Raw genomic sequence first — 72089 nt, forward strand, 5'->3', positions numbered from 1 at the left:
GGATTTCAAGAACCTTAGGGATTTTCGAAAATTACCTCATTAGGGTTTAGTTTCTATAAACCCTAATTTTGATCTATTCACCTCTGTGCAAGATCAATAAGAATAATGCCTCTGATACTACTGATGAATTTTATAGGTTACATAAATCTTATTTTTGCGGAAAAACTTAAACCCTAAGCTCACATGCAACCTAAAGGATCTATGTTCTCACTATGATTTGCAAACAACTATTGAAATATCAATAACCCTAGAAGTATGTTGCTATTTTCGAAATTGACAAAAGGGTTGTTAGAAAATTACATACCTTTTGTTTATTATAGCAAATAAGCAAAATCCTTCTTGATTGGTCTTCAGAAAGCAAGCACCAGAAGTCTGGTGCCTCTAATGGCTCACACCCAAACCCTAGCAAGTTGGAGCCAAAACATGAGAAATGAGGAGATTGAGAACTTTTGGTTTTCTCTCTTAGAAATATGAGTGCCGAAAATTGTAAACCCTTAAGGGTTTATATAGGTGTTAGGAAGATAGTGGATAAGACAAGTTCATTTTAGATAACCCTAATCCTCTTACTTCCTCCCTAAGGCATTCCAAGCTTCCTTATAGCCCAAGAATGCCTTTATAACATCTTCTAGAAATAGTCCACCTTATGATAGGTTCTAGAATTGGTCAATGTTCAACTTTTGAACATTGTCACCTTTAGTCCTTCTACTTTTAATTAATCCAGTTAATTCCAATTAATTTATGATTAATTTTTAATTAAACAATACTATTTCTAATTAATATATTATTCTTATAATATATTAATGAACAAATTACTGAAATCGTCCCTATGGTTTGGGTAAAATTACGCGTTGGGTCCCTAACTTTTTTTTTGCACTCGGACCGTCCCTAACATGTCATTTTGTTGCGTTTACAATCCCTTACAGAGATAAAAAGACTATATTGCCCTTGGTATTTTCTTTTTCAGTTTTTTTTATATTTATAAATTATTTATTAATTAAAGGAAATATAAATAATCTATAAATAAGTGGGTCCAACTACCCTTCTCCCTTCCCCTCAACCTTCCACCTCCACCATCCACCTCCGGCAACCACCGTTCAACCTCCACAGTTCACCTCCGACATCATCTTCGTTCAACCATGGTTCATCTCCAATTCACCTCCGACAACCACCATCAATTACTACCCCACCACTTTTTACAAAATCAAAACCTGCAACTACCCCCACCACTATTTATGAAATCAAAACTTGCAATCTATTAAGTACACCAAACCAAACATCAAAACCAAATCCTATAAAAATGATCGATGCTCTACAACTACAGATTTGGAACATCAATTGAGGGGAGACGGTGAAAGGCACAAAGCAACCACCAACATGAAAGCGTCTCCTTTATCATCTCAGAAAAGCACAAAGCTCCGACGAAAACTCACCGGAAATAACATCACTCAAATCGATTTGCACCATTAACCACCGATATGTACCACCGGAGACCGCTAGAAGCCTTTAAGGACCAATACCATCACATTCTCCACCGCCGGAAGGAGATCTGAAGCACTGTAGGAAGAAGATATGGTCCATCAATCCACCGAGAGGTCCGATCAACGACTATATCTGCTCCCTCCTCGTTCCTCCCTCTTCAACATCTAACTGAATAGATATTTATGAAATTGTCCCTACGACGATGGTGAAGGTGACCGTCGCCGCCATCGATTTGTAAAAGGGTTTAGGGGTATCGGTGATTCTCTCTACTTTGTTTTCCTCCCTTCTTGTCACTGTGACATTGTGGTGGATCTGGTGGTGATGGTTTCATGGTACTGTGGCGGTGGTGGCTTCAGGGTGGCAGTGGAAAGCATATCTGGAAGATTTCGGTGTTTAGTATCGATTTTCAGGCGACCGGGAAGAGGTGGTTTCAGGGGAGGCGGTGTTTCCGGTGGGAGTGGCTCTATGGCGGTGGTGATGTTCTTCAGCTGAACTGAAACGAGAGAGGACATGGGGAGTGTAGGGTGTAGGGTTTTAGGTGGATCCTTTTTCAAGCTTATTTAATAATTTATATTATTTAATAATAAACGAATAATAAAAAACTGAAAATGAAAAAACAAAGGGCAATATAGTCTTTTTATCTTTACGAGGGATGAAAAACGTAATAAAATCAAAACATAGGGACGGTCCGAGTTCAAAAAAAACATAGGACTGAACGTGCAATTTTCAACAAACCACAGGGACGGTTTCAGTAATTTGTTCTATATTAATAAACCATTTATTTAAATTTCTAATTAATTTATTAATCATATAATGAATTAATAAATCAATCTCTCTCTCCAAAAAGCATTTCAGTCAATTACTAGGTCTGAGAGCAACCCAAAAAGACTTTGCTAATAATTCAAGCTTACACTAATCTAGTTATTGGCTTAGACACCTAATCTAACACTTCTAGCCTTCTTAAATAAACTTTTTCCCATCTTTTGATCGTATACATCATCGCAACAAATATCGTCTCTTCTACGGGCGTCGTATTTAAAATACCAAGCTTACTCCAGAAGATATCTATTGAATCCAAGGGTATACTTTCACCTGAATTAAAAACTAAAATAACTATTTATATAATCTTTTAAAATTTATCTCTATGTTGTAGTTGAACATACTAACCTGAATTCAAGTAAACAAAAAACACGCAAGCACATTATAACCCACAACTGTTACGAATTTTGCAACCACAATTTGAGGAGTCTAACTTTAAAGCATCCAACCTTTAAAGCTCTCCTAATATTATATTAAAAGCTTTTAGAATTGAAATTACATCTTCATAATTTAAACACACAATGATAAATTAAAACAAGTCAAGTTTATTCCAAAAGGAACTATAATTTCCTTAGAACCGATGTCCTACCCTCGGCTTCTTAGTTACCTGAGAATATACATTTTTAAAATACATCAACAAAAATTGTTGGTGAGTTCCACCGGTTTTGACTCCTTGAGATTTATAAAAAGAGATCTTTATAAAACGTAAAATGTTTAATGAAGTAAGTTGTGCAAAAACATGGTCAACAATGTTACCGATATGCTTCGTGTGAGACCTAATACTTGAAATCCGTTGCGAGTATCCCTGTTAATATACTTATGATAAAAGTAAATATTAACATATTTTTGTGAAGCAAAATATTAAGTACTTATATAAATAAACACTACCAATCGGTTTAACAATCTACAAACAATATTTATACTACATACAAACTCAACCTAGTTTGTATTAGTATTTTTGTATCCGAGATTTTGTTATAATTACCAATTGTTTGTGTTCGAAAGTTTTGGTTGTAACGCTTAATAATGTAAAGCTACCAAAGTTTTAACAGGACAACAGTCGTGTGTGTCCCTATACGAGTTTAAACAGCACGTCGGCTGTAAGTGGCCATGTACAAGTTTAGATAGCACTCCGGCTGTAAGTGACAATAACAAAGCTTAGACAGCACTCCGGCTGTAAATGACCATAACAAAGTTTAGACAACCCTCCGGTTGTAAGTGACCATTACAAAGTTTATACAGTACTTCGGTTGTGAGTGACCAACCAACATATTTCAAATCATTTATACCATAAGACTTACAACATGATCATATTAGAAAAACTTGTTATTTTTGTGACCCTAAAGTGTGTGAATTAAACAATCTCATAAGTTATGTTTCTCTTATCTACAACAAGCCTTTGTACATGAATTTGAAAGACTAAACAACAAGATTAATAAAATATGTCGATTCTGTCCCCGTTTTCATAAAAATTCTAGAAAAATCATCGTGAGTCGGAATTAAGATCCGTAAATTCTCAAAGCTTTGCATTGAGTATAATTTGTCCATGATTTTTTCCCTGAATTTATGTGAATCCTAACCAAGGTGAAAATGTCCATTTTTACAGACTGGTTCGAAATGTTCTGAAATGATATGCAGTTTTGTAAAAATCATCATAAATTGTAGAAAAATCGTATGAACATGTGCGAGTAGTCCCTGAAAAGGTATTAATATGAACTACTTGAATATTGTATAGTTTTGGAAACCATAAGGTTTAAGAACGGAAAAACAGTTCTTGAACAGACCACAATTTTTTGTAAAAAGATGAAAATTAAGCTTAGAAATGTTTAGAGAAATAACTTGTATTTTCAGTTAAACAAGTCTTTATTTCATCCAACTAGAAATCATTTAGCATTTATTCTCCACCAAAACTTGTAAAACATAAAAGAGGGGCCCTAGAAACTCTCTTTTGTTGCGTAAAGTTATTCAGTTTGAGAACGACTCGTGCGGTTTCTGGTTCCACTCAAACTCGTGATTTGAGTATTCTTTTGGATGTCTTAACACATAAAGACATATATTTACAACCAAGTTAGACTTTTATCATGTCTTAACTCACTTAAAACAAGTGAACTTTATGATAAAAGGAAAGAGTAAAAATCAAGAAATTACCTAGTTTTTACTTGGATCTAAAGTATGTTGACAAAAGGTGGTTGAAACACAAGCTTTTTAAGAGATGAAAGGTAACTTTATTTGGGGTTTTAAGTTATTGAAGGTAGAAACATATGGGCTACTATGAATCTCGAAAATGGGCAGCGAAATGAAAGACTTTTGTGTGTCGGTTTGATGCTCGAAAACAGCCACTGTTTTGGCTTAGTTGCTGTCACGAAAATTCCCAGCAAAAAGGGTAAGAAAAGAGTGGTTTAGCCACTGTTTTGAGTCCTTATTTTAGTGTAGTATACCAACTAACTTCCATGGGTATTTGTAGGTGAAAATATCAATCAAAAGGAAGATGAAAATAGGAGAAATGGTGGCTGAAAAAACGAGGGACATCAGCCTCTTTTTGCTCATGGTTTTGACGGATTTGGAAGGAAGTTCATGTGGCTAAAATATGATGAAGTTTGAGAGCTTTTCTATGGAGAGTTTGCTGTAAAATGGAAGAAGAGAGAGAGAGAGAGAGAGAGAGAGAGAGAGAGAGGGAGTTCGAGATTTATAGGAGAAGAGGGAAGAAGATAAGAAGCAATATTCTAAACAAGATTTGATGGGATGGGAAGATGAATAGATTTGGTTCACCCTTTCCACTTGCTCTCTTGGTTAATTAGGGATAAAACTTAGATAACTAACAAGTTAGTAGTTAGTTAGTAATTAGTTATTAGTTAGATGTAATAGTTTAGGAGGGGAATGATGATAATCTCAAAAATATGAAGAAGAAATAAGAAGTGATCTTTGCAAAATGTCTTAATGAAATAAGTGCTTAATTGATTTCCTTGGCACTTGTCTCAAGTATTTTTACATTTTTATCTTATCACATGGAACTAGACACATTATTACTTACATGTATCACTTAATGTCATGGTAATAACTAGTCATTTCTTAGAACGTAGTACATATATACAAATACATGTATTGTTGGTACAAAATAACAATGTAGTTTTTATGTATTTGAACTTAAATGTTTATATTTGATTCTTTTATTTATAAACATTTAGATACATTTTAATTATGCCTTATAATAATCCATTTTATATTTTTATCAATAAAACATAAAATTGATTGACCAAGGTATCATTTTCGTGACATTTAACCGGTTAAAAATATCGTTAACCACGTTTCGTCATTTCGGTTCGTATAATTGTCAAATTTCGATCCTTCACAACTATTTGATACAAGTTTTATATAATATTTAAATTACTCATCAATCAGGAACATGTTGATACAGTAATTAAATTTCACGTTTAAATGACGTTATATGCTAATTTTCACAAACTGGTGTTGGTTCGTAGTTATACGTCGTAATGGAATTTATCATTAGTCACATGTTTTATTTTTCACAAGAACTTTTTTAAATAAAACATGTTAAATTCCTACAACCATTTTTGATAAAATATCCATATTGCTTAAAATCAAAATATGGTATCGTACAATCTTTCCTATTTTTGCCAATTGGTACAGTTATGGTTTAGAAATATAGTTGATAAAATAAGCTTATGTGGATATTTTATTAACATTAATTGAAGTCGTCCGTAGTTTTCTATGTATGTCATCCATGTTGGAGACTTAACTAGTAAGTTCGACGATGATCTAAAAGAGTCTCGATCATGTTGCAACGTAATAAATATGTTGCAATTTTTCAAAATGTTTTGTTCAATATGTCATCTACAAAGTAGCTAGGTAGCATCTGAAAATCTGTTTTGCATGCATTGATGAGTGCACCTCTCTCTGTGATTATTACACGTGGGTGTATAAACTTATCGAGTGTTGACTTTAGACAGTTTAACACCAAAGTATAATTGATCTCCTTTTCTCTATGTATAAAGGCAAAACCTATCAAGAGCGCTACCCTTTGAGACTTTTGTAATTATTCATATATATATATATATATATATATATATATATATATATATATATATATATATATATATATATATATATCAAGGTTGCAGAAAACGTTAGACGTTAGCTAGTCGGTGGACTGGAGTCTAGGGATTAATCGGCTATGCGGGGATTAATCGGGGGATTTATCGAGGACCATTAATTATTATGAAAATTATTCAAAAATTTGTAAATCTAATTTTAATCGTAAGAATATAAATAAATAAGCATAAAAGTTTAATAATAAGTTTAACAAACACAACAATTTATCATCCAATTAATAAGAAAAGTTATTCAAATTTTAATATATCTTAGGAAAAGAAGTAAATTTGGGTATCTGTATATTTGAAAACATAGAAATTTTGAAAATTTTAGAGAAAAACTTTAAAATTTAAATTTTTAAAATTTTTTTATATATTAGTTGAACATTGAAATACTATGAACTTTTGAAATTTTGAAAATTTTGGTTTAATATTTAAAAATTTGAAAATTTGAAAATTTGGCCGATTAGGCCGCTTAGGACCGATTAGGACCACCTAAGACTGATTAGAACCGTCTAGCTCCGACTTTGACCCCCTTTGACCAAAACCGATTAAACCGACTGATTAGCCTTAATCCTATTCGGTTGAAGACCGCCTAGCGATTAATCCCCGATTAATCGACCGCCTAAACCGATTTTCACAACACTGATATATATATATATATATATATATATATATATATATATATATATATATATATATGTATATATATATATATATATATATATATATTCACTACCCATTAGATGCTTATAAGGCATAAATTTTGTAAATTATATATGATATAACGTTAACATCAATGTAAAAATCATAGACATTGTTCTAATCAACTATGCATATGCCACAAAAAAGGAACAAAAGCCAGAGGGAACTAACAATTAGAGAAATCAATCAAAACAATTTTCCGATTTTGTAATTCATTAATTTAAAGTCAGAAATTCAGTCATTCATAATAGGTGTATTAGTGTGTCATGTTCATTAATCAGCAGTAACAATAATAATATAAAAACGAGAGGTCATCAGATTCAGAAATCATGAATGATGGAGTACTTGTTTAATTTCAGCTAATAGTAAAAAACGAAAGTGGGAGTGCAATTTGAAACGAGACGGAGTCCAATGGAATCGTATAACCAAGAAACAAAAAACTTCGTTTGAGCTTTGTAGTTGCCGCAAATTTGAAATTGAAACAAACCACAAGCTCTTGCTTGCTGCAAATCTATGTCGACCCATTATTAGCCCAAATGCAATTTTTAATTTTAAGAATATTTTAATACGTGTGCTTGTTTCATTGAAAGTTGGTACTTTTGACATCCCTATTTTGGATGTGCTTGTTTCATTGAAAGTTGGTACTTTTGATTCCCAATTGAGGTCTAGAATACAAATTAATTTTTTTTTTTTTATTCAAACTTATTTTGAACATCTAAGCTTTGATTTTTTTGAACGGCATCTAAGCTTTGATGAGTACCAAATGTTTTCTTCTTTACTAACAAGCTTTATCGTTTTAAGTGTTTTGTGAGTTTTACATTTGAACAAAATGACATGTTCGCACAATTACGATAGAGCCCACACATGAACAGACTTCCAATCGAATATCAAAATAGATTTGAATTACTTGAAAAATAAGAAACGATGAATATTAATGAAGATAGCAAAACCATGAACTTGCTCAATAAAAATAAACACATATTAGTCCACGTTGATTTGCTTGCACAACTTGCTCTACATGCAAAATGTCCAATTATATATTTATGCATGCCTAAAACATTTTCCTTACTACCAACATGTTTTTTGTTTTCATTAAGTCCATGCATGTATTGTGTTTATATGTGTAAACATGCTTCTTAATTTAATAATAAAGCCATGTATGGTTTGTGTGTACATGATTTGTCTTAAGATGCAATTATATATTTATTTCTTACAAATATGGCAAGTAAAGATATTATGAGATAATGTTTTTTAAATTAATTTGTTAGTTAATTCATGCGATACTCAATATATATTTGTGCTTAGTGGTTCGTGATTGAGTTAATGAATTACTTATGGTGCTATTAGTAATAATTAATTAATGATAATACACCATGCACATACTAGTTGAACTTTATGTTTTGTAGTGAAATTGTAATTCAAGAGAAACTGAGAAAGTAAAATTTTCATGATAAATATTGATTATGTCAAATACTCTTTGTACGCCAAATTTGTAGCAAATGATGTACGTAAATTTACATCACAAAATGAAATTGTTCACACTCAAAATCTGATCACTGTGTTTTTTATTTTTCCCATCCTCCAAAATAAGTTTTTCATGGCCAATTTGTCAAATTGTGTGTTTAGAACTCATAAAAGATCTTCTGTACCAATCTTTTACTGCAATAATAATTGCTTTATTTTAAAACGTCTTTCTATCAGTGACGGAGCTTGAACATTTATTTTGGGGGGCCGAAAGTATAATATACATGAAAATCGGAGAGCGGGGGGGCCACAGCATAAGTTTTATATTTTTAGGCTAAATATGTATATAAACTAAAGTGGAAGGGCTATTTCTAACAAAAAAAAAATTCAGGGGCCCACAGCCCCCCTTGCCCTAAGCAAGCTTCGTCCATGCTTTCTATCCAGATAGCAATCAGCTTACAAAGCAATCACTTTTATAGGTGATTTTTATTGTTTATAGGAAAGTGTTTTATAAATCCATGATATAAAGGTCACTAAAAACAAGTATTGCCTTTGTAAGATTCTTGTTATGATAAATAAATGTAAAATCTACATAACCTCTAGATGAGTAGATCCTAAATGCTTTTATAAGTTGGAGTCATGTATTGCATTTTTCACAAAAGCTCCTTAAATATTTTAATGTGAGGTTTCCAAAGTGTTAATTATCTCCATGTACAGTGAACCTTCGCGTGTTTGGCACGGAGCTTTTGGAAGCGTTTGAGAGCTTCTAGCTTTTAGCTTTTGACAAAACGTTCTAGTTTAAACAAAAAGCTTTGTTTGGTAGTACAAGCGTTTAGCTTTTAGTTTAAACAAAACGCTCCAAATCTAAAAGCTACTTCATGTAGCGTTTAACAAAACGCTACTGAGCTTTTGAAATCAATTTTCATAATTACCCTTAAAATATATTTATATATTTATTTATTTTTAATCAATTGTCCTTTTATGTAATTTTATATATTTCAAAAGCTTCCAGCTACATTTGTCAAACACTCATATAACAAATAAAAGTTGCAGCTTCCCGCTACCCGCTACCAGCTACCCGCTACCCGTTTCCAGCTAATAGCTACTTTTGTCAAACACGCTCATAAACTAAAATACTTCAAACAAATTATCGAATCACATTGTACTTTTCAATTTTGCTACCTAAAGCCCATCTACATTAATAAGTAATAATTATATCAATAGCTATATAAATAAACAAATTATCGGATCATATGAATACCATGTATGAATTTTCAAATAACAAACCATTTATCTTTTAGCAAATGACATAAAAGACGTTATTTTTTATAGTCTTCTTTTTTTGTCATAAAAGCCCTCAATTTTACTCGAAATGGTTGGTTATGCCCAAAGTCGGATTTTTTGTGTGATCATGCCTCAGATACCTAATAAATTGTTCAGCTTTGCCCCTTAACCGGATTTTACCTTCAAATGTCGGTCACCACTTGCTGATTGGGTGAAGTTGCTGACTCACACGTGACGTGGCTGGCCAAGGCGTCAGCTTTGCTGCCTTTTTCCAGGGAAAAAATAAAGAGATGAAAATGGAGGAAGTGGGTTTCGAACAAGAGTCTTCACTGCACCAAAACAACTCGCTTACCACCAAGCTAAGGGACTTTGTTTGAAAACTATTCTCAAATACTATACTTATCATCTAACATGCTGATGTTATTATTATTATTATTATTATTTATTATTATTATTATTATAATTATTATTATTATTATTTATTATTATTATTATTATTGATATTATTATTATTATCATTATTATTATTATTATTGTTTATATTATACACGTTTATTCTTACGTAATTATACATTTTAAACATGTATTTATATATGTATAACGAAATGTATTTATATATATGTACAACAAATTTATATATATTGAAAACGCTTTTATATGTATTAAAAACTTTTTTATATGTTTAAATATATATAAAAATATTATTTATACATATAAATAACATTTTGTATGGTTTTTATATGTTTTTATATGAGTAAAAAAGTTTTTATATGTATAAAACACATTTTATATGTATAAAAAAAGTTTTTATACGTATAAATAACATTTTGTATGCTTTTATATGTATAAATAAAGTTTTATATGTATAAAAAAAGGTTTTTTTAATAAAAAATTATACATATAAATAACATTTTATATGTTTTTTAATACATATAAATATGTATATATATACATATAAAATCGTATAAATAACATTTTAAAACATTAATAATAATAATAATAATAATAATAATAATAATAATAATAAATAATAAATAATAATAATAACAACAAATTTTTCCAGAATAGTATAGATTAAATATATTAACTAAGGCATAAATACGTAAATTTCGTTGTAGCCTAGTGGTTGAAAGCCTCTTCCGTCTCTTGGGAGACCCGAATTCGAAATCCGTCCCTTTCCCCTCTTTTCGACTTTTTCTGGTTTTAAAAAGTGACGCTGACGTGGCTTAGAAGGTCAAAACTCTCCTAGTCATCAAAGTTCTTCCGGTCAACTTAGATAACCGGCCTTAGAAGGTTAAAACCGGATAATGGGCAAAATCTAACAAGTTTTCCTAAATGTTAGGGTATTAATGAACAAAAAAATGGACTTTGGGCATAACCAACTATTTCATGTAAATTTAGGGGCTTTTATGACAAAAACCTTTTTTTTTTTTTTTGATCATTCGCCATATCTTCTCGCGATACATGTTTGCCATGCTGAATCATAAAATACAATGTCAAAACCCTCAAAATTAAAAAAATGAAAACATTGTATCTTTAAAACAAAATTTGAAAAAAAAAAAAAAAAAACAATGTGTAAATCGAAATAAATGAAAAAACGGTGTATTTTGCCAATGAAAATGTCAGCACCAAATAAAATTAGAATATGCGATATTCAGTTTAAAACAAAAAAAAATACAATATAAAAAAACATAGTGTTTTTTTTAGTTTCATATGCCCTTTATCTTTCTAACAATTATCCCAAATTCCTTGAAAATCATTAATATGTTCTTCCTCTCTAACATGTTTATAATAATTATTATTCGGCATTTAATTTTTGTTAGATATATATGGTCCATATGGAGTTTTTGATTTAATCTTCTAAAAAGCTTTTATAAAGAAAGAGTACATTCTAATATATACGAAGACATAAAAGACCGTGTCTAGCCTATAGGTGACCCAAACATTTGCTATTAAAAAGTATACGAAATATGTATTAAAAAAACTAGTATTTTGCATGCCGTGCCTTACTACGGCGCCAACACGTTTTATTAATTGAATTTTGACGAATGTTTAGATAAAAATTAGATATTGTTGTATTTGTTGGTAGGTAAATATACAATGCCGATACCACTCTTTGTGGATTGGGTTCACGAAAGTTTAGAAAGTCAATGAGATGAAAACGATATTTTACAAAGTTCAAAGTCGAGGAGGTCAAATTGACAGTTGACAGAGTTAAGGGACACATACATAAAAATAAGTAAGGTTTTGTTTAAGTTAACAAACGTAAGTTCAGATAATAATAATAAAAAAACGTATTATATGTGATCCACCACATACATAGAAAGTGACGAAGTGTACATAAAAATAAGAACATAAACTTAAAAAAAATATATAAATAAATAAGTTGAAATGTAGACAAACTCGAATTTATACTGACACGTACATAAAGTAACGAAAGTTATATATTTACATCGAAATGTTAACCACCTTGAATTTATATCGACACATATATAAAAAAAGCACGTAAAAAAAAAAATTATTAGTTAACGAACGAAAGTTATTAAGGAAAACCATATTATATATATATATATATATATATATATATATATATATATATATATATATATATATATATATATATATATATATTACTAGGGATAAACAGGAAAGTTAGAAAATGAATGGGTAAAAATGACATATTATAAAGTTAAAAGTGGAGGCGACCATAAAAAAAATGGCTAATGTCATAAAAACCCTTAATTTTTCAAGAAATGTTCGGCTTTACCATTTGGTGTCTTTTGGGCTCACTAAAGCCGAAAGTTTGCGTAAATTTTATTTTTTTATTTTTGCCATTTTAGCAGGTTACCGATTACCAACTAGTCACCTACACATGACTTGAAAACTTAAGGGTAAAATGAATATTTTTTGAAAACTTTCGGGCTTTATGACATTAGCCCAAAAATATATAAAAATATTTTTATACGTATTTAAACGTATTTATATATATTTAATTGTATTTTAAAAATATTTATCATATCTTTTTGTTAACAATATGTATAAATCATATAGACGATGATTAGACTAACGTTGAGATGTTTCCTTCAATTTCAAAAATCAAAGTTTTGAAGGAAAGTGTGTGAGCCCGTAGACTCAAACCCATAACCACCGATGAAGAAAGTCAACGCCTCTACCAGTACACCAACATGACTTTTTGGTTCTTTCTACAATATATATATATATATATATATATATATATATATATATATATATATATATATATATATATATATATATATATATATATATATATATATATATATATATATATATATATATATATATATCGAATCTTTATGTATACAATATCTATAAAAATATTTTTATATGTATTTAGACATATAAGACCTCAAATATACATATAAAAAAGTATACTTTTTAAAGATATAAATTATTTTTAAATATACAAAATACTTATAAATAAATTTAAATATATATAAAAATATTTTAAATACATATTTATACATATAAAATTATATAAAAACATTTTTATACATATAAAAACATATTTAAACATATAAAAATTGTTTTATAAAAATTTAGACATATTTAAGATATTTATATATATACATTACATATAAAAACCTGTTTATATGTATTTATATATAAAAAATATTTAAAGGTATAAAAACCTATTTTTAAAGATATAAATATATTTAAAAGGTATAAAAAGAGTAGTTTGTACAGTTATGTTTATTTATAAGTATTTCGTATGTATATATATATATATATATATATATATATATATATATATATATATATATATATATATATATATATATATATATATATATATATATATAGGCCTAGGTTATTCTATTCAAACTAAGTATTGTGTTATTGTATACATAATTGTGGGTCAATCATTTTACTTAATTTTGGAAAGTGAATAATACATATTATTAAATTAAATATAATTAAAAAATACCAACTAATTTCATTCTAAGGGTATTTTAGTCAATTAACATAAATTTAAAAAAGGAAAATTACATATTTTAAGGAAAATAGATTCTATTAATTTTAAAAATCTGATTGTATAGATGATAATTCTCCTAATTCGAAAATTCTGACGAAATATGTTTATCAATATATTGAAAAATAACAAATATGATTGAACCATACAAGAATTACACATTCTGACATAATTTATATTTTGATTTAATGAACTTCTTGAAAATAACAAAATTTTGGATACAAGTTTAAAAAAATTTCATTACATTCTTAGAAAAGAAAAAAAAAATTATATACTATTCTATACGAATGTTACACTTATTAATAACACAAAAAACACAATATATGAATCATTCTACCGGAATATACTATTACATATATTTTTTTTCATTATATTGTATATTATTCTGGTAGAATAATTCATTCTTTTTGGAAGATTGGTGGTCATTGTTCATCTTCATCCCATACAATGTTCATCTTCAAGATTCTATTCTCACAGAATCAGAATTCAAGATTCCATTCCAGTAGAATGTTGTAAGTTTCATATGTACCATGTTTTGCTTTGATATCTCTCGTTTCGTACCTACAAAAAATAATGGTATTCAACACTTGATCATTATTAACCAACAATATAAGATAAAATTCAAGCATAAAATTCAAGCAAACCAAAATAAAGTCACGCAAAAACCATTAAAGAGAAATGGATTCGTGATTCCATTCCAACATAATTAGAATTCATGATTCCATTCCAACATAATTTGATTCGCGATTTCATACAATTCGTGAACAAATGCCAACATAATTAGAGGAACTGTTTGTCTTTCTGTTTGGATGGAAATAGAGGAACTGTTTCATTCAAGCATTTCAGCGAACAGTTGGTGGGCAGAATCTAAATATACATAAGCATGTATCTCAAATAATAGGTACACATACACAGAGTTAAAACAAATTACAGCAAGATGCTTGTAACACGAAGTGGTTTTGAAAGATTTTATTGATGTTTGATGACTATCTAAACATCAGGGTTAGTTGGGTTTATCGAGACATTTTTTACCTGTCGTTGATCGGGACTGCCGAAACAAGGGGGAAACACCGGGATTGTCGAGCAAACACCACCGAGACCCCCATTTGATTCCTTATTCTAACCGGGAACTTTTCTGACTTCTTCATCTAACCCTCCCTGCTTCGCACTTCAAAGCCACAGAGGACGAAAGCAGCCCCGCTGCTTCGGCCCACGTCCTTCTTCGATCTAGACGACCATCAGAGCACGTCATTCGGGTGCGATGGGTCTGCAATCGTCGGTTTATAGTTGCGATCAACAGTGGCTACGTGGTTGGAGAACTGGAATGGTTTAACGAGGGGATCAACAGTCTGTTGCTCAATTTAGGGTTTTCAGAAATTGGTTTTTATAGAAAAAGGGGAACGAGATTTAATAAAAGTCAATACCATGATTATAGGGATTATTTTTGGAAGTTATTGAACAAATTACTAAATTACCCTTATTTATTTATTTAATTATTTAATTTTGATTGGCCCACATTTATGCATACAATAACACAATAATTAGTTTAAACAAATAAACCTAGCTCTCTCTCTCTCTCTCTCTCTCTCTCTCTCTCTCTCTCTCTCTCTCTCTCTCTCTATATATATATATATATATATATATATATATATATATATATATATATATATATATATATATATATATATATATATACACACACGGTTTTATATGTTTAAATTGATATAATAAAATTTCATACATATTATAAATATAGAGATATGATAAGTATTTTTAAAATATATTTAAATACATATAAATATGCTTTTTATATGTTTAAATACGTATAAAAACGTTTTTATATATTTTTGGGCTAATGTCATAAAAGTCCTTACATTTTGAAAAATTATTCGTTTTTATCCTTAAGTTAAGTCACGTGAAAGTGATATGTTGGTAACCTTGTAACCTGCTAAAAAGGCAAAAAAAAAAAAAAAAAAAAAAAAAAAAAAAAACTGCAAACTTTCGGATTTAGTGAACTCAAAAGACACAAAAGAGTAAAACCAAACATTTATTGAAAATTTAAAGGCTTTTATGACATTAGCCCTAAAAAAAAGTTAAAATTGTCAAGTAAAGATTATGACTGAAAAAATAAAAAAATAATAAAAAAGGTTGAAATTGCCGACTAAAGATTTACACAACAAATTTTTGTTATACACAACAATTTATGCATGATAGAGTTGTACAATACAACAATTTAAAGCATCAATTGTTGTGTATGGAAAAAAATTGTTGTGTACAAATCATCTCTCAAATATTAGAACCATGAAATAACTAAAGATTAGGACAAAAAAGAAAAAAGAAAGGACCAAACTTGCCAACAATGTCACCACCGACATTACTTATTAATATAGATATAATTGTTTAAACATTAATGCAAATGATAAATCTTTTATTCTATAAACAAGACAACAAAAACCTTCCAAGAAGGAGAAACCGGTTATCCTTCAAGTGCTTTAACAGAATCCATGTTTAATTTCAGAAGAAAGGCACCAGTCAAGCACGAGCCATGTATGACAATCAAAAAGAAAAAGATTTTTGTGATTTATATGGGAATGTCATTTTCCATAAAAACCAATAACTTATGGGGACCCACTGCTTCGATAGCGATGATAAATCTAGGTTTTAAATTGGTGGAAATTCAGAAATTCGTTGCTTTTGGTGAACTTCATTCAACTATAAAGATGTGAAGGTCCGAATTTATTTATTTATTTATTTATTTTGAAACGGCTAATAAATTATATATAAAGAAACCTCCAACAATTAGCAAGTAGCTAAGTCTGTGGGAATAGGAACATCATTACAAGAGAAAATGATCAAAAGAAGAACTACTTGTTTCCGCCCTATTACCACACCTATTCCCTCTATGTTTATACCATTCAAATATTTGAGCAATATAAGATCTGCAATATTTATGGCAGAAGGTTTCGCCTTTTTAAATATATGTCATCTAGAGAGTGGAGTATTGAATCATGTTTAATATCTCTCTTTTCTGAGGATAGTTACCCCAAGAAGTTGTGAAATCTAGACAATCTTTTACATTTGTATAAACCCTGTTTTGAATTGTTCTTGTGAACTCACACTCAACATGAAGATGGTTTACTGTTTCATTTGATTTCTCACATAATGAACAAACCATATTTGGACTGTTATACCCATGAGAGTATTTGGAATTCTACCCAGAACCGCCCTCCAAGCAAAACACCTAACTTTTAGAGGAATGGTTTTTGACCAACAAATTGAGGGGTTAGTATATTGGGTGATCGTTGAGTCAATCAATTTTCTCATGATTTTTACTAAATACTTTCCATTAGAGTTTAGATTGAATTGGAACCCATATTTTGAGGTGGAGTTTAAGTTTTGTTGACCAAAGAGAATGTAGAACTCCTGTAATTCCAATTAAGGGATTGTTTCCAATGTAGATGATTTCCATTGCCACATGAAATCCCTATTGCATAATTTATCCATGAGGGAGCATCTATTGTTTGATTCATGTTGGTATAGATTGGGGAAACGATTTTGTAAAGTTTCATCACCACACCAGATGACTTTCCAAAATAAAATGTGAACCTTTGAGTCTGGATTGAGTGAAAACAATTCTGATGGATTCAAATTGAATTTGTCCAAGAATTCGACAACTTTTGATATATTCCCCATACCCCTGTTGTGTTTTTCCTTGCCAGATATATGGATGGATGACATCTCAGATTATGTAACCTGACAATGACATCATCCCACAATCTATTCTGCTCATTTTTCAGTCTCCACCACCACTTTGTTAAAAGAAAGACGCTCTGTGCTTTTAAAGAACCAACTCCAAGTCCTCCATTTTTTCAACCACCACTTTTGACCAATCCACCCAATGTATTTTCCTTTTCTCATCACAACCTCCACATAGAAACCTACATCTGAGTTTTCCAAGAGTATCCACGATGCTTTGAGGGCCCTTGAATAGTGATAGGTAGTATGTAGGTAGGATTCCCAAGACAGATTTGACTAGGGTTAACCTACCTCTTAATGATAAAGTCTTCGCTTTCCACGCGGATAATTTGGATTGGAATTTGTCCACTAAAAGCTTCAAGTTACATTTCTGAAGCATGTTTGCTCCAACTGGAACCCCTACATAGGTGAATGGGAATGAACCGTTTAAATAGCCAAGTACTTTTGCCATTCTGTTGAATTCCAATTAGTGTTGCCAACACTAAACAAGCGAGATTTATGAAAGCTAACTTTCAAGCCCGAGGATATTTGAAAGCACTTGAGTATGCAAGATAGATTTTTTATGCTATGTCTATTCCATTCACCTACAAATATTGCATCACCAACGTAGAAGAAGTGGGAAATTATGGGTCCATTGTGTGGTAGTTTTATACCCTGAATTAGATACTTTTCACAAACTCCTTTCATGGCGATGTGCAAGCCCTACATAGCCAAGATGAAGAGAAAAGGCAAGAGAGTGTCTCCCTGTCTAACCCCTCTCGAAATGGGGAACTCCTCGGTACTAGTATTGACGGCCTTGAGGTAGATAGACATCATTTGCTTCCATAATCCATATGTTCCATCACCGAGTCTAGGTAACCTTAATTAATTGAGTCGAATGCTTTTTCAAAATCTACGTTGAAAATGAACATCTGCTTTTTTGCTTGTTTGGCCCATGATAAAATCTCATTCATAACGAGTGGTCCGTGTAGGATATTCCTTCCTTCTATGTACGCAGATTGAACTTCATCAACAATTGATCCAATGACTCATTTCAATCTATATACTAAGATTATGGCGACGATCTTGTAAAGACATCCAATTAGACTAATTGGTCTATAATCAACAAGTGAAGTCGGATCAACGAATTTTTCCCTCATTGAATGTGTAAGGCTTGTTTCTAACTTTTATTTGTGGGTTTTTGTGAGGTACCTAGGTAAGAAAAGTTGGCTATGTGTAACATACACGTTCAGTTATCGTGTTTTGTTAATTAAAAAATGAATATTATTAAATATTATATGGTTTTGAGCATTGAGTTCTAACAAGATAGTTTTATGATATTTGAAGTAAAACTATGTTTAGAATCATTCGGAAAGTATTGGAAGTCTTATGAGATTCCAATCAAAAGTCAACTATTGAAATTAACGAAAATATAAAGTTAGAAATAAGTAAAAATAATGTTATTGAAAGTTGTAAAATATCTCGTTAGAAACGTTTAGGCGAAAACCTCATCGAAATCCGAGTTATAACGAAGAAGTTATGACTTATTGAAGTTTCGCGACAGAACCGACACGACGCCATATGACGTAAAAAGTGAGTTTACGATAAACTACTTTTTAGCTTAAGTGATCTAAATGAAATTCGTAGTATTCATTAAACCGATAATTTTCATAAAAAGAACGTCCAAATCTGACTGCGTATGATGAAGTTATGATTTTTCTAATAATCAGCATAACAGTACACAACCCGAAACTCGAAATAAAGATCGAGTGATTTTTAGCCGACACAACCTAAATGAGAATCAAAGATCTCGCCAATAGTAGTACAACGGTAAAAAGACAGACGAAAACGGACATCGAATGAAGAAGTTATGAATTTTTAACGAACTTTTCCTGTCCCAGCCCGTTAAAAATATAACATTAAAAATAAAGTCCAAATTAGCCGACGGAGTCTAAACGAAAGTTGTAGAGTATAATCTCACCTACGTGTGGATATAAAGAACGTCAAAAACGGAGCTCATATGCGAAAGATATGAATTTTTGAAGTTTTGGGCACAAACTTCGAGGTTGGTCTGAAGCCGTAGGCCTGTCGAAAAAACCCGAAACCCGTTCTACCTACCCGACCCGTTCCAAATTCGGATAGAATGGGTCGGGTAGAACGAGTAAGGGGTATGAACATTCGGGTAATATGTTAACCCGATAATAATATAGGTCAGGTTTTAGGTATGAATATTTATTTTCGGGTATACCCGAATTCATTTTTTAAATAATACCAAATATACAATGCAGTCACGTACACACACTTCAAATAAAACAAAACCCTTCGTTTCCTTCTTATGAACGACGGCTCGACAGTCGACACAAACTTGCAAAGGGAATAAGACGTTGAAGCTGAAGTCCTGAACCGTCATCACAATTCTCAGTTTCTCACTATCGCACGGAATGGAATTAAAAAAGTACATAACATATTATAATGATTTGTATTGTTATTATATATGTACTTGTTAATTGTATGGAGTATTTTCCTACCCGATTCTTTATTAAACCAACCAACATGTAAAAATAAAAAAAAATATCAATAAATGTCATTTAAGAAATTTTCGGGTATACCCGACCCGACCTCAAACCCGAATACCCGAAACCCGAATTATAATATAGGTCGGGTATCGGGTATTATTTTCTTAAGGAAATACCCGTTCTACCCGACCCGTTCTACCCGAAACCCGAAAATTTTACCCGTTCGACACCCCTATGAAGCCGTACGCCCAGCATACACGAGACTACGCCCAGCGTACTTCACACGTACCCGATCTGGAGTCAGCCACGTCGCCATTTCCTTCGCATGAAGACACCTATCACCCGCTGATGACACGTCCGAGACCTAAGAACCGAGCAGGTGCCACGCCTCGTACGCCCAACGTACTCCGAGGCTTCGGCCACCTATAAAAGGGGTGCGAGATCTCCGAGTTTAGTTTACATTTTTGAAATCTCTTTCACTCTTTATTCTCTTTCTAGCCTATCCCAACACCCCCCCCCCCCCCGAAGCCTATGGAACTACCCCAACACCCGAAGCAAGTCCCGACGCACCGAAGATCCCGAGAAAATAATATTTTCAGTCGAAACTCTGCCCACACAAAGCCCGGATTTCAGCTAAAACTCTCGGTTTCGTCAAAGAAAGTCATTTTTAGACACGAAGTGCTGCCCAAATTACCATTTTATCAATCGGTTATTTCACGGTGAGTTCAATATAGGGACAATTGTATGTTATGTGTTATATGTGCAATGTGCTTTCCCGTGTTATTATGATAATGAGTTATACATTTGACCACGAAGTGAATGACTAAGCATCACTTGGGTATTGGTATGTAGCCTTTGACCATGAAGTGAATGATTAAGCATCACTTTGGCATTGGCAGAAGGCTAGGTAGGGCTAAAAGCCTGTACATTGCTAGCAAAATGTTAATTCAGAAATCGTTTATTTTCTATGCCACGTGAGCTGAAGTCTTATTGATGTATATCATGTTGAAATTCTTGTATTTCATTTATTGTAAATCTTTGAATCAGATTATTCGTTGATATGGAAAGTCTGTCATATGATACTCATCTGCCTTTGTTGTTCTTTGTCCCTCTTTGCTTCTGTCATATTGATATATATATATATATATATATATATATATATATATATATATATATATATACTAGGTTATAACACGTGGAAACCACGGTAGATATGTTTAAAATTATTATATAGACAACAGATCAACAACATTTCAATGAACTAAAAGGCAACAAAACCATTTCAATGAACTAAAAGGCAACATCTGTGAAGAAAAGCAAAAAAACGACATTTGTAGAATCACACAAGAACCAAGGGCAAAACCGTCCACCAGGTCAAAAAAAACTCACCAACAGCTAGAAGAAAGTAAGAGCAAACCAACAAATGTACATCCCATGAACTATTAAGCAGTAACACCTGTGAAGATTAACCATAACCACCCTCAACATAAGCATGCAAGACACAAGGGCAAAATTGTCACTAACATGCTTAAAGTAATGATAAAATAAATGAAATAGGATGTTTAGTAATAAAATGCTATTTTTGGGTGGCATCAAACCATTTCACATTTATTTTAATTTTTACTTATTAAAGCATTAGAGTTTAAAAGTAAAATGCTATTTTTGGGTGGCAGATTTCAACGTATACCCAATTATAATATTGTACCTTAAAAGTAGAATGCTATTTTTTGGGTGTCAAGAAATACCCAATTATAGACATACATATTAATATTTATTATCTTTCAAGAAATACCCAATTATAGACATATATCTTAAACTGAAAGTAACTAATAGATAAGGTATGAAAGCACATCTGAAAGTTCTTTTTTTAATTGCTTTTAAATAACTTAGGCTTATTATTGTTTTTAGGGATTATACTGTTCCTTGATGCAATTACTTGAGGTTGGTTTTTTTCATGCATTACAAAGGTTTTGTTATATTTGTTTATTTTATTTTTTTATTGTTAAAGCATCGTACTTTCAATGTACAATGTTAAATTGGCGTAAAAAATAGGACATTGTTACTTTATTTATGTATAGTAATTTAACTTGACTTGTTTTTTGATGAAGATGTTTTTTTAACTGAATTGAAAAGGCCTCCTTCGGGTTTTTGAAGTCCTTCTGTCTCCAAAGACAGACGATTCTAACCTTGATGGTGTACTCATCTTTGAAGAGATCCATGTCTTTAAGGAGAGTGATACTTTTTGAATCCATTAATCTGTAGTTAGAAGTAACAATTTATTAGAAAAGGCAATGTGGTAGATCATAGATGTCTATTTTCATTCCAAATGCATTCCTCTTGGTTATGTGTGTTATTACAGAGATGGTTAGCTTCAAGATAAAACAAAATTTCAAGACATGTGAATTCATAAGTCATATATGTCAAATAAAGATATGGACAAGTAAATACCAACATATTAACATATATTAGCATGGAAAATATCTCAAAGAATTTTACAAAATAAGCAAGTTGTTGACAAATAATCAAATGTTTTGCTTCCATTTTCGTTATTCTTGATTAAATCGCATGGTTATTTGTATACACTTTTAATCTTTATCTTTTACTGTATTTGGGTTTTCCTTTTCCCTGAATGGGAATTGGAATATTTGTTTAGTTTACTTGATAAGAAGCATGCAAACCTTTCAGTGTTTTAAGAAAATTTAGAAAATCATTAAAAAAACCATGAATTTGTAAAACCATTAATCTACGAGCTTAAAATCTTACTTAGACATTTCATCAAACAGTTAATCTACGGACTTAACTTATAGAATATTTACACAAACATAAAACATACTAAATAAATGTTACTAGCAGTAAGAAGGATCAAACTCACCACCTAAAATCTCATAAAAAAGATGAATTTACAAAAATTTAAATCCCAACTCCAAAAAATTCTGGAACAAAATAGGTAAATTAAAGAAAGATCGAACCTATAAAAAAGCAATAATGGTGACTTCAGGTGAATTGGATTCCTTCTGGGTGGGGGAAACGAACTCTGAAACAGATCATCCAAACACATTCCGAAGACAAATATATAGATCAATTGCCTACAGAACTATCACACCATTGAATGAGAAATTTATCTTACCTATTTCACACCATTGCAGCCGATAATAGATCTAGATTTCATTCTCATTATCAGCAAAAGAAAAAAACAAAAGAAAAAAAACAAACCCGAGATATAAAAAAAATCAAACGTGAGATATCACAAAAAAAGAAAAACTGAACCTGATCCAAGAAAACACACATCAAATTATGTTTAAAAATGTTATAGCCAATACATCAAACAAAACACATCGAACCTAGTTCAGGCAACACAAATCAATTTAGGGCTAAAAACCGAAAATAAAAATAAAAATTTGAACCTGGTTCAAGTTATGAACTACATGAGAGCGAAAAAAAACCCATCTCAAAGCCATCAGAGATAACGATCAAAAAGCAGACGAAAACATTATGCTAAATTTGTGTGAATTCGTTTAGAAATGCAATCGACATCCTTAATCATTAGGCAATTCTAATAAAAAGGGAAAATTAGAAATCAGGATCCCTGATTTGTTGCCTAAAATCTCTTAGCTGATTTATAAGGATATTAATTGGGATATTAGATTGGTAAACATACGTATTTCAAACTGAGAGGGTGAAGATGAGTGGAAACAGAGATCAAAGCTGGGCGGGAAAACCAGTCAAAGATTTTATGTGGTAGTGACACGTGTCATAGTGGTGGCTTAAAAAGTGTCATGTGGCAGTTTAAAGAGTCTTTTATTAAGAATATATATATATATATATATATATATATATATATATATATATATATATATATATATCATAACGTTATATTGTAACTGTTATTGAACTCACTAAGCGTCACCCGCTTATCTCTCTCAATGTTTAACTATTGCAGGTGATAAACATTCAGAATAGTAATATACTGTAAGAAGATGTAAAATAGTTAATATTATCACTTTTGTATTTAGTGTATAAATTCCTGGGAAATTATATAATATATAAAACTTTGTAAAAATTCTTAATAGTTGGTTTGTATCCAGTCTTTTGATAAATATCCAGACTTTTGTAAATTATATTATGAATATGCATGTAGCATGTTTGGAGTAATATTGTAAAGTTTAGAGAATGGGTTCTCTCACTGTGTATTTAGATATTAGTTTTTTTTAATTATTTGAACTTTGTAAAATACAATAGATAGTGACATCAAAGTTCCTTTTTTGTGGACATTGAACTTTACAACTTAAGAATAATTCTTTTTTGTCTATTCTAGCTTAACTTCTTAAACAAATTCGGCTCTGATTCTATTGAATAGGGCAAGAAAGCGACTTGTCGGCTCAGTCACGAAGGAATACCAAAGAGCCTAAAGAGGGTGTTTGAAACTTAAAATGCAGTTAGATAGAGAACTATAAGATAATAAGATAATATGGATTCTATGGGTGAGAAGGCATATGACTCTTGTTCCAAACTAGTAAAGAGTAAGGGACAATCAGTTGACTATTTCACTCAAACTCACTAGCAACTCCATGAATGAGCGACCCCTCATCATCTTACGATGAGAAGCAGATTTATTTTGTGGTAAACCACAACGAGTAAGCGAGATAGGGTGAGGTAAAGCCTCGGTCAAAGGAGTCTCCGTAAAACCTCATCAGACATGTAGCGGAAGTTGATAGAAAGGGACGAGATCACTTTAATGACATTGAGCTCCAAATCTATTGACACCTCGATTTAGTTTAAACAATTATATATAAACTATAAAAAATGTAATAAATAATAAAAACAAGAAAAAACAAGAAGAATCTCATTCCTATCATTAAATCACAAATCGTCTGAATGGAATAATTAGTTTTTGGTCGGTTTCATCCTCATGCTCTATGAATCATTCGGATTCATTAACCCATATAATAATAATAAAATATAAGATAAAAGTATTTTCCTTTAAATAAATGACCTATGTTATAATGTTACAACCAATCAGTTTCAAAGTATAGTTTCAAGACTTCTACATTAGTCAAGACTTATATGGAATATTCTAAATTTTTTCATAAAAATCTAAAATTTGTCTACTCAAATATTTGGCTTTCTTATGTTACCATCACTTCAAGTAAAGATAAGTCATTCTTTTTATTATTTGTACATATCCTATAAGCTGTATACTTCTCCTTATAAACATTCTTAAACTAATACAAGCTTCTCTCCTATTTGGTTTTCCTTGTTTTGACTTGTATATGAAAAAGGTCATGCCAACTGAATTCAAAAATCGAGTATCTGGTTGTTTTAGTTTTATTATTTTATTATTTTATTATTATTTTTTTAACGGTAAATCTAATTCACTTTTAAACTATTCATGATTTCACATATATTCTATAGGAGACTTAAAACCTCAACATTAATAAGGAAAGGTAACATCTAATTATTAATAAGTAAAGGTAACATCTAATACAACCCATCTAAAAGCCATTTAATAATTTTATATGTCTCACAAGTTTATCATAACTTTATATACGGATACTTATACACAGATAAAAATTACAGTTTTCGGCTCGAAATAAAAACTATAAATTGAATCTCATATTTTGGTTACCAACTATTTTTATCAATATACTCATATTATTGTATAATAAAAGATTAAGTTGAGAGAACCATTTATTTAAATACAAGCTTATAACATATATTTTTTTTAAAAATCAAAATTTTAAATTAAAATATGTTAAAGTCACGTTTTTATAGTTTACCCAATAAAATAACATTTTAAATGTTACTCTAAACCACCCAACCAAAAAGACATAAACGAATTCGTTGAGAGCTTAACTCTTAACTTCAAGTCACAGGAACCTTGATCTTCTGTACCTGAACCACATGATAGTAGTTCACGTGTCACCTTTTCGATAAATATAATCAAACCCGTGACTTTATTTGTGGTTACCTTTACCTAAATCACCGGCAGTAACTTTAATCCAATTGTACCTTGCGAAACACCTAATCATAACCCACCTTCTATACGGAGTCGCGTGTCCCGTTGTTATTAACAACTTCTGCGAAAAGGCGCCACCATAAGCCGCAGACAGAGTGATTGCAGAGAGAGGAATAACAGAAAGCTCAACTCTTTCTCTCTCTAACAATACATACACATTTTTGTATATATATATATATATATATATATATATAGTTTATCTTCTCAGAGCCAACCGGAAAAAGCAGCGATCAATGTAGGTAACATTATCATATTGAAGGATGAAATTTTATTATGATCGTAGTGGTTTACTGTTGCATTTTGATACGAGTGATCGATTTTGGTTATGTAACTTTCTTATGGATTTTGATCAGTTATTTTGTAATGTATGTGTACACGAGATTGAATAAAAAAGTAAACAGAAACGCACAAATATCATGTCGTTAAGTTCGGATTTTTTTCAGTTACGTGTGTGTTATTGTGTCAAGCAATTGTTTTCCGTGGAGTTTCGGTAACAATGAATCTCTAAAAAGTTCCTGGAATTACGAAGCGATTGCTTTGAGTTATCAACTTTGCTTTATTTATATGGAATCAAGCTCTGTTTCAGCGATCATAAGTCATAACATGTTTTGTAACGATTATCAATTCCAGGAAAAAGTTATAGATCTTTGGCAATCAAGAAGACGGAGTGTTTGAGGCGATATTCGATTCACACTGCTTGATCATCGCATTTCTGTTCCCAATCCAATGTATGTGATATCATTTACCCTGATTCATACCTTTAGATTTTAAATCCCTGTATTGCTTGAAAATTATTGTTTCTTTTGTAGGATCTGCTTCGAGTTTAGCTTGAATGCTTGATAAGCTAACCAGATGAAATGAATATGAGAAATTTATGCTAATGTCTTGTTATTTAAGAAGCGATTCTTTCTGATAAAGTGGAGTAAACAAATGAACTGGCTCCTGCAAACTGAAGATCCACGAATAAATACAGGAATACAGTATCAATCGAGTGAAAGCTTCATGGATTTTCTCGAAGGACTTACCTATGAGCATGTCAATTTCATATTTTCTGGTACTACATATCCTCAGGTAAATCATAAAGTCTTTATCAGTAATTAGTTCAGTATGATTTAGAAACTTTAAGGAACATAGATCTTACACCTTTATTTACTTGTTCATGTAGGAGATCACAAACTCTACAATCAACACCTATGCGTATAAATTTGGGTATTCCGAAGCTGGGACATTCTCATACTATGACTACTGTGATGATTATCCGATCTATAATCAGACAATGGGGAACAATGAATATACTAGACAATTGGATGTTAATCAGAGGACTACAACACAACAAGATGAACAATTAAGCTCGAGTTTTCACTCTAATCCAGCAGAGTGTGAGTAGTAGTGATTCGTTTCCTTTTTTTACAAAATACTCAAAAAATAAGAAGTTATAAAAATTTTGTACTTGTAATCCAGGTCTTGAGTGCAATCATAATCATGGTGTACATGTTTGGGAAGACAATGTTGATCTTGACAACATGACATATGAGGTTTAGCTTTTGATTTGAGTTCATGTGATGGTTTTAGATGAAATTTTATAAAAGATTGATGAAAGAGATGTTATTTTAAATTTTTAATTGCAGGATTTGATTGAGTTAGGTGAGATTGTTGGAAGTCAAAGCCGTGGTCTATCTCATGAGGCTATTTCCTTACTCCCCATTTCAAAGTTCAAGTGTGGGTTCTTCTGGAGAAAGAAATCCAAAGTTGAGAAGTAAGCATTTGGTTTGTGGATTTCGGTAGAATCTGATGGAATTGGAACTCAATTCCATTCATTCTCTTGTTTGTTAAAAGACCAAAATACCCTTATTATATATCCATTTACAATGATTAGAAACAGAGTAAGTTACATTTTTGGTCCCTAAATATAACTGTTCTTTTTTCCAATTTTGGTACCAAAATGTTTTTCCATGCAATTTTGGTCCTTATTTTAGGTTTTTTGCAAATAAAATGACTATTTTTGGGACCAAAATTGCAAATATCAGCTTTACTTAGGGACCAAAAGTAGTCATTTTATTTGGAACAAGGACAAACAGGTTACAAAAATCTCAAATAAGGACCAAAGTTGAAAAATGTCAGCTATACTCAGGGACCAAAATTGTAACTTACTCTTAAATAAATATCTATTTATAAAATATACTCAAATACCATTCCATTTCCCAATAACCAAACTCCTGATTAGCTTTGCTTTACATATTAATTCATTTGACATATTTCATTTGTTTATATTTACAGGTGTGTAATTTGTCAGATGGAATACAAACGAGGTGAAAGACAGATTACTCTTCCATGCAAACATGTGTATCATGGTGCATGTGGGAGTCGATGGCTTAGCATTAACAAGGTAAAATATGTTTATTTTTTTTTATTGATTATTTCATGAAAATTTATTGATCATGTCAAAGCATATCAGGCGTGTCCTGTTTGTTACAAGGATGTGAATGTGAATGTGAATGTGAATGTTGGTGGATCAAAAAGTGAAGAAAGATTTCGTAAGTGGAGATAGAAAAGGGATTCTATTCATATCTTTGCATCCATCTCCAATCCATAAATTTAGTTTCATCTTCAATCTTCGTTGTTACATTTTATTTTTTATTTTTTGTACTTTTATCAGTTAGGTCATGTGTTTTAAATAAGTGTTGCTATAGAAGATTCATTAGAGGGTTGTCTGATTGAGGTTTTGTATTTGAACATTTGGTTTCTTGTAAAATGATATCTTTAATTGGACTAAAGTCATTATTATCTCTTGGCATCTCTTTAGTCTGTAAATACACGTGGGCCATAGATTGGCACGTGATGAAAATGGTAGGTTCTGAAGCTGACAACGCAATTAAGCATCCTATGAGCTCACCTTCTTTTATATGGTCGACTGCTTTTACTGTTTACAATTGGTCCAGAATCACATGAATGAATGAATATCTTGGAAATGAAAAAATTACAATTACAAAAAGTAAATACTGCATTATTTTATTTTATTTTTTGTTTTGTTCTAAATTTTAAATGTAAATGATATGTCCGTCCATTCTTTGTCGTTAAAAAACATTGGTGGTCTAGGGTTTAGGGGGGGTTTGTTTTTCTGAAAAAGGTAAGTGTTACCTTCTATGTGGACTGCGGACAAACATTAAGACCACATGGTAGGGGCATAACAAGAACAGGAGATGCTGACCTGGATGCCCATAACGCCGTCTTAATGGGGGGAACACCGCCCCCCCCCCCCCCCAACTCGTTGCATCTCGTCGTGGCGAGTCTCGTGGGCGTTACGACGAATTGAAACGGCATGATTTTATATCGTTGGCTTTAATGACCGTTGCTATTGCATCTTGTTGCCCATTTCCCCACTTGGTTTTATACCACCATTTGCTTATGTGGCATGTGAGGTGGCACAACTTGGTGTTGCACCTTGTTGCCCACACCCAATGCTCTAAAGCAAAAGGCTCTTTGAATTTTAGAAGACCGTATAAATAAAAAGGTATGTAATGTAACTATGTATGACATATTTTTCCAAAAGACAAAAAAATAGTTTCTGATGTTTCTTTTTCCACCGCCACCACCTCTGTCAACACGACCATCTTTACTATCATCTAGAAATCAATGTGGCTAATGGGTGCATGTACATCTAGCTTGTTTGTTTAGTATCATCTATGTTAAATGTGGTTTAGTATCATTTAAACAGTCTGCAAACTTTAAAAAACATAACATTTTTTTTTTTTGCAGACTATGAACTTTTGGTCCAAATCTTCTGCAGATGTGGAAAAAGAAACATCTTAGATAGCTTCCCGACTAATGATAATTCTCATTAAGTGTCAATATATACAATTACAATGCAAGATAACGGGCCAAACTAAAAGGGTATTCAAAATACAACTATGGGCTAATTACAAATATAACATGTACATTAATACGTGAAACACCCATCCATAGGGTAATTTATAAGATCATGGCACCAAAATCACTTGGTGGTCTTGGAGTTGGAAGCCCAAGAGCATCAAACCTATCACTATTAGGCTAAACGGAGTGGACATGCTAAATCCACTCGCTAAGCCCCTTTAAACACCACCCCCTAGCAATTGCTAGGGGGGTCGCTATGGATGCATCACTATGTATACAGCGAGAAGAGAGAGAACAAAATGGTGTAATGTGATTGGTTGGAAGGAAAGTGGTCTGATCCATCATTTTGTATATGTAAATTTCATATTTTTTAATTAAAAAAAAGGTAATTTTACCCGATCACTTTGCCATTTCCCCTTTCCATTAAATTTGAAAAAAGAAAATCAAAAAAAGAAAAAAGAAAAATAGAGTGTTAGGAGTGTTACCACTTCCTACCAAATACTAAGAATTAGATGGTTAGAATGAAAAATGTTGTGACACCCAAAAAGATGATATGAGAAGGTGCTAGGAGTGTTACCACTCCCCTAGCCTTAGCTAAGTGGTGGTGGGAGGTACAAGTCTGATCCACTTGTAATTTGGCTACTATAGTAACGCCGATTCATTGCAACACTCGCTCTTAGAAATTCATTCCTGCCAAACTCGAAATTGCGGGTGTTTGGAAAATTATTGCTAAAGTTGTTTTTGAGTTTTCAACGTATTGACATTGCCGGTTTTATTTAAATGTGTGGTTGGTTGTGATGATACTGTATCTTTATAAAATGATAAATGGACCAACATAGACCCGCTTCACTCACACTTCCATGCCCCATTTGCCCATCAAGCAGATACATTGGAGGATCAATATGTTGGCATTGGTTTTGGAAGCGTATACCGGGTGGTATAATTGCAACTATCCCAATGTACCATTATAACTAATCACTCTCTATGGAAGGTGATTGAATGCAAAATTTGTACTCTGGATGATTATGTGTTTGATTGGAATCAACGGGTGCCAATTAAATTGAACACTTTTGCTATCCGCAAAATACCTACTCGATTAACTCTACCATCTCGTGGATTGGTAACATCCTCTACATACTGCCCTCTTTATGGAGTACATCAGGAAACTGCATCACTTATTGGTAACATGTGTTGTCCCTAATGCTATTTGGGAACAAACAGGTGCATAATGACTTCAATCCATCAATCAAAGAATCCCTTTCACTCTACAACCTGATTATTGGCTCCCAAGCAAATAAGAGAACTGTTAAAGCTATTGTGATGTCTTCTTGCTGGCTTATTGGCGTGCACACAATGAAAGTTTTCAACAAAACACAAATTTCTCATGACAAGATATTGACAGAGATAAAGGTCTCTAAAGGCGAACACGTTTGTGTGGATCAAAAACTGGAAAAATCTTCTTCAATTGAATTGGAATTCATGGCCTTTGTTTCCTTTTAATCTCACATGTTCTTGTATCATGTAACATGTAATAACTCGTTTTTTGAACCTATCTCGCTGGCTATTTGCTAGTTTTAATAAAATAGAGTATATATTTTATTGGAATCCGGCATAATAAATAGACAAAATTGTAAGAATGTTCTTTGTGGTATGTCAAAACTTGCATGTTTAGGCTAAAAAAGTTTGGACTAACATTAGTGGTTCAAAAGTTTTATTTTCTTACTTGGTCTAACTTGGTTTGAACTTTTTTGTAATGACAATTTTGCCCTTATTATTTAATTTTTCATTTTTATTTTATTACCAACAATTTTCCATTTTATAAATATCATCAAAATTTATAAAATATGTACTTTCTTGGAATTTGCTTAATAAAATACCATTACTTAAAAAAAAGCATTACTTTCTTGGAATTTGCCTAACAAATACCATTACTTTATTGCATTTTGTCTCGTTTGTACAAAAGAATAAAACGAGAAAGAACACAAAGAAAATCTCAACATCTTCTCCTTCCTCGTTGACTTGCTGATTCACTAGTCATCTTTCTCAGCTTCGTCACTGCTGGTTCATCCTCTATCATCGCTGTGTCAGGTCTCCTTGTGGTCCTGTAGGCAGCAGGTAACTATGAGTGCGCATTTTTACAAGTAAGTTTCAGATATTGTTAGACAATTTCATCTTATTAATCATAAATTACACCATAATCATTTGTTTATCTCGTTAACAGATCACTGAATTCTGTTTATTTCAATCACTGCTGTTTGGTTACTTCCGAGGGTTTGAAATTGAAACCTTAGAATTTCAAAGTTGAAAAGATCATCGTTGCTAATTTTGGGTATTCATAAACAGCCATGTCAAGAAACTTATTCCTGTTTTTTTTTTTTTTTTGTTTAGATAGATTAAGTGTTTGTTGATATCTAGTGCAAGCTTGAAATTTCCTAAAGGTATTGCAATTTCACTTATAAGAGATAATAGTGGATTTTGTAGTTGTTTGTAGAATGATATTTGGCGTTGATTTTGTTTGATGATTACTTGAGTGAACTTCAAAGGGATTTTATTTAGACAGTAGTATAGTAGGGATGTTTATGTGGAATAATCAAATCAATACAGAGACATTAAAAATCAAAATCAAGAATTAAAGCACACATATACACATTATGCACTATGAAGTTCATATGTATTATATTATTTTAATCAATTAAAAGTTTTATTTTGAAGAATTTCAAAGTAATACAATGATTATTATTGAGGTTCAAAATGGGTGATGAGATTTAAGTTGCATATTGTAAATATTAATAATTTGGATTTTATGTAGAGGCAACATGTATGGGTTCCTGACATTGAAGCACAAGTGAGGAAAGCCTGTGAAACCAACTTTCATAACCGATAACATGAAAGGGTGAAGGGTCATCAACTCATAACTCATAATGGTTGTTCTCTCTGAACTCTCAGAAGGATCTTCATCCTCTTCATCAACACATAGTCATAGTTCACAAACTCTTGGTCATAGTTCATCAACTCATGGTCATAAATATGATGTATTTTTAAGTTTTAGAGGTCTCGACACTCGTGATGGTTTTACTAATTACCTTTATGAGGCCCTTATGCATGCCAATATCACTACCTTCTTAGATGATGAAGAGATTGAAACAGGGGAAGATCTAAAACCGGAATTGGAGAGTGCAATTAAGGCATCTTGGGCTTCAATTATCGTTTTGTCTAAGAATTATGCTACTTCAACATGGCGCTTGGATGAACTGGTGTTAATCCTTGAGCAGCGTATGACATCCAACCATATTGTCATCCCTATCTTTTATCATGTGGAGCCCACCCATGTTAGGAAGCAACAAAGTAGCTTTGGAGATGCAATGGCTAAGCATAAACGGATGATGGAGGCAGAGACAAATGCAAGTAAAAGAAGTCAATGGGCTCAGAAGATGGATAGATGGAATAAAGCACTTATAGAAGTTGCTAATTTAAAAGGGAAGGATGTAAATGGAAGGTAACCATCCTTACTATACATCTAGTATTTTATTGAAAGTTAGTTCATTTAGATAAACCATTTTAATTTATTTTATATGTTCTCCCTTAAAAACCAAATTCTGAACTTTTTGCTATGCCTCTACTATTAGTTACACCATACTACCTTCACATCATAGTGTCTTTTATGATATATAACTTCTCTTACATGTAAGTAGCAAAGGATAACCTATCATTGTCAGTTTTTTCGACGCATGGAATAACACATGAATAGTTAAGTTTAAAGGTCTTGTAGAAACATAGTGATGTTAGGTGGTCCATTAGTGAAATCTTGTATCACATTGGTAGCTTTTGTCTTATCATGCATAAATATACATGACCTTACACATTTGATTATATGGTTATAATTGCAAATACAATATGGTTTTAATTTGGATCTTTGGATAAACCAAATTGCCAAATTTGGTTTGTTACTCTTGTGGATTGTGTTTTGTATTTCTTATTGAATCAAGTTTCAGGCTAGAGACGGAGTTTATTGAAGAAATTGTGAAAGACATCTACCGTAGATTACATATACCCTTAAGGAGTGTTCGACCACAACTTATTGGGATGGAGTTTTCCATTGAGTTCATCACTTCCTGGTTGAAAGATACATCCTCACATACAGCAGACATACTCACTATTTTGGGCATGGGTGGGATCGGGAAGACATCTTTAACCAAATATGTCTATGAGTTACATTGTCGTGATTTCCACACATGTAGCTATATTGAAGATATTAGTAGAAGATGTGATGCAAAGTTTAATGGGTTGCTTGACTTACAAAAACAATTATACGATGACATTTCAAAGACAAGTTCATTTGAATTTCATGATGTTTCAATATACACCTCAAAGATAGAGAATGCATTAGCCCGTAAAAAGGTGTTTCTAGTTCTTGATGATATCGATAGTCTTGATCAATTGGATGCGTTACTTGGAAGCAAAGGTTTTCATCCCGGAAGCAAAATTATAGTAACCACAAAGGACTCATGGTTGACAGAGAGTTGTGCATTATTCAAATCAAATATTATTAAACCGAAGCATGTAGAGCACATGCTTCGAGGCTTACATGAGAATGCATCACTACAACTTTTGTGTTTTCATGCATTCATGCACAACCATCCCAAGGAAGGTTATGAAGAAGTGTTAGATAAACTTGTGAAGTATTGTGAAGGGCATCCACTAGCTCTTGAAGTTTTGGGCAAGTCTCTACATAATCGAGATATAGCTTATTGGGAAGGTTGCATAGAAGGACTACAGAAAGAAAGTGGTTCCCGTATAAATAATGTCTTGAAAATGAGCTTTGATTCTTTGCCATACAAAAATGATAAGGAATTGTTTAAGCATATTGCTTGTTTCTTTGTCGGAATAGATAGAGATGTTAGTGAAACAATATTAAAGGCATGTGATATAAACACAAAATCTGGAATCACAAATCTCATTGATAGATTCCTTCTTAGCATTGGAGGGTTTAACGAATTAAAAATGCATCAGTTGGTTCAAGAGATGGGAAGATTTGAAGTACGTCGAGAATCACTTGAAAAACCATGGAAGCGAAGTCGATTATGGTGTCATAAGGAGTCATTCAATGTGTTAAAACATAAAAAGGTAAAAGGTCATGTATGCTTTTACTAATGTGTATGTCAAACATATTTTGTATTGTCTTATTTTTTTTATTTGCATTTTGTTTCTTCTTAGGGAAAAGGAAATATTCTAGGTCTTACTCTTGACATGCGCATGCTTGAGAAAGAGAAGATGGATGTATCATTTGAGCTGAAAACAAATGCATTAAGTAACATGGATAGTTTGATGCTACTACAACTCAATTTTGTCCACATGAATGGGTCTTATGATAACTTTCCGGAGGAATTAAGAGGCTTGTGTATGCATGGGTTTCCATTAAAGTCTATGCCTTCAGACTTACCTATGGAGAATCTTGTTGCTCTTGACATGTCATATAGCAATATTGAAACATTTGTCATTCGTCACGGTGATCCAAAACGACTTGACAAGAGGCAAAAAGTAAGTTATCTTCATTTATTATGTTTCCATGTTGAGTTAATGAAATTAATAGCTATTCTAACTTATTTCCCTTTCTAAGTTGGATGGAGCGTGCTTAAGAGACAAAAGGTTGCTTGGATTATTGAAGATTCTTAACTTAAGTTTCTGTAAACAACTCCGTAGTCTTGATGGCTTTGATCAACTCCCAACACTTGAGAGGTTAATAGTTAGAAATTGCACTGGTTTGGTTGAGGTTTGTGAATCAATTGAGCAATGTGTTGAACTTGTCTTCATCGATCTGAGCTACTGCAACACACTTGAAAAACTTCCAAGAAACATAGGCATGTTAAAGAAGATTAAAACACTCTTACTAGATGGTTGTAATCTCGGAAAATCTCAAATCAAGAATAGGGATATGGATTCATCGGAAAGGCACAAGGCTAACAACATAGTCATAAACACAAGAACCTCTTCCCCCACCTTTGTGGGTGTTATACCACGTGATTTGAAACTCTCTTTGATTTCTTCACCGAGCTCTTTAGTAAATTTGTCACTTATAAGGAATAACTTGTCCACCAAATCGTTTCCCATGGACATGAGCTCCCTATCCATGTTAAAGAAATTACATATAGATGAGAATCCTATCGATTCTTTGCCCAATTGTGTGAGAACCCTTCCTCGGCTTGAGAAGCTTAGTATGATGAATTGTAAAAAATTGAAGTCAGTCGAGCATCCTCCACGTACACTAAGAGAGTTGTTTATCCATTCTCGTAAAACTTTGCTAGAAAAAGTTGTATTTGATCCAGAAATGTCCCCACTTGAGTTTATGTATAGCTTGATAGATTCTAGACCTTCTTCATATGAAATTGAAGGCATGATCAAAATCCAACCAATTGTGGATGTTGAGGAAAAAGTATTACATAGCTTGGGTTGGATTAATTTAGACTTCCTTAACGACATGCATGTGGGAACAAATTCATGGAAATCTGAAATCCAGGTTTTTTTTTGTAGTTAAACGCTCGTCTTTATGTGAATATGTATGATATAATTATTATAGTGATTAATTAAGGTGGTTGTATTTTGCAGATGATTTATGAATTTGGCATATTCAGCATAATGTATGAGCCGAAGGAGATGCCGAATTGGTTTACACATAGAAGCAAGGGGAACTCGATATCATTTACCATTCCATCATATCCAAACAAGCTTACAGGACTCAACTTCTGCTCTATCCACATATTGGCATCTCCTGATGAGAGGTTTCCATTTCCATGTGATCATTTCCCCCTTACCCCAATGATCACAGTTAATAATATAACAAAGAATCGCATGTGGATATATGAGCGTCATAAAGACATATTTAGTGAAGGTCGAGAGTGTTACACGTTGTTAAGTCATTGGATGTTTGGGATGAATGAGATGGAGGGTGGTGACCATGTAACTATTACTGTTACACTTCCGTGTAATGAACTTGTAAAGGAGTGTGGGGTGAGGGTTGTGTATGATGATGGAAACATAGATGAGGAAGAAGATGCATTGGGTTATTACAAGTCATGGAATCATATTATTGGTGGTTATCTCTCTCCTTTTCAGTTAACAACAGGAGAATACATCCTCCATAATTGGCAATTTTTTTGGCCTGATGTTAAAATGTATCCATATTATCGTAAGTTTGTTGCAGAGGGTGCCAACTATCAAGCTAGATATCAAGGTAGATATCATTTTTATTAAGTATTTTATGATTGTCATGTCTTCTATATAATGACGTGCCCCTTGACTCAACTTCATTTAATACATGAATAATAATTAACATATTACTTTTTATTTGTTTTTAGTACAAGATAATGGGTGGTTTAGAGCTTTATCGAAAAGAAAGCCCCACATAATTGGTGACACACATGAGGTATACTTTTTCTCACTTTGTCAGGTTTTGTTTTCTTTATAACATGTTTCTGTGTGGTCTTTTTGATTATGTGTTTACTGTTAGTTGTTTATGGGTCTCATTTAGTTTTTTATCGTCTCATTTAGTCAATTAGTTGTTTATGGGTCTCTGTAAACAATTAATTAGTTTTTCTTGGTCTTACTTAGTTGTTTCTTGGTCTCAATTAGCTGTTTTTTTTGTATCAATTAGTAAAATTGGGTATCAATTGGTTGTTTCTTGCTAATCTGTTTGTGGGTATTGATTTGTTGTTTCAGGTCTAAACTAATGATCTGGGTATCAATTGGATATTTCTGGAGCTCAATTTTCATGTATACTTTACTTAATTTTATATTATAATGACTATAGTTCGACTTATTTTTAGATTATAATGTCTATCTATATATGTTTCGTATGTTGGTGTTACATGGGATTAGTGGAGAGATACATGACATTGTCATAGTAAACAATAGTCACCTTGGTAGGTGGGCATAAAAGATCTAGAAGAAGATTGCTAATCCAACAAGTCTTCGAAACAATACCAGACACAGACACACACTCCCTGGTATTCAGATTTGGCATTGGAACGAGAATGACATATTGTCGTTTGGAAGACCATGACATCATATTGTTGCCAAGAAATATACAATATCCAAAAGTAAAATCGCCTGGTATTCCGACACAAGCGGTTGAAACATTGGAATTAGTAATAAAAAACGGAAATGAATGTGTGTGCGAAGTTGAAAAACATAACATAGCATATTTCAATTGTATTTATTAAAAGAGATAAATTTTTGGAAATAAGGGACTTCAAGGCTTGAACTTTGGGATGATCGGGTCTTTGATGCCATTGGGATTGGATGGTGGTCACAAGCACTTACATAGAGGAAGGGAGGACATTGTTGAGAGGGCTATTGTCGTCACACGGGATTAGAGGTTGTTAGGTCTTGTAATCCTTGACAGTAAAACCAAATTCATTAAAATCAATACTAGTTTTATTTTGATGAACATAAATAAAGTTACAGATGAATATTTGATGTTATGAGAAAATTATTTAGATGAAGAGTGCAATAAGGGTTATATAGTGGGAAACATTTGGTGTGATGAGGAAATTATTTAGATGAAGAATGCGATAAAGGTCATGTAGTGAGAAATTGATGTCTCCGACCATAGATACATGTATTTTGGAGGTTGGCAGCAGAGAAGCATGATAGTGACCCGGAGATGGAGATGGAGATGGAGATGGGCGTTGGTGAGACACACGTTACTCTTCCAAGAGAAGCATCGAGTGTGATTTCAAGAATGAAGGTAGAGGAGAATGATGTTGAATGATGTTTGTAACATACTCAAACTTGGAAGATAGTTTGTTAATCGCGTAGATGAAAATGTTCTTCAATTCTTGTTAAGAACTAGTGCACCGATGTTTTCTAGGAGGCATGTCATAGTTTAATTTTAAAGAAGTATCGCCTGACAAAAAGATCATAGAGATATTGTGCAACTCACTGTCAAGTTGCATAGTCTTCACGTATTTGATATCGCGGAACAATTTCTGGACTGCGATCCATATATCCTGAGCCGAAGAGTCCTTGAGAACCTTTTGAAGAAGTGAGTGGGAATGATGCCATAGATACAAAGTTTGATAACCGACTCAACTTTCTACCATCGGGGATCGGTAGATTTTACGGCCGAAATTATAACTTTTGTTGGAAGCTACTGTCGAATTTTAAAGGCCAAGTATCCGTTTTGAAGCTTGGAAGTGAAGAAGTTGATCATAGCTTGGGAATTGAGAGCATTAACGCAATATAACTCTTATTTACGACTTTCTACTTAGTTTAATCATGTTTATTACAATGAATTTTGTTTTTCTGTGTTTGATTGCTGAAATCATGGGCTAAAACCCTATGACTTTCATTTAGTGTAGGTTTGCTTGACTTATTATGGCTTGATTTATGGTTAGGATTAAGGGGCTGTTTGGCAGGATCTGAATTTTTAAGATCTGAATTTTTAAGAGGTCTGAATTTCTAAGAGGGTCTGAATTTTTAAGATCTGAATTTTTAACATGTCGTTTGGTTGGAACCTCTGAATTCCTGTGTTGAATTATAAAAATGATCATTTTACCCTTCTGTCTAATTTTTCGTTGAATTCAATGTTTCTATTTATAAAATAACCGAACCAAACTCCTTAAATAATTATAAAAAATATATAAACACCATACAAAATATTATGCTCTAATAGGAAGAGGTGAAAGTATGATACTATAATAAAGAAATATATAAAAGAACATTGTTATTTCATGTCTTCACCCTTACAAAAACAAGCTTTCAATAGGCTATGAAAACAAATTGAAATGTATGTTTATATGGATCACATTAAAAAAAAAGCTTTTTTTTGTAAAATTCCAAAAGAAGACCAAAATGCCCCTTAAAAATTATCTTGCACCCAACCATTAAACCATCAACCAACTCCTTTCTTCCGGCCATCCAAAGTCTCGATGCTTCATGTAATCTACAATAACCTAGTCCCACTTGATAATAACAAGGAAAAGACCATTATGTCCTTTATTCTTATTTTTGCAGCAGGTCATTCAATATTTTATTTATCTTCAATTCAGAAACATTAATACCCATCAAACTGCAACCAAGGGTATGATTATAGAATATACAATCTAAACATTAATACCCATCAAACACAACTTTGTGATTTGATTAAAAAACCATTCTGTAAAACATATATGGATAGAACCTCACAAGACTTTTCACAAACAGTTGGTGTGCTTAAGAGCTTCAATGAGATGCAAATAAACAGCCATTGCGTTTCTTAAGAAATTGACTGTGTAATTCTAAAATTGATTGAATGGAACATTTTATACTCTAGAATAAGAAATTGACAGTGTATTTCAGCATCAACATTTCAACATAACATCAACAACAAATCTGATTTCAACATTTCAGCATAACCTAATTTCAGCAAATCATATCACAAAATCAGAAAAAAAAAAATCTGATTTGAACACATATTAATCGAGCATAAAACACAGAAAACGGATTTGAACATAAAAAATCACAAAATCAGAAAAGAAATCGATTTGAACTCAAGTTTGAAGAGAAATCGATTTTCAGATGAAGAAGAGAAAGCTGATTTCGTTTATTTCAAACCAAATCACTCATAAAAACAGAACAAATATTGAGTTTGGGGGAAAAAAGGAAGAAACAAACCTGTTGTCGGAGACGGAGGACGAAGTCTCGTTCCAGACGGCGACGGCGGCGTTTCAAGCGGCGGTCGTCGGGGAGCAGTGTCGTCGGCGATCGGGGGTGAAGGGAAGAAGAACGCACAGAGGGAGGAGAAGAGGAGGCATTGTTTTGGTGAAGGATCGATGTCTAGGGCATAATAGGAACGCGTCTTTTTTTTTAAAAATTCAGATGTAGTTTAATATCTGAAAAATTAAAAGGTATTTATAATTTTAAGAGGGAAAAAATAAGAGGCAACCAAACAATCTTAATCTGAATTTTTAAGATATTGCCTTTTAATTTTGCAATTAAGAGATAAACAAACAACCCCAAGTTTTATTGGTTATTTGTTACTTTAACTTATTAAAGAACCTTTTGTGCTTATGATAACTGCTTTTTCTGTTTATTGCTGAGTTTAATTAAGTTTGAATGGCCATCACTATTGATTAACTTGAATCTTATGATCTTTGTGAATTGCGAAAATTGTAGGACTAGTGTTTTGACCAAAACCTAGGGCTGAATAGAAAAGTGGGTAAATAATCGTAGGAGCTAATATATGATGACCAATCATATATTGAATTGAATCAATAAAGCAATTTGATCAATCTATTATAAGTCTAATTTAACTCGAACTGAACACTTGTAAACTTGTTAGTTTGTCCGCCTGATCACCGTATGAATGAGCTTGTTTGCTAAAGGATTAAGTTAGTGAACATTAACTTAGTCATCTTAGAAATGGGTATGTAACACCGTAAATTTTCAAACAAATTTTTCATTTTAATTTCACATAAAAGTCATTAACACATTTAAAAAAAAATCCCTAATTGTCACATTATCCAAAACACAAAACCCAGGATCCTCAAAAAAAACATAACTCCATCTCGTGTGTGTGTACAATCAAGTTGGCGCCTTCCCGCGATCCTGAGAAGAACCTGAAACACATATCACATAACACGGTAAACACGAAGCTTAGTGAGTTCCCCAAAATACCACACATATCTCATTAGCCTCTCATGGCTATGCCCAGATAAAACCCTCCGTTCAATGTGTCTCAGTGGGACCCTCTGGTCCCACAACTGAGTTGGACCCTCTGGTCCCTCAACTTAACAACTCAATATAATACACAACATATATATCACAAAGACAATAAGCAGGATATATCAATACACAATATATGCATATAAGACCCTCCGGTCACACATAGATTACCACTCAAGGTAAGTATAGTGAGAAGACTCACCTTGTAAGAACTCGGACATCCTCGAACTCGAATCACCGGTCTAGCCTCCGCCTAACACATACGATAAATATCTCTAATTAATACTTTATTCACGACTCTAAATAAACCAAAGGTTATTCTCTCTCTCTCTGTCTCTCTCTCTCTCTAACTCTTGGAGTAAGTAAAAGACCATTTTACCCCTCCATGGCCTCCATTCCTCATGTTTGACCAAACCCTAAAGTCAACAGAAGTCAAACTCGAGTCAACGGTCAAAGTTGACCCAACTCGTCGAGTGCACTTATGCAACTCGTCGAGTCCCCTCGTTTCCTCAGAAGTCTCATGAAAGTCCAGCTCAGCTCGTCGAGTTTATCCCCCAACTCGCCGAGTTATCGCATGATCAAGCTGATCGGAACAAACCCTAAACGACTCGTCGAGTCGGCTCATCGACTCTACGAGTCCATTCAGACTCATTTCTCATTCAGACGATTTCAAGGCAGAAAACCTTCCCAAACTCTAGATCTACACTCTCAAGGCTTGATTATCACATAAAGTCACGAGCTTTACGTCCATGCATGGCACTTAGGGCTTGAAATGCCAAGAACATGCTCTAATAAGGGTTTTTCACTCAAAAGCTCTATTATGGCTGAATAAAGCAGGGAGCTTTGGACTCTAGGGACCTCTCAAGGTCCAGATCTGATGTCTAAATCTCTATATGAACTCAATACACTCAAAGTCCCAATATTAGATGGAAAAAGCCCTAAACTCCAATAATATGAGATCTACCCAACAAAATGAGAAAGGTGTGGACTTTTTACCTTTCATAGAAGCTCCTGGATGAAATAGCCACGAATCTAACAGCCTCTTCTCGTCCCTTGGCTTCGAATCCTTCCTTTCTCTTCAAAATATGCACTAAACACTCAAAGTTAGCTCAAATACTCTCTCTTAGCCCAATGGCCGATTAGGGTTTTCTCTCAGTGAAGTTGGGCAGCTGGTGAGCCGCAAATGAAGCTATAAGTGTCCTTAAATAGGCCCCAAACCCGGGGATTTAGGGTTTCATCACTCAGCATCTACTAGGCGAGTCGACTCTCTGACTCGTCGAGTAGGTTACTAATCCCACGTGGCCAAACACGACTCTACTCGACGATTTGAGGCACCAACTCGCCGAGTTACTCAATAAACCCCGAAAATAAATATATAATAATATTCCTGGGAGTCCGGATGTTACAATTCTCCCCCACTAGAATCAGACTTCGCCCTCGAAGTCATGCTCTGGAAATAACTCTGGGTACTGCTCGCGCATCTCGGACTTCGGCTCCCACGTCCACTTAGATCCCTTCCGATGTTGCCAATGGACCTGAACCAGGGCACCCCTTTTTTCTTCAGAACCCTCACTTTTCGTTGCAAGATTGCAATTGGCCTCTCAAAATAGTCCAGGTTATCATCAGTCTGAATATCTCCCAATGGCACCACTTCCGTCTCATGTCATACAAAAATCTCTTTCCCGAGACACCTAACCCATACAGAAACTCTCTATCCCGCCACAGGACGGATTCCCCCGCCGTTGCGGTTCCAGTTCTGACTCTTCAGAACCTGGGACTCTAACAGTCTGACTCCCTACATGACCGCTCATGCACGATATTGTCATGTCAATTGCTCTTCGAATGACCGATCTCAAAATCATACCCCCAGCTCTAATCATCTTGATACGACTGATGAAATCAGATCATTGACCATAACAACTGTTGAACACGCATACCTGACATATTAGTCTATCCAGATCGTACTCCAAAGGAATGAAGGGTCACATCTCACCAGAGACCCATCAACTACACAGCTATCAGAACCCATCTGAACAAAACGAACCCCAATACTCTGTTCTCAATACAAGAAAATGATCGCGCCCGCTCAGAAGTATCCTCGGACCTCTATGAGCATAAGCCCCAGCTCCCTCTCACGTATCCCTTTCAACACTGAGCACCAGGTCAACTCTCGTCCCAATATTTGAACCTCCAAAGGTTACCCACTGCACACCCAATAAAACGACTTACCGGCTTCCTTCTCACAATGACTATCTCGTCCCGTCGTGACTCACAAGTCACGAAGTTCACTTTACCCCAAGAGAATACTACAACCCCATCTGAGGTCGCCTCACTCCCGACCTTTGTCGTCTACTACTCACTAGTTCCATGCATCTCGTGGTCCTTCCTAAACCAACGAACTAGACTACTCAAGTCTAAAACATCAGACGGAAACACATCCCTCTCAGAATGAGATCCACGCGAAATCCCAACCTGCTCGTCCTCCACACAGATAGAGCCAAACTCACCCATCAGAGTCTGGTCCGACACAGAATTGGAACCACTCGTCCCAATCTAGCACTCAACTCATGACCCATGTTCCATGATTATACGTGTGCATTACACCTCGATCCGTCCGATTCACGACAACCCCTCTCTAACTCAAAACATAACGGTTTTCGATCACTGCCGAGACCCCAGTCTCGTCCTTGGTTCGGCCACCAGGTTCTCACAGACTCTTCTAGTAAGGCTACCCAAGCCTACAAACCGCTCTGCATTCTCACTCTGACTAGTAAGGTTGCGGCTCCCCGCAGTTATACAACACACTCTCTCTCACTGACTAACAAGTGCTACGGCTCCCCGTAGTCCTATGCCACTCTCTCATTGCCTAGCGAATGTTATGGCTCCCCGCAGTATTACGATACTCTCTCTCTGACTCACGCACGTTACGGCTCCCTGTAATCATACGATACTCTCTCTCCGACTCATGTATGTTACGGATCCCCGTAATTATACGACTCTCTCTTTGACTCATGTATGTTACGACTCCCCGTAATCATACGACTCTCTCTCGGGCTCATGTATGTTACGGCTCCCCGTAATCATATGATACTCTCTCTCGGACCCATGTACGTTACGGCTCCCCGTGATCATACGATACTCTCTCTTACTCTCCATGGGCTCTCTCTCCAAGGTCTCCCCTGACAGTCCTAAGTGATTACTTCCACTCGGATTTGTTCACCCTCTTATCACCCCTTAATCTCATCCTCAAGTCGTCACCACACTGAGTCCACTAGATCATGCTCCGTGGTCCAATCATAGATAGGTACACGCACCCACTCAGATTAAGCATCTCTACTCATGACGACCATTGCCGCAACAAGACACTTTCTCCTTCTACAATTCACATTTGGATAGCCCCGTCCGATGACAATTAGCTGAAGGGTTCCCACTGGAACAATAGCCACTCGGTACTCCACTTGCCATCTTACAAACTCAAGTCTCAAAATAATCCCAAAAGTTTAGGGCATCATACTCAGATACCCCGGTACACCATTGTGACATCCTCATTTTCACGGCCAGAAAAGACCGATTTTGTTTATGCTTTATAAAAATCTGAGTACCTCTTTTAATAAAAATGTTGCGGAATTTGTTCCCAGTAAAACATGATAAATACGTTATCAAAGCATTTCCGAAGAAAAGTATTTTTATTCATTTTAAAACATTTGGGATGTCATCGTCAATACAGAAACATAAGGATAAACAGAACTTACATTCATTATCCCTAGTGATTTATATCTCCTTAATCTCTCAGTGTAATGTGACTTCATATCAACACCTGTGATATAAATAAACTGAGTGGGTCAGGTTGGGAAACCTGGTGAGTATATAGGGTTTTCAACCCACAATAAATAAGTTTATTAACTTTATCAAACCAAACAAACCCGATTACCCGTTCTCGTTATCCTCACTTTACGTCCCTAAAACATCTAACACAAGGGACCTAGTCTAAGGACTTTCATCGGGGTGACAATACATGCTTCAGGGGTTCCTCAGCAATTCATGTCAAATAACGCAACCATGTGGGGGATGGAGTACTGCTGGTGAGCACACAGTTCAAATAAACACCTACAGCTAGCAACTATTCATCTACCCATGTTTTACCCAACACATTTTGTAGATATAAAATACATATACAGTTTAAATCATTTAAAACATGTATAAAATCGTTCATCCAGCATAGATAGCAAGTATACAGATAATATGCACACACAACACGTAATTTATATAAAATACTTCATATCTAGGTGTAAGCTGAAAGGGACCATGCACTCACTTGAACAGGTGGTGATTCCGAACTCAGACAGCGCTTCGCTTATTAAAAATAATTTCCTTCGACGAAACCTAGTATTATTACCACTAGAGTTTAGTCTATTATTCGCCGAGACTAATTAATAGTCTAGCTATTGTTACTATTATATAAGCGTTAAACAATACTTATATAACCCATAATAATAGCCCAAGTACTTATTATAAGTTCCTAATAACGTTACTATAATTAAATAAAAGCTATATTAAAAATAGCATAGGCGTAGCTCACTTACAGCGGGTTTTATAGAAAACCGGGCTTTGCTTGGAGCAGCATTCCCGAGCCGAAAAGCTCTTCTTCTCGGAGCCATCGAGCACTCCGGGGCTTCCGCCTCGTGCTAGGGAGGTTCCCTAGGCTTTTCGGGGGGTTTCGGGGCTAGAGAGAGGTTCTAGAGAGAGAGTAAAGAGAAGAAAGAATGGGAAATGTGTGAAGAAAATGAGGGTGGGAGAGGTTCTATTTATAGGGTGAAAATGGCTGAACTTGGTGCCACATGTCACCATCTAGTGGCAAGACTTGGGGAGAAAGCAATGGCCAAGATTGTGCCACATCACCCATTTTCGCACAGCACACTTCCGACTCCTAAAATCCGTAACTTTCACATACGACCTCCGTTTTTGACGTTCTTTATATCCACGCGTAGGTAAAAATAATATCTACAACTTTCATTTTGACTCCGTCGGCTAATTCTCGACCGATCTTAAATTTAACAGTACGAGGAGATTATACTGTTAAATGTCTGCGTAAAATTCATAACTTCTATATACGGACTCTGTTTTCGTCTGTCTTTTTACCGTTGAGTTCCTATTAATGAGATCTTCAATTCTCATTTAGGTCGCGTAGGCCAAAAACTGCTCGATCTAAAATTCGAGTTTCGGGCTGTGCACTGCTAAGCCAAATCTTAGAAAATTCATAACTTCCTCATACGAAGTCAGATTTGGGCGTTCTTCTTTGTATGTTCTCGGTTTAACGTATACTACAAATTTTGTTTAGATTTCTAAGGCTAAAAATTTCTCCATCGTAAATTCACTATTTACGTCTCCCGGTGTCGTGCCGGTTTTGCCGTAAAACTTCGACGGACCATAACTTCTTCGTTATAACTCGGATTTCAACGTTCTTTATATGTACGGAACCCTTGAGACGTATTCTACAACTTGGTTAAGATTATTTATTCTAAATAATCTTTTGTCAAAAAGTCGTTTTCGACCCCTATTATCTCTAAATTGACTAGCCCGGATCTACTGGCGTTACAATTATCTCCCCCTTAGGATGACTACGTCCCAGAATCATCAACGAAACAGGGCTCACATGATGACTCCATACGTTATCTCTTCATCCTAAGTAATAACCGTAACATTGATGTTTCTTCGAACGAATATCTAACTCTAAGACTTCCTGATTGCAGGAGGTGCTCGATCTTGCACTTGCTCCCTATCTCACGTTAGACTCCAAATTATGAACTTCAAGTCACAATCTCGATCCTTACTGGAGACTGCTTCTTCTTCTTAACAAACTTAAGATAAGTTATTTTATTACTAAAATGGACTGATGTTTATTATTCTAATGACTTATCATCGTATGTTCCCACGCTTAGACTCAGGTGTCTTAGAGTCTTCCAGAACAGACTATACATTTCTTCATGTTCTAATCACATCTTAAAAGGTAGCATTTCTAGCTACAAGCAACTATCGCGATACCTCTACCGATCGCTTTGATTATCTTTTATTTCAATCTTCCGACTTAAGTCAGATGCTACATCAAACTTGGTTCTCTGAACCACGTAACATACTTATCGTAGTCGGACTCAATTCGATATGACCACTAGGGTTGGAATAACAATCATCCTCTTAGTCATTACCGAAATGATGGTAACGACATATTTGAATAAAATGGTATCAATTACTAGCTTCTTGGTAACCTTGTGACTTTCCCTGATCCAAGCGTGAGTCATGTGCTTCTGGTAGTATAGGCCTCTACTACCTTTCACACCTACTCATACTCATCCCAAGTATTCTCTCGCAGTTTTCTGTGACAACCCGAAACTTTTCCGTTATCCTTACTAAATTTCCGTTAATCAAATTTGGATTCTTATCTAATTCCGTCAAATTTGATAGTTTGGGAAGGACTTTACGTTTAAATAAATCTTTTCGAATTTATTTCCGTTCACGTTAGTATAATTTTTAGTCTAACGGAATATTCTAAACTTAGTTCGATCGACTTCCGTATTTGAAAACGAAGTTTTCTAAGTCGAAACATAGCATTCGGGCCAAACGACTCTTCAAAAGGAGTTTACGGCCGCAAACCCGGTTTACGACCGTAAACTCTGTTTACGGCCGTAAACACTGTTTACGACCGTAAACCCTCCCCCACCTCCTGACCGTAAACTCACCCCTATATAAGGGATGAGTGGCCTCCATTTCTCACTTTACACATTCCAAAAGGCTTTCTCTCTCTACTCTCTCTCTCTCTACAAACTTCGATTTTTTTCTCAAAGATCCTCAAGAATGTAAGTGATTCTTCACCTTGATTATGTTTCTATCTCATTTCTAGTGGCAAATCCATGTTCTTAGCTCATAAATCTCATCATTTTTCTAGATTTTCTCTCTCACCAAGAACACACACTAGTGTTTTTGGGACTCTAACCACCCTTTCAAGCTTCTATTTCGTAAGTACTCTACCCTTAGCTTGTTGGATACAAGAATCACTTGTTAACATCTAGAAATCGTGACCAGAAGGGTGTTTACGGTCAAGGCAATCTCCCTTGACCGTAAACTCTATTTAAGTGGCACAAAGTTGCCACAGCACCCTCCTAAACATAGAAACTAAGCTTAGAGCACTTCCAGAAGACTAGAAAGGGCCTTGAAACACCGAAAATCGCACTTCTCGTCGAAGTGTTTACGGCCGTAAACACTTGGACCGTAAACACCTTTTACGACCGTAAACACCTTTTACGACTGTAAACACCTGGACCGTAAACCCATGGACCGTAAACCCCTTTTACGACCGTAAACTCATGGACCGTAAGCCCATGAACCGTAAACTCCTTTTTCGATCGTAAAGTCCCCATTTTCAATCACATGTGATTCTAACACTTAGTTTTAAGTGTTTCCTAGTCCCTAAGGTGATTTCCTTCCATAACGAATAGTGTTATGCCCTCACCTAATGTATATATATATGAACTTCTTCATGCTAAATAGGATCCGTTTGTGTCCAAGGCTTTTATTGACACTCAAAAATTCCTAGCAACTTACACTCGGATCTCACGTCAATCTGTGAGTTCATACCCCTATACTTTTCCGAATTTTTCATGTTTTCAAGGGGGGGGGGGAATACAAGCAAAAAGTACAAGGAAACTTGTGCTCAAATATATTATTTTGTTTAAAATAATTATATGTTCGGTATGCTTTTAACACAGAAAACCGTTTTAACACTCGATTAAGAAATCAACTCGTAGAAACAGTTTTCAAATCTAAAGCAAGGAACTTATGAATCTTATCATAATATGTATTGTCTCATAAAGGATTCATGCAAATCATAAACAGGATTTTCGTACTATTACTTGTAAATTCGTTAGGCTAAGTTTGAGACATGTCCTTGGTAACACTCCCCCGGATTCGTGAGTGGAGGACTACGACTTATAACCAAAATCTCTTGGAGGGAGAGCGTGACTATTGTGTATAGATATGTACAGGACTGACTATCCCGCACCCTCGCTGCTAGCTACAGCGGAACTGTTAGGTTCAGGGGTGACAAAGTCTTAAAAAGATATTGGCCCCCGTTCGTGCCTTATCCAGTCAAAGTACGGTTATGGCACTCACAACTTAGGTAACGAGAATTTACTTTTCCAATATACTCCTCTGGGTGTAACCAAAGCTTCGAAAATACGGCTAATATACTCCTTTGGGTGTAACCAGAGCTTCGAAAAGAAAACTGCTGTCCGAGTATGGTAGATACTCGCGTATGGATAATCAACTATCAACCCTTAAGAAAATATGGGATTTTCTAGAATAACTTAATCTTTCATAAATAGTCTGTTTAATGTGTAACTAATGGATAATCAAAACTCTTTCATAAGAAAATATGGGATTTTTCTTGGGAAACAACTTTTCAAAGAATCAAGGAAACATTCCTTTCACCAGAATTAACCGCTTATGAACTCACCAGCTTTATGCTGATATTTTAAAACTACTTGTATTCTCAGGGCATCAATAGGCAGGTACTTTTGCCAACTTTTGGAGAAGATGGAACATCCTGAAGTCACATCTTTTACTTTTGCTATATATACTGACATGTATAAACCATGTTTTTGAACAATGTAAATATTCTTATTATAATGTATGGTTGTGTTTACTATGCTTACTATGATACAACTGTTGTGATACTACGCATGACGTCCTCTGCCCCGGAACGTTTCCGCCTTCGATTTCGGGGTGTGACAGATTGGTATCAGAGTTATTGTTTATAGTGAACTAAGTATACCGAACCTTACATGGTATACAACTATAAACACTAAGGGGCCTAAGTGCTCTGAACTAAAAGTATACTTTTAAAATATAAGTATTTTTACAAAGAGTATACAAGTATACCCGTATTCCAGAAACCGTGCCATAAGTAGAACAAAACAAAAGTATTTTGGATGTTGAACACTGCGGTTAAACCTGGGCAGTTATGTAATCGTGTCTAAGGTCAATATAGCCTGATCAACTATATTTATTCGAGACATGACCAACATGTGCTTGGGAGTGACTTTGGTGTTGCAACAGGCCTAAAACTTACCCAGTATCCCTATAACTTAAAATACTATAGGAGTATTTTAAGTCAGAGCCGAATACTTAGTAGAAATTCATTCCAAGTGTTGCTACTCATTCCTCTTAGCGATAACTTACTTGCATCAGTAATCTTTCTTTGCTTATCGCTTAGTAGAACACTCTAATCATCATATTGAGATACATCTTGCTTTATATCTCTTGATTCGATTCCAGAGGACTTACTATCCTCTTCTTCCTGATTGTTTCTAGAACAAGATGCCTCCCCGAAAAAGACATAACAGGAGGAATGACGACGCTCCACCACCACCACCGCCCCCTCAATTCGATCTCGTTATGTTCCAAGCAGCTGTTACTGCTGCTGTGGCAGCCGCGATGTCACAGATGAACCCTGGCGGATCTGGTGGTCAGGGAGGTAGTATGCATCCCCAACTTCATGAAGGTGGTCAGGGACACCAGAAGGAGTGTTCCTATAAAGACTTCATGAACGCAAAACCCACATCCTTCGACTGCAAAGGAGGTGTTATTGCCTTGACTCAATGGTTCGAAAAGATCGAGTCCATTTTCGAAATCTGTTCCTGTTCTGAGGTGAATAAAGTAAAATCCGTCTCTTGCACTTTCGCCAACAGGGCACTGACCTGGTGGAATGGTCGGTTCAAATCCCTAACCCTACCAGTGGAAAATGCTATGGGTTGGGACAGCTTAAAAGAACTTATGATAGCTGAATACTGCCCACGGGGCGAGATGCAGAAACTAGAGCATGAACTCTGGAACTTAAGGATGAAGGAATCCGACATTGCTGCCTACACTTCTAGGTTTGAAGACCTAGCACTTCTTTGTCTGGGAATGGTCACCCCGGAAAGCAAAAAGATTGAAAGATACATATGGGGACTGACACAACCCACCAAAGGAAATGTCTTGGCTGCTAGGCCAAACACCTTTGACAGCGCTAAGTGTCTGGCGCAAACTCTCATAGATTACGGAGTTGATCTTGATAAAGTGTCAACCGCTCCTGAGCCAACTAAAGGGAGTGGTGAGAAAAGAAAGTTCTGGAAGCAGAGGAAGGGCCAATCTTCACAGGAGCCCTCAAAGAAACAGCAAACGGTGGCAGTCCACGCTGCTACTACTCCTGCTGCTACTCCTGCAACTCAAGCACCTACCAATAGATATACTGGCACCCTCCCTTGGTGCAGTAAATGCAGTTATCATCATCGCATACCTGGCCCATGTCGTGAAATGCTCTGCAACAACTGTGGCAAGAAGGGTCACCTGACTCGAGACTGCAGAACACCAGTCCGATCAACCGATCAAGCCTCGGGAGCAGGCATTGGTCAAGCCTGTTACGGCTGTGGAGAGGTCGGGAACTACAAGAGAAACTGCCCCAAGGCAGCAACAACTGGCAACACCGGGAGAGTTCTATCTATGGGTCAAGAAGAGGCAGTTGCAGACCCCACTGTTGTGACGGGTACGTTCCTCCTCGACAATTCTTATGCATGCATTCTTTTCGATTCTGGTGCGGAGAGAAGTTTTGTTAGCCGTGCATTCAAACATCTTCTTAGGCATAAACCTCAACCATTAACTGAAACATTTACCGTCGAGATGGCTAACGGTGAGAAAGAGAGCGCTAGTGAGATATACGTAGGCTGTACTCTTACCTTAAACGATCATTCTTTTCCTATCGACCTTATGCCAGTTTCCATAAAAAGCTTCGATGTCATCATCGACATGGATTGGTTGAGCCCCAATCATGCTGATATCCTTTGTTACGAAAAAGCTATCCGTCTCAATCTTTCCTCGGATGAAACTCTTGTAATCTACGGCGATAAACTCAGTTCAAACCTTCGCATCATTTCGTGCATGAAAGCCCAGAAACTCCTGCGGAAGGAGTGTTATGCATTCCTAGCCCACGTCATTAACGAGAAGCAGGAAGTTAAAGACCTCGAGAGCATCCCCGAAGTCTGCGATTTTCCCGATGTTGACCTCCCGGGAATCCCTCCCGAACGCCAAGTCGAGTTTCGCATCGACTTAGTCCCCGGAGCTACCCCCGTAGCTAAATCCCCATACCGATTAGCACCGGCAGAAATGCAGGAGTTATCTAGTCAGCTCAATGAACTGCTCAGCAAAGGATTCATCAGACCGAGTTCCTCACCCTGGGGAGCCCCGATCTTATTTGTGAAAAAGAAGGATGGATCCTTTCGGATGTGCATTGACTATCGAGAGCTGAACAAGCTCACAGTCAAAAACCGTTACCCTCTTCCTCGAATCGATGATCTCTTCGACCAACTTCAAGGAACCAACTACTTCTCGAAAATAGACCTAAGATCAGGGTACCATCAGCTTAGAGTCCATGAGAATGATGTTCCTAAGACAGCATTTCGGACTCGATATGGTCACTACGAGTTCGTAGTAATGCCCTTCGGTCTAACCAACGCACCGACAGTGTTCATGGACCTGATGAACCGGGTGTGCCGTCCTTTCCTGGACAAGTTCGTTAGCGTATTCATCGACGATATACTTGTCTATTCCTGAAGTGAGGAGGACCACAGACAGCACTTGAAATCGGTGTTGGAAACCCTAAGGAAGGAAAAGCTTTACGCAAAATTCTCCAAGTGCGAATTCTGGATTCGAAAAGTAACCTTCCTAGGTCACGTAGTAAGCGAGGAAGGCATACACGTGGACCCTTACAAAATCAAAGCGATAGAGAACTGGTCAGCACCGAAGACACCCACAGAAATTCGCCAATTCTTGGGTCTCGCTGGCTATTATCGCAGGTTTATTCAGAATTTCTCCAGAATTGCCAAACCTTTAACCACTCTGACTCAGAAAGGCGTACCCTTTTGTTGGAGTGAAAAGCAAGACACTGCATTCCAGACGTTGAAGCAGGCCCTATGCAGCGCACCTATCTTGTCTCTGCCCGAAGGGACGGAGGATTTCGTTGTTTACTGCGATGCATCCAATCAGGGTTTGGGATGTGTACTCATGCAACGGGGAAAAGTTATTACTTATGCCTCGAGACAGCTGAAAGTACACGAAGTCAACTACACAACGCATGACCTGGAGTTGGGAGCAGTGGTCTTCGCATTGAAGATATGGAGACATTATCTCTACGGAACCAAGTGCACTATCTTCACTGACCATAAAAGCCTACAGCACATTTTCGATTAGAAGGAGTTGAACATGCGACAACGGCGTTGGGTCGAGCTACTCAGTGATTACGAGTGCGAAATCCGCTACCATCCCGGCAAGGCCAATGTGGTGGCAGATGCCCTCAGCCGAAAAGAATACTTAGGTCACAGAGTGAAGGCACTGACTATGACTATCCATTCCTACTTATCCGCGCAAATCAAGGAGGCTCAGCTGGAAGCCTTAAAACCAGAGAACATGTCGGGTGAAGCCTTAAGAGGAATGGAAAAGAACCTGGAGATCAAGGGAGACGAAGTCTTTTATTTCATGGACCGGATCTGGACCCCAAAGTTCGGTGGGTACAGAGAGGTTTTAATGAACGAAGCTCACAAGACTAAATACTCCGTTCACCCAGGTTCGGACAAGATGTACCTCGTTCTCAAGAAACTGTATTGGTGGCCGAACATGAAAGCAGAGATCGCTACCTTCGTGGGCAAGTGCCTGACTTGCGCCAAGGTGAATGTCGAATATCAGAAACCCTCAGGTTTACTCCACCAGCCGGAGATACCTGAATGGAAGTGGGAGAGAATTACTATGGATTTTATCACCAAATTACCCAAGTCTCCGAGTGGGCACGACGCCATCTGGGTAATTGTCGACCGTCTGACTAAATCTGCCCACTTCCTACCGATCAAGGAAAGCTTCAAAATGGAGAGGCTCACGCGAATCTATATCCAACAGATAGTTCGACTGCATGGTGTGCCTGTGTCTATTATCTCCGATCGAGATAGCAGGTTCACTTCGAGGTTCTGGCAGTCACTTCAGAAAGCTCTTGGAACTAAGCTGAATATGAGCATGGCTTACCATCCTCAGACTGATGGACACAGTGAGAGAACAATTCAGACATTGGAAGATATGTTGAGAGCCTACGTCATCGATTTCGGCACGTCATGGGACACTCATCTTCCTTTGGTTGAATTTTCCTACAACAACAGCTACCATACCAGCATTAAGGCTGCACCTTTCGAAGCCCTCTACGGTCGCAAGTGCAGATCCCCTCTGTGCTGGGCTGAGGTGGGCGACACGCAGCTAGCTAAGGGACAAGTCCCCGATAGCACTCTCACAGGTCCAGAAATCATTCGTGAAACCACCGAAAAGATCGTGCAAATCCGAGAACGACTTAAGGCCTCACGAGATAGATAGAAGAGCTACGCCGATAAACGACAAAAACCCTTGGAGTTCCAGGTTGGAGACCGTGTCCTACTAAAAGTCTCGCCCTGGAAAGGCATGATACGCTTCGGAAAGCGTGGAAAGCTAAACCCGAGGTACATAGGACCATTCGAGATCCTCGCTAGGATTGGTCTCGTAGCCTACAAACTTCGTTTACCGCATGAACTTAGCAACATTCATCCTGTATTCCACGTTTCGAATCTTAAGAAATGTGTATCTGACGAAACCTTTACGATTCCTCTCGATGAGATTGAAATCAACGAGAACCTGAACTTCGTGGAAGAACCAGTCGAAATCATGGATAGAGAGATCAAACGAACGAAACAGAGTCGCATCCCGATAGTGTTCGCTGGAATACCAAGCAGGGACCTGAATTCACTTGGGAACGCGAATATCAGATGAAACAGAAGTATCCACATCTCTTTTCAAATCCATGATTTGTATTCTATGTTCGAATTTCGGGACGAAATTCCCTCTAACGGGGGGATAATGTGACAACCCGAAACTTTTCCGTTATCCTTACTAAATTTCCGTTAATCAAATTTGGATTCTTATCTAATTCCGTCAAATTTGATAGTTTGGGAAGGACTTTACGTTTAAATAAATCTTTTCGAATTTATTTCCGTTCACGTTAGTATAATTTTTAGTCTAACGGAATATTCTAAACTCAGTTCGATCGACTTCCGTATTTGAAAACGAAGTTTTCTAAGTCCAAACATAGCATTCGGGCCAAACAACTCTTCAAAAAGAGTTTACGGCCACAAACCCGGTTTACGACCGTAAACTCTGTTTACGGCCGTAAACACTGTTTACGACCGTAAACCCTCCCCTACCTCCTGACCGTAAACTCACCCCTATATAAGGGATGAGTGGCCTCCATTTCTCACTTTACACAATCCAGAAGGCTTTCTCTCTCTACTCTCTCTCTCTCTACAAACTTCGATTTTTTTCTCAAAGATCCTCAAGAATGTAAGTGATTCTTCACCTTGATTATGTTTCTATCTCATTTCTAGTGGCAAATCCATGTTCTAGCTCATAAATCTCATCATTTTTCTAGATTTTCTCTCTCACCAAGAACACCAAGAACACACACTAGTGTTTTTGGGACTCTAACCACCCCTTCAAGCTTCTATTTCGTAAGTACTCTACCCTTAGCTTGTTGGATACAAGAATCACTTGTTAACATCTAGAAATTGTGACCAGAAGGGTGTTTACGGTCAAGGCAATCTCCCTTGACCGTAAACTCTATTTAAGTGGCACAAAGTTGCCACAACACCCTCCTAAACGTAGAAACTAAGCTTAGAACACTTCCAGAAGACTAGAAAGGGCCTTGAAACACCAAAAATCGCACTTCTCGTTGAAGTGTTTACGGCCGTAAACACTTGGACCGTAAACACCTTTTACGACCGTAAACACTTGGACCGTAAACACCTTTTTACGACCGTAAACACCTGGACCGTAAACCCATGGACCGTAAACCCCTTTTACGACCGTAAACTCATGGACCGTAAGCCCATGAACCGTAAACTCCTTTTTCGACCGTAAAGTCCCCATTTTCAATCACATATGATTCTAACACTTAGTTTTAAGTGTTTCCTAGTCCCTAAGGTGGTTTCCTTCCATAACGAATAGTGTTATGCCCTCACCTAATGTATATATATGAACTTCTTCATGCTAAATAGGATCCGTTTGTGTCCAAGGCTTTTATTGACACTAAAAAATTCCTAGCAACTTACACTCGGATCCCACATCAATCTGTGAGTTCATACCCCTATACTTTTCCGAATTTTTCATGTTTTCAAGGGGGGGAATACAAGCAAAAAGTACAAGGAAACTTGTGCTCAAATATATTATTTTGTTTAAAATAATTATATGTTCGGTATGCTTTTAACACAGAAAACCGTTTTACCACTCTATTAAGAAATCAACTCGTAGAAACAGTTTTCAAATCTAAAGAAAGGAACTTGTGAATCTTATCATAATATGTATTGTCTCATAAAGGATTCATGCAAATCATAAACAGGATTTTCGTACTATTACTTGTAAATTCGTTAGGATAAGTTTGAGACATGTCCTTGGTAACACTCCCCCGGATTCGTGAGTGGAGGACTACGACTTATAACCAGAATCTCTTGGAGGGAGAGCGTGACTATTGTGTATAGATCTGTACGGGACTGACTATCCCGCACCCTCGCTGCTAGCTATAGCGGAACCGTTAGGTTCAGGGGTGACAAAGTCTTAAAAAGATACTGGCCCCCGTTCGTGCCTTATCCAGTCAAAGTATGGTTATGGCACTCACAACTTAGGTAACGAGAATTTACTTTTCCAATATACTCCTCTGGGTGTAACCAGAGCTTCGAAAATACGGCTAATATACTCCTTTGGGTGTAACCAGAGCTTCGAAAAGAAAACTGTTGTCCGAGTATGGTAAATACTCGCGTATGGATAATCAACTATCAACCCTTAAGAAAATATGGGATTTTCTGGAATAACTTAATCTTTCATAAATAGTCTGTTTAATGTGTAACTAATGGATAATCAAAACTCTTTCATAAGAAAATATGGGATTTTTCTTGGGAAACAACTTTTCAAAGAATCAAGGAAACATTCATTTCACCAGAATTAACCGCTTATGAACACACCAGCTTTATGCTGATATTTTAAAACTGCTTGTATTCTCAGGGCATCAATAGGCAGGTACTTTTGCCAACTTTTGGAGAAGATGGAACATCCTGAAGTCACATCTTTTACTTTTGCTATATATACTGACATGTATAAACCATGTTTTTGAACAATGTAAATATTCTTATTATAATGTAATGGTTGTGTTTACTATGCTTAATATGATACAACTGTTGTGATACTAAACATGACGTCCTCCGCCCCGGAACGTTTCCGCCTTCGGTTTCGGGGTGTGACATTTTCCAAGTCATCATACAATAAAATCACACAACAGCTTAACACATCAGATAGTAAAACGAAGGTTTTATATTATTCCTTGAAACGATTACATGGGTGTTCAAGTTCAACCTATACTATGCCTCTAATAGGCTACACCACGTGGTACTACTTACACGACTACTTCATAGATCCTCATTCCTGATCGCTTTCATTTCCATCTTCTTCGTCAAGGATCATATGGAACGCTCTTGCCTTCGGTTTCGGTGGAATGTTTGGTCTTGCTGCCTCTTTCTTCTTCGGGCAATCCTTAGCAACATGCCCTTCTTCACGGCATTCATAACACACCCTTTTGCTGGCGGTGCACTCGTTGGCGTAATGTCCGGTCTTCCAACACTTGTAGCAAGTCACTTCCTCGCTACATTTCCCAAAGTGCTTCTTCTTGCAATTCTCGCACCATTTCACTTTGTTTCCTCCTCCGCTAAACTCCTTTCAACCAGACTTGACCTTCTTATTGGGCCTCGTAGACCCCTCAAACTTCCTCTTTTCGCCAACCTCAATCTTGTTGGCAGCTCTTCCCTTAATCATATCCTCCACAGACTTGGCAGCCCAGATAGCTGCCTCCAGCTTAGGTGCTTGACGCACTGGCACCGCGTACTCCCATGGAAGTCCCTTTGCGTACTTGTCGATTTTCGTCAGCTCATCCGGAACAAGACGCAAGGCGAACTCCATCTTCTCTGTGAAGTTGTTGGTGTATTCATCAATTGACATGCTTCCTTTCTTCAAGGTCAGGAACTGGTTCTCTAGCTCGAGCAGGTCTTGGGCCTGAGCAGTACTTGCGTTTGAACTGCACCAAAAACTCTGCCCATGTCAGTTGCAGGGGCTCATTGGGGCTCAGAGTCTTCCCCAGGGTATTCCACCAGCGCACAGCACCTCCTCGGAATTGACGTACTGCAAAGGTGGTCTGTAACTTGCCTCTGCAACCACAAGTCATGAAAGCTAACTCCATCTCCGAGATCCAATCCATGACTCCGATCGGATCTTCCTTTCCAATGAAAGTCGATGGCTTGCAAGTCAGAAAATCCTCGTACTTGCATCCATTCCTCTCGACTCCGTCATATTGGTTGTTTTGTCGAACTATTGGTGGGTTGGCTTGACCAACGGTCCCACTGTAGTTCCCTCCTTCTGACTGCCCATCGTTCAATTCGGGCTGTTCAACTGGCATTGTAGGTTTGTCCCTATTTTCATGCAACATTTGCCTCATCTCTTCCCGTTGTTCAGCCAACATAGCCCGTATCATGGCTTGTACTCCGACCATTGTAATTGGCTCAGGAGCATCTGCTACAACAGGTATTTGTTCAATCACTGGTGGTTGATTCCTGTTCCCATTTGCATCCCCGGCTCCACTACGGGTTCTTGCCATTTCGATCTATATACCAAATCAGACGTTCGGTGTGCAATGACGAGAATTAAGATAGGAAAGATTTTATTTACGATCGACGTGTAATTCTCCCTATTCGCTCCGAAAAGTTATATGCCAGTTCTAATACCGTAATTAAACGTTTAGAAATCTGAACACATAAAGTTTCTAGATCCGGTCGGCAACAGACCATAGATCCGATCATACAATGCATATCATGAATCATTTAGCACATAAAAGCATGTTAGGCATTTTCCCTAAATTAGCTAGTGCTTGTGTCTATTCAGGTGCTTTACCTAAATTTTATTAGACACACTCCTCACAATCCTTGCTTAGCATTCTAAGTTGAAGTCTAGAAATAAATCCATATTCCTAGTTCGCTTAAACTAATGCTCTGATACCAACTGTGACATGCCCATTTTCACGGCCAGAAAAGACCGATTTTGTTTATGCTTTATAAAAATCTGAGTACCTCTTTTAATAAAAATGTTGTGGAATTTGTTCCCAGTAAAACCTGATAAATACGTTATCAAAGCATTTCCGAAGAAAAGTATTTTTATTCATTTTAAAACATTTGGGATGTCATTGTCAATACATAAACATAAGGATAAACATAACTTATATTCATTATCACTAGTGATTTATATCTCCTTAATCTCTCAGTGTAATGTGACTTCATATCAACACCTGTGATATAAATAAACTGAGTGGGTCAGGTTGGGAAACCTGGTGAGTACATAGGGTTTTCAACCCACAATAAATAATTTTATTAACTTTATCAAACCAAACAAACCCGATTACCCGTTCCCGTTATCCTCACTTTACGTCCCTAAAACATCTAACACAAGGGACCTAGTCTAAGGACTTTCATCGGGGTGACAATACATGCTTCGGGGGTTCCTCAGAAATTCATGTCAAATAACGCAACCATGTGGGGGATGGAGTACTGCTGGTGAGCACACAGTTCAAATAAACACCTACAGGTTGCGAACCTGCTAGCGTTCCACTGGACTGTCTAGAATAGTCCGTGGTCGTCATCTATACTCCGCTAGATGACTGGATCATCAATAACATCTATATCGATGCCTCTCATTATTTTATTTTGTCACACAGCAACTATTCATCTACCCATGTTTTACCTAACATATTTTGTAGATATAAAATACATATACAGTTTAAATCATTTAAAACATGTATAAAATCGTTCATCCAGCATAGATAGCAAGTATACAGATAATATGCACACACAACACGTAATTTATATAAAATACTTCATATCTATGTGTAAGCTGAAAGGGACCATGCACTCACTTGAAAAGGTGCTGATTCCGAACTCAGACAGCGCTTCGCTTCTTAAAAATAATTTCCTTCGATGAAACCTAGTATTATTACCACTAGAGTTTAGTCTATTATTCGCCGAGACTAATTAATAGTCTAGCTATTGTTACTATTATATAAGCGTTAAACAATACTTATATAACCCATAATAATAGCCCAAGTACTTATTATAAGTTCCTAATAACGTTACTATAATTAAATAAAAGCTATATTAAAAATAGCATAGGCGTAGCTCACTTACAGCGGGTTTTATAGAAAACCGGGCTTTGCTTGGAGCAGCATTCCCGAGCCGAAAAGCTCTTCTTCTCGGAGCCGTCGAGCACTCCGGGGCTTCCGCCTCGTGCTAGGGAGGTTCCCTAGGCTTTTCGGGGGGTTTCGGGGCTAGAGAGAGGTTCTAGAGAGAGAGTAAAGAGAAGAAAGAATGGGAAATGTGTGAAGAAAATGAGGGTGGGAGAGGTTCTATTTATAGGGTGAAAAATGGCTGAACTTGGTGCCACATGTCACCATCTAGTGGCAAGACTTGGGGAGAAAGCAATGGCCAAGATTGTGCCACATCACCCATTTTCGCACAGCACACTTCCGACTCCTAAAATCCATAACTTTCACATACGACCTCCGTTTTTGACGTTCTTTATATCCACGCGTAGGTAAAAATAATATCTACAACTTTCATTTTGACTCCGTCAGCTAATTCTCGACCGATCTTAAATTTAACAGTACGAGGAGATTATACTATTAAATGTCTGCGTAAAATTCATAACTTCTATATACGGACTCTGTTTTCGTCTGTCTTTTTACCGTTGAGTTCCTATTAATGAGATCTTCAATTCTCATTTAGGTCGCGTAGGCCAAAAACTGCTCGATCTAAAATTCGAGTTTCGGGCTGTGCACTGCTAAGCCAAATCTTAGAAAATTCATAACTTCCTCATACGAAGTCAGATTTGGGCGTTCTTCTTTGTATGTTCTCGGTTTAACGTATACTACAAATTTTGTTTAGATTTCTAAGGCTAAAAAGTTCTCCATCGTAAATTCACTATTTACGTCTCCCGGTGTCGTGCCGGTTTTGCCGTAAAACTTCGACGGACCATAACTTCTTCGTTATAACTCGGATTTCAACGTTCTTTATATGTACGGAACCCTTGAGACGTATTCTACAACTTGGTTAAGATTATTTATTCTAAATAATCTTTTGTCAAAAAGTCGTTTTCGACCCCTATTATCTCTAAATTGACTAGCCCGGATCTACGGGCGTTACAACCATCACCGAACTTCACGATATCTTGTTTCATCCACAGATCTTCCACTCACGGCATCATACTCGGATACCGCAACACACCCTCTCAGAATCTCATAAGGTCTTACCTCGACCACTGATCTTCCACTCGCACAAAATCGCAATCCTCGAATTTCTCCAACTCACAACTTGAAACACGGAGGAATCGTCAATGTCAAGAACACGTTGACGACGATCCGAAACCCCATCCTCTACGGCTCAAAACCCATGCGAGAATACTCATACCGACTCAGAAGTTGATTGCCAAACAACTGTTGCCCTTCTTGGTGTGCATATAATAACCCATACCTTGAACTACAAATTCTCAGCAGTCGAAACCGGACCTCAACGAACCAATCGCCTCGAATCTCAACCACTGCAGCTTGAATAGCTCCTAACCACAATAAGGTCCCTAGCCAACGGCTACTTACTGTGGTTTTATTATCTCGCTCTGTACCTTGTCTCATCCGCCAATGACCCAAATCTCATATTTCCGTACCGCAGATCTCCAGAATCAGTTCTCTAACCGCACCTGAACAAATCTCTGGTCCTATTAATAAAATACTCAGTTCTCCCCCACTCAGGGTTCGAACCATCACCAATCGGCATACCAACAGTCTACTCCACAGACTGTTTCACCAGGTACATCACACTTAACTCTTGGTACGTACCACATAATCACTCAATGATTTTCCCGATGAAAACCAAGCAACTACAAATATCCCATAACTCAGACAAAAATCTCAGAATTCTCCCGACGTGACTGCCTCTAGTCATCTCGAAGCCATAGACCGACACACCGCCGGATGCCCCAACTGTTCCAAATTAGTCCTGACTCTCAATCTGGAAATAATGCACTATCACACACCTCGTCCCTGATTCCTCGACCAGCACTCCATCGCGTGGATCATCATAAAACAGAGACCCACTCTCACAGTCGATACACATTGTGGACAACGAGGGCCACCGCCCCACTATGCTCCTCTTGATCACTTGAAACTACTGCTAAAAGTATGCCTGACTCGACTAAGGCATCTCCTCGTCCTCATCTCAATCTCCACTAATAACTCTTTCACGGTATAAGAATTACCTCGCAGAAAACACACCACAATCACTCTGGCGAAAACATCGCAACTATACGATACCCCACAGAATTACCTCCAAACTCTGGAACCGGAAGCTCGATATCTCATTCGCTCCACACGAGAAGCGGAAATAGTGTAATCTTCGTCACAGGATGTGACAACTCAACCATCGGTCGGTCACTCAACCCAGCCCAAAATTCTCCTCTGCGTATCACCTCCACTTTTCCTCAAGTCTTGTAACCCCAACTAGCAGTCCACCAGTCAATTCCTCGGGATCTAAACTCAATCCCATCACAGGGTACACTCTATCGAAGCTCAACCGACATGGCCCTCTGGCCCCACAGTTTACCATATCCATTCCCGGTCTGAACACCCATCGTCAGATAACTGGTAAAAATGGAAACACACTTTGCTACGAATCGTGGTACCCGAACCATGTTATCCCCTCTCAACCTGCTATTTAGAACCTCTGGGATTCTCCCTGCTTCGAGTATGGGTCCTCTGATTTCATTAGTACGGGCCCATACTACCTGCCACATCTACCCATACTTTCCACACGGATCGTCCCAGATTTCCTAAGTAGCTGCTCAACCTTCTCGATCACCAATCCTGTTACACATGGCCACTCTCCAGTGAATACTCTCCTCTATCAGCATACTCATCTGACTAAGGTATCTCCCTAGGCTCTTCCTAGGTTCTCACCCTTCTCCGCCATCAGCTGCTGAAGAACTCCTTATGATGCCAGCCATCTACCTCATGAATATCGTCATATTCACCCGGTAGCTAACTCCCATCATCAATAGTTCCTCAAAGCACAAAGCAAGCAACATTCGGGCATCGAATAATCTCCACCAACACGTAAAACCACTCTAGGCTACAACTCCACTTGCTCTACTCACACTCAAAAGGTATCACCAAACTCAAGCAACCCTACCTCTCGCGGTATCTCATTACTCCCTCAATAGACTCCTCAAATGCTCATCTAGGTATCTCTCTTAGATTACTCCACTACTCAAATTTCTCTCTAAAAGATTCATGCTAGATACTCTTACTCAGCACATACTCAAGGCACATAACAGATAGCATCAACTCCTAGGCTAAGGCATCATAAATCAAGCATCTCTAGCCCTAGAATATAAAATACCTAGCCTATCCTCTAACATGCATCACTAATATCTCATAACTATCTCATAACACAAATAAGTAAGGGTGTTTTGGGAAATCACCGTTCGGGCTCTAGCTGATTGTACACACTGCTCCTTCTCGTTTTTCTCTTAGAAACTCTTGCTCTTTTTAGAAAACTCATTTCTTTTGAAATTTTTTCTCAAATCCTCAGTTTGAGTCCATACATACCCTAAGGTGCATCCGAATCCCTCAAACCAAGGCTCTGATACCAACTTGTAACACCGTAAATTTTCAAACAAAATTTTCATTTTAATTTCACATAAAAGTCATTAACACATTTAACAAAAATCCCCAATTGTCACATTATCCAAAACACAAAACCCAGGATCCTAAAAAAAAACATAACTCCATCTCGTGTGTGTGTACAATCAAGCCGGCACCTTCTTGCGATCCTGAGAAGAACCTGATCAAACACATATCACATAACACGGTAAGCACGAAGCTTAGTGAGTTCCCCAAAATACCACACATATCTCATTAGCCTCTCATGGCTATACCCAAATAAGACCCTCCGGTTAATGTGTCTCAGTGGGACCCTCTGGTCCCACAACTCAGCTGGACCCTCCGGTCCCTCAACTCAACAACTCAATATAATACACAACATATATATCACAAAGACAATAAGCAGGATATATCAATACACAATATATGCACATAAGACCCTCCGGTCACACATAGATTACCACTCAAGGTAAGTATAGTGAGAAGACTCACCTTGTAAGAACTCAGACAACCTCGAACTCGAATCACCGGTCTAGCCTCCGCCTAACACATATGATAAATATCTCTAATTAATACTCTATTCACGACTCTAAATAAACCAAAGGTTATTCTCTCTCTCTCTCTCTCTCTCTCTAACTCTTGGAGTAAGTAAAAGACCATTTTACCCCTCCATGGCCTCCATTCCTCATGTTTGACCAAACCCTAAAGTCAACAGAAGTCAAACTCGAGTCAACAGTCAAAGTTGACCCAACTCGTCGAGTGCACTTATGCAACTCGTCGAGTCCCCTCGTTTCCTCAGAAGCATGTCACACCCCCAAACCAAGGATGGCGGAAACGTTCGGGGGTAGAGGACTTCATGTAAAGTATCACAACAACGAGTATAATAGTGCTCAAAGTAAATAGAACCATCATAAATATAATTGAAAAGGTTACACCATAGAATAGGTTTACATGTTTCAAAATCAATTACATTATGATGACAAAATGAACTGTTTGACGACTTATCGTCCCATCCTCAAAATGTTGTTGGTTTTCCTGTTTCACTGATTTCCTGAGAATAGAAGTAGTTTTGAAAAGAGTGTCAACAATTAAGTTGGTGAGTTCATAAGAGTTTTGTTTGAGAAAGAAACCGTTTTCCTTGTAAAAGCGATAGAGTATGATTTCCAGAAAATCCAATATTTTCTTAGTTAAGTGTGGAATGAATGCTCCTACGTTATGCGATAATGAACCCTAGAAGGACCCATAGATTCCTTCTATAATCACTCAGCGTATATAAGTTATATATAATTTGAGTTAAATAAACCGTTGAAGTCCAACAATTCTAGACGAGATGTAGTGTTAATAGAAATATGTTTCCAAAGAAAATCTAATATTTTCCTTATAAAAGTTATGTAGTCCTAAATCCCAGGACCGAAAGTAAACAAGTATTTTTCCATACTTAAAGTAATTCATGCAAGTTTAAATCGACATAAACTCGTTTAGTTTAGAAGTAAAACCCCTTTTCAAAGTAGAATTTTCCATGTAAACTTGAAAGATTGTTAACTACCTATGTGAGTCGCTATAACCATACTATGACGAGAAATAACCTGCACAACGTTTTTCAGACGTTAAGATACTATGACTCTTGTCACCCGCAGACCTGCCGGTCCGGCTGTAGCTAGCAGCGAGGTGTGGGGTGTCAATCCCAATATAGATCTATACACAATTATCACGCTCTCCCTACAAGAGACTCTGGTTATAACTTACAGGAATTAGGATCCCGTACTCGAACGTACGGGGAGAGAATTGTCTCACAACCTAAGTTAACTAGTTTACACATAGTTTGATATTAAAACCTCTTCCGTAAAGGAAGTGAAATCACCTTTTCTGAATAAATTAGTGATATGAAATCCTTAAACTATTACTATTGTAGGATATGAAAAACTCATTTGTTTTGAGAGTAAAACCTTTTTCATGTAGTAAAAATCCATAAACTATGCTTATTGCAGTTTATTATATGTGTTCGAAATAAATGAGTAAACCTTATCATGAATGACTAAATTTCAGTTTATGATGATAAACTAACAAGAAAATAAATTCATTATTTAGAACTTATTGTTATGCACTTTGCTCAACATACTACAAAGTGTTATGAAATTTGTAAGCTGTTAACTAGTTTTTAACCTTTCTACATTGTTTTAGAAAAATTATACAAAAATCATACGAAGTCGAAAACTGAATCCGTAAATTCTGAGAGTTCACAAAATGTGTCTAGTTTATTCATAATTTTTATTATGATTTTTAGAAGTCTTTAGCTTGTGTTAAAATGTTCATATTCACAGACTGGTCCGAATTCGTTTTTGAAATGATAGGCAGTTTTGTAAAAATCACCATAAATTGTAGAAAAATCGTATGGTGATGTGAAAGTAGTCATTTTAAAGGTATGAACCTGACCTATTTGCATATTAAACAGTTTTGAAAGATATTAAGTTTAAGATAGTCAAAACAGTCCGTGAATAAGACTCAACTTTTCTGATGAAAGCTGTTGTTTGAGTTTAGTTGTGTTCTTGGTGTTTTAACTTGTATTCCCCCCCCCCCTAAACTTAAGAAAAACATGAAAATGTAGGGGTATGAACTCACCTTGAGTGATTTCAATAGATGGATGATGAAGAAAAGAAGTGTTCAACTCAAGAACACTTAGAAGATTGCTTGAAGATTTGAAGATCTAACAACAATTATGACGATATTTGTGTAAGTAACCTATGATTTGAGTAGAAGGAGTGAAATAATCATATGGAGGATGATAATACTTACCAATAGTAGAAGAAAAGTCTGGAGAATAGCCTTGAATCTCGAATTTTAGAGAGAGAAAGTGAGAGAGAAAGGAGTTTGTTCTTTGGTGGAGAATGAGAGAAATGAGAGTAATATGAGGAGAGATAAGAGTTTTCAGCCTTTGACCAAGAGTGTGGCTGAAAAATAGTGGGAAAAGTACTATGGAATGACTAGGTATGGTGGAAGGACAAGGGGTTGTACTATGAAGGTATGGGGAGGTTGCTTGTGTCCTTGTCCAAAGGATAAGTCAACACTCCACCTAAATATCTCACTAAATAGATTTTATTCTTAGGCAATGATTTTCCCCAAAATATAATCAAAATATGAATATTTAGGGTTTATTATGTTAAAATACAAGTTTGGGTGAAAATCCCGCGTTAAAATCACGAAAAACGGGCTCAAAACGCTAAAAATATTGAAAACCGGGTGAAAAGTGACAATATCCGAAATTCAGGGCCGGAGGTTCGGTCCTAGCCCTTAGAACCGAGAGTAGATGGGGAAACCGAGAGTAGGGTTCGGCCTTCAGCTGCGCATCTCGGACCGAAGGTGAAGTCCTCTCGGACCGAAGGTGGGAAGAGGAGAGCCGAAGGTCAGGTCTCGGTTCGGATTAGTCAGGGGACCGAAATAGACCGAGCCCTCGGTCCATTTCGGTTGAGGGGGTTTCGGTTCTGATGCAAGGTTTCGGTTCTCAGGAGGTTTGGTTCCTAAGAAGGGTTCGGCTCCTTAAGAGGTTTCGGTTCCTTAAGAGGGTTCGGCTCCTTAAGAGGTTTCGGTTCCTTAAGAGGGTTCGGCTCCTTAAAGCTGTTTTTCGCGTAGACTTCCGTTTTCGAGCTGTTTTCGTCAAATTCGAGGGTCGGGATGCCCCGAGTGATTATAAAAAGTTGAGAGAGATTTTGAGAGAGATTTGGGAGAGATTTCACACTCTTGGAGAGATTTCTCATACAGAGAGAGATATGGGAGAGATTTCACATTCTTGGAGAGATTTCTCATACAGAGAGAGATCTAGGAGAGATTTCACATATTTGGAGAGATTTGGGAGAGATTTCACATTCTTGGAGAGATTTCTCATACAGAGAGAGATCTGGGAGAGATTTCACATACTTGGAGAGATTTGGGAGAGATTTCCCATTCTTGGAGAGATTTCTCATACAGAGAGAGATTTGGGAGAGATTTCACATACTTGGAGAGATTTGGGAGAGATTTTACATTCTTGGAGAGATTTCTCATATAGAGAGAGAGATTTGGGAGAGATTTCACATTCTTGGAGAGATTTCTCCTACTTAGAGAGTTTTGGGAGAGATTTCACATACTTGGAGAGATTTGTCCTACTTAGAGAGTTTTGGGAGAGTTAGAGTGAAAGAGATTGGGAGATACTTCTTTTGTGACCTTTTTGAGTGTTTGGCTTTGTAACGCAAGGTTTGTAACTCTCGTTAAGTCTTGTTATGATTGTTATATGCCCCCGAGGGTTAAGGAATAATGTTTTATCGAGTAGTTTCATCACTTGCCCTAATTAGGGTTTAGAATTTCCGAACACATGAAAACTCTAAGTGATACTTTGTATTAAGATTGCGAGTAGTACAATAAGAATCATAATGGAAACCCTAATATACAAGGGTTAGATGGGTTGACCGGTTTGACTTGTTGACTTTAGTTGACTTTGACTTGGCCAAAAATTGACGGTTGTCACAAAGCCTCATGATAGTCCAGCTCAGCTTGTCGATTTGATCCTCCAACTCGTCGAGTTATCGCAAGATCAAGCTCATCGGAACAAACCCTAACCGACTCGTCTAGTCGGCTCATCGACTCGGCGAGTCCATTCAGACGATTTCAAGGCAGAAAACCTTCCCAAACTCTAGATCTACACTCTCAAGGCTCGATTATCACGTAAAGTCACGAGCTTTACGTCCATGCATGACACTTAGGGCTTGAAATGCCAAGAACATGCTCTATTAAGGGTTTTTCACTCAAAAAATCTATTATGGTTGAATAAAGCAGAGACCTTTGGACTCTAGGGACCTCTCAAGGTCCAGATCTGATGTCCAAATCTCTATATGAACTCAATACACTCAAAGTCCCAATATTAGATGGAAAAAGCCCTAAACTCTAATAATATGAGATCTACCCAACAAAATGAGAAAGGTGTGGACTTTTTACGTTTCATAGAAGCTCCTAGATGAAATAGCCACGAATCTAACAGCCTCTTCTCGTCCCTTGACTTGGAATCCTTCCTTTCTCTTCAAAAGATGCACCAAACACTCAAAGTTAGCTCAAATACTCTCTCTTAGCCCAATGGCCGATTAGGGTTTTCTCTCAGTGAAGTTGAGCAGCTGGTGAGCCGCAAATGAAGCTATAAGTGTCCTTAAATAGGCCCCAAACCCGGGGATTTAGGGTTTCATCAGTCAGCGTCTACTCGGTGAGTCGACTCTCTGACTCGTCGAGTAGGTTACTAATCCTACGTGGCCAAACACGAATCTACTCGACGAGTTGAGGCACCAACTCGCCGAGTTACTCAATAAACCCCAAAAATAAATATATAATAATATGCCTGGGAGTCCGGATGTTACAGGGTAACCAATGAAACATTAATCCATTGCACTTCCATAAATCAACCATAATAGCAAGTAAATCAACGCTAAACGAAAGTCTCTCAATTACCTTGGTTTAACTCGTCTTTTGTGTTTCTTGCTTTTAGATTAAATATTTGCTTCATTAGTTGATAGTTAGTTAGTTTGGTTAATTAAGTTTCTAGTCTTGCAAAACTAGAGAAACCCCCTTTTTAAATTTAATAGTAAATTAGGTAGATAGTAGATAACAATTAGCTAATTAATCTGTTCCCTGTGTTCAATACCTGTCTATTGAGCTATACTATTTTCAACAAGGTACACTGCCATAGGTAATAATTAGTTACATTAGTAGGATAAACTAGTGTATAATTATTCAACCATCAGTGAGATCTCATAAAGTTTGAAACTTTATGAATCTCTGGAACATTTCACATAGTTGTTGGTTTTGGATCTGAAGTTTAGTCGGGTTTTGAGCCATGCATGAGATTTCTATGGGTAAAATCCTTATGTTGACTCATTATGGCTTCAAGACATGCATCTCTATAAAGCACCCACTTTTATGATGGTTTTGGTATTAGAAACCCTTTTGGAGTAAATGAACTACAAACTTTTTGGAATAAGTGCTTAATGGGTGAAATATTATTTAGACATTTTGGAACCTAGGGTTTTGGATTTTAACCTTTTGGGTGGTCTTAGCGGGTAAAGTTGGAAACTTTATCTTTCTAGACCTTGTTTCGGACCAGATCTGAGCATTAGGGCTCATAGGATCGAAGAAAACAGCTTAACCCATTAAGTTGTTAAAAAGTGTAACATCTCAATTTCTAGGCATTTACCTTAAACCCTTTAGTATGAGAATTGTTTGCAATTTGGTCTTCAAGGGCATTTTTGTAATTTTGGGGATTGCGTGTGTACGTTGGGCGTACATGGGTTATATTGAGTATGTTGGGCGTACGTTTGGTATGTTGGGCGTACGTGGCCAGGGTGAAAACCCTAATTTTTAGGGTTTGGATCCTATTTAAACATCCTTAACCCCAAGTCTCGTCCCTTCCATTAGTCACCAACCCCATTTCGACCCCCTTTGCAAACCCTAATACTTTTGAGGTCATTTTGAGCTTGGTGTGTGTGTTTTGGTGAACTTGAAGGAGGATGAAAGAAGAGGAGACCATCCTAGAAGTGTGGAGCATCTTGGATCCAGAATTACATCATCTTTGGACACCCTTTGAAGGTAAAAAGCTCTGAACTTGATGAAGCTATGCTTAGATCTAGTTTGGCCATGAAGTTTGTGTTCTTTTGGTCCCAATAGTTTGGTATTATGAGTATGAGCTACTCTAATCCATTTAAGTTGTCCTTTCAGACATTTTGGAGTGTCTAAATGCATAAAAATGTGGTTTTGATCATTGTTTCCTTTCCATGCATGAGTTTCGATGTCTTAATGGGTTAAGAGACTAGGGTTTTTGGTATATAACACTTAATAGCCATGCAAGACCATAAATTTGGAAACCTTATGGTTAAGAACGCTAGTTTAATGCTAGATCTGGAATTTGGACAAAAGAGCTTAAAGGATTAAGCTCTTATTAGAAGGGTGGAGAAGCAGTCACGTACATTGGGCGTACCAAATGGTATGTTGCACGTACGCAGTCAATGCCCTGATTATCTGGTCAAGCCCGTGTACGCCCCGCATACAGCTGAGTATGCCCAACGTACTCAACTGAGTTGACTCGGCTGATTTTGTTGACTTTTCACTTTAACCAAGGTTTGACTAATTTTGACCTAAGGGTATTTTGGGTATTTTGATTATAAGTTAATTTTGGTCATGTTCCAATGAATTGGTAACTGGTAGAGCTGATAATCGGAGCAGTGCCCTGTTCAACGATCTTTTTAGTATGAGAAGTGAGTTTTCCTCACTGTACTCGTGGGTCAAAGGCACCAATATTGATCCACTAGATTGTGTATCCTGGTATATAGGATGTCGTTATGCTGTAGTGATATGTTAGATCTGTATCCTGGTATATAGGATGTTGCTATGTGGTAGTGATCTGTAGATCTGTCTGTTTGTCTGTTGACTGGTTATATTTTACTTTTTTCTAGATATATGTTATTTGTTATGTATATGTCAACAT

The 72089-nt window shown here is 36.1% G+C and overlaps 2 protein-coding genes and 1 long non-coding RNA gene across 6 annotated transcripts; 2 read left to right on the plus strand and 1 right to left on the minus strand.

The window, feature by feature from the left end:
• The first annotated feature begins 26172 nt into the window (after positions 1-26172).
• Positions 26173-28935, plus strand: LOC145157539 (E3 ubiquitin-protein ligase BIG BROTHER-like). Of its 2 annotated transcripts, none has more exons than XM_079076572.1 (8): positions 26173-26378; positions 26770-26867; positions 26949-27210; positions 27305-27518; positions 27601-27674; positions 27768-27895; positions 28417-28525; positions 28595-28935. In XM_079076572.1, exons 3-8 carry the CDS (start codon positions 27070-27072, stop codon positions 28685-28687), a joined length of 759 nt encoding a protein of 252 aa, XP_078932698.1. In that variant the 5' UTR covers positions 26173-26378; positions 26770-26867; positions 26949-27069; the 3' UTR covers positions 28688-28935. The 2 variants fall into 2 exon arrangements, with proteins under 2 accessions (XP_078932698.1, XP_078932693.1); XM_079076567.1 differs by having other exon boundaries at positions 26173-26374.
• A 3045-nt stretch (positions 28936-31980) lies between these two features.
• LOC145157550 (TMV resistance protein N-like) lies at positions 31981-39281 on the plus strand. Of its 3 annotated transcripts, XM_079076588.1 has the most exons (9): positions 31981-32150; positions 32819-33505; positions 34002-35133; positions 35224-35547; positions 35627-36523; positions 36613-37237; positions 37362-37429; positions 37723-37776; positions 37882-39281. In XM_079076588.1, exons 2-8 carry the CDS (start codon positions 32931-32933, stop codon positions 37726-37728), a joined length of 3627 nt encoding a protein of 1208 aa, XP_078932714.1. In that variant the 5' UTR covers positions 31981-32150; positions 32819-32930; the 3' UTR covers positions 37729-37776; positions 37882-39281. The 3 variants fall into 3 exon arrangements, with proteins under 3 accessions (XP_078932714.1, XP_078932703.1, XP_078932709.1); XM_079076577.1 differs by lacking the exon at positions 37882-39281 and having other exon boundaries at positions 37723-37828; XM_079076583.1 differs by lacking the exon at positions 37882-39281 and having other exon boundaries at positions 31981-32124; positions 37723-37828.
• Positions 39282-39674: 393 nt separating this feature from the next.
• LOC145157563 (uncharacterized) lies at positions 39675-40855 on the minus strand. The gene is made up of 2 exons (XR_013737192.1): positions 40660-40855; positions 39675-39968 (listed from the first exon to the last, which is right to left on the minus strand). It is a non-coding gene; the product is annotated as an uncharacterized LOC145157563 (long non-coding RNA).
• Between the last annotated feature and the right edge of the window lie 31234 nt (positions 40856-72089).

Source organism: Lactuca virosa, chromosome 1, assembly GCF_052849685.1.
Source record: "Lactuca virosa cultivar CGN04683 chromosome 1, Lactuca_virosa_CGN04683_v6, whole genome shotgun sequence".
Lineage (NCBI taxonomy): Eukaryota > Viridiplantae > Streptophyta > Magnoliopsida > Asterales > Asteraceae > Lactuca > Lactuca virosa.

Coding starts and splice junctions, on each gene's coding strand:
- LOC145157550 (XM_079076588.1), top strand. CDS start 32,931: ATGGTTGTTCTCTCTGAACTCTCAGAAGGATCTTCATCCTCTTCATCA. Junction 33,506..34,001: donor GGGAAGGATGTAAATGGAAG/GTAACCATCCTT, acceptor ATCAAGTTTCAG/GCTAGAGACGGAGTTTATTG. Junction 35,134..35,223: donor ATGTGTTAAAACATAAAAAG/GTAAAAGGTCAT, acceptor GTTTCTTCTTAG/GGAAAAGGAAATATTCTAGG.
- LOC145157539 (XM_079076572.1), top strand. CDS start 27,070: ATGAACTGGCTCCTGCAAACTGAAGATCCACGAATAAATACAGGAATA. Junction 27,675..27,767: donor TTGACAACATGACATATGAG/GTTTAGCTTTTG, acceptor TTTTAATTGCAG/GATTTGATTGAGTTAGGTGA. Junction 27,896..28,416: donor AAGAAATCCAAAGTTGAGAA/GTAAGCATTTGG, acceptor TTATATTTACAG/GTGTGTAATTTGTCAGATGG.